Here is a 63,883-nt window from a genome sequence, read left to right on the forward strand (position 1 = left end):
GAGCAACTCAGTATCTCCTTCTATTCTCCAGAATTGATAAAGTTTTTGTTCTAAATACAAAGAACACTTTAGATGCTTAACAATCTAGACTTTTACACAAGATATGAATAAGTGTAAGATTTCTCTTTGTTTTGCTTTTGAGACAGAAACTTCAAGTAGCTCAGCGTTTCGACTTGGTTGAAGATCTGCATCGAATGAAGTATTTGAGAGGCCTATTTATAGTGACATCTGAGGCTCCAGGTATTTCGAATTTCGAAATAACCGTTGGAGGGAAACGGCTCTCTGTCGCTTTCATTTGGTCAGTGCTCAGTGTCTTCGACCAATAAAAATATTGCATCTTCTGTCTGATTCAGTTGCCAGGTACTTCTGGTCGGTAGGCGTCAGATTGTCCCTCTACTTATGGCAAATTCTTCCAGACAGTTTCCTGTGTCTTCTGAAACTTTTCCAAAGTGGAGCTGACCTGTCTTCTATCCGTTCGACTCAGCAGCTTCCGCATGAAGCAATTGAGAATGCCTTCTCGATTCTTCTTGTTGATGGGCCACGTTTCTTCCTGTTGGGCCGCATGGCTTGAATCTGTTGACTTGGGCTTTGACCTTCTCTTGTGGGCTTTTGAACCTTGATCTTTTAATTTCTTTAAGCTCTTATAGATTTTAATTACTCAACATTGAACAAACAAATTAGTATTAAATAAATCAAAACATTTAAATTTAATGTGTTGGAATATTTTATCATGAGAATTTAGATCTAATTTAAATAATTTTGTCAAATCAAAATTATTGTTGCCAAAATTTTGAATGGGGAAAAGAGGTGCCAGAATTTTGTCACCCTCTTAATTACTGTTTATGTCCTTCTTTGCCATCTTGCCATGTAACCCTATTTCTTAAATGCCACTTAGCCGCTTGTCCCCTCCTTACCCTTATCCTTTATTTGTGTTTGTTAAACCTCGTTATTTGTAAAGATGAACAACTTTTTATGAAATCAAAATATTTAATCCTCCAATGGAGCAAGATTTTACCTTTCTTCGGATTAACTCCTTGAAATATAGCTTGAGAAGAAATTCTTTCGTTGATTTACGATTAAAATCAACAAGTTCATGATTAGTTTGTATCAATCATAGCATTATAATCTTAAGTAAAATATATTAAAAGATACAAGTTGGTGAAACACCAATGTACAGGGCGGATCATGTGCCTAGGCCTGGAGTTCCCTGGCCTACGGTCCAAAGTTGGAGGGAGTCCCAAATTTTTTAATATGTGTGTATTTATATATGAGTAAAAAATAATTAAAGTTATAACTTGCTCAACTACAAACCTTGTATTATCTCATATTACAATCGCATACCTCTGATTGACATGTGGAATATATTTTATGTATTTAAGTTATTTTTTTGCAATCGAGTGATCAATTGATTACCTTTTACACAAGTTCAAGAGACTAACAGAATATTTTATGCAAGTTCAGTGGGATATCGAGACACTTTGAAAATTGAGGGAACCAATCAAACTTTTTGTACTAGTTCAAGGGACAAATGATGTATTAAGCCTAGATTTAATAACATATCGTATTTTCTGTTGCCATTCTTTTTCTTCCAGCATTGCAAATATTTTGCTCAGTATGTTTTTCTATTACTCCTTTTTATGTGTTGGTTTTCAAGATAAATTTTATATTCAATTAATTCAGATGGTATTATTAAAAGTTACAAACCGAAAGTCATTTTTAAGAATCTTTTATTTTTCATCTCAATTTTTCAATCTCTAGACATATATATAATCTAATCTACTTTGAGCTCATATTTGCTTTCCTTTCTGTATACTCAACTTCAAATCTACTTTCTTTTAGACTCATAGATGAAATTGCAATGACATACTCAAAACAACCCCTCACAGTTAGTGGAGAACTAGAGCCAGATATTTGAGTGTCAACGAGCAAAAATTTAGTAAGAAGCCCAAATGGTATTTGGGATAAAAAATCAGGAATAACGACATTAGCGACGGAATTTTATTTGTTTTTATTTGTAGCAGCAAATCCATATATAGTAATGGGAACAGAACAACAGAAAGTAGCATTTTACATTGAAAAATATAATAACAGATATTTTACCTACTATAAACAGACTGATATACAAGGATTTCTTAAGAGTTTAATATTTTTAAAATAATATTTAAAGTTTATTTGATTTAACCATTCAGTACCAAAATTAAAAATGAAAATGTTCACCTACAAAGCATTTAAACATTCTACCTAAGCAGCATAAAGTACTAATTCAAAAAATGACATGAATAAAAAGTATAATATTAATAACTCAATTCAAATAAAGCCCAAGAGTTTAACAATGCTAATTAAAATGATTAAACCATAAAACATAATCATCATCCAAATAGTCATTAAAACATTAACATCATTACCAAATGTCAACAAAATCAACTTCAATTTAGTTTATAAAAGCAAGTAACTAATGAACCACAAATCCTCTAAGATCTTCAATATCTACTTAGGGGGTAGCAACTCAATAATCACATTTTTAGAACATCTTGGCAACCTCATGAATCCTCATTCAAATGTTGCCATCTTAGAAGTTGTTACATGATCTTTGAATTCCACCACCATCTTTTCCAACACTCTTGCATTCTTGAGGAGAAATTTTACAAAGGTTAAAACAACCTCCTCCGGACAGTCAATGATCATAATAGTCTTCAGATGCAATGATAAACAATCAAAGTCCATCTCATTGGAATTCCAATAGTTTTTTCCAAAATCAGTCTGCTTGAGGAAATTATAATATTTCTAGAGATAAAACAAAAAAAAATATTGTTAGGATAAGGTACTTATTTTATGGAAAACTAGTGAAATTAAAATGTTAAAACATTTTCTATTGTGTTCCTTTTGCTTTATAAACATAAAACTGAGAAAACTCATGAAATATCAACCATTTAATTCACAATAATTCTTGAATTAAATTTGACAACTAGAATTAAAAGGTTTAAAAAATTACCTGATCATAGTGCGGCACATTAATAACTAATTTCTCAAGCACATGTGAATTACGAAGTACACATGCAATTCCAAATTTAGGGTTGGTGGTATTAGAATAATACAAAATCAAGCATTTGATGTCTAACACCGGTAAAAACAGATCTCCCATGGAAACAAATTTTGAGAGAACCTGCAAACATAACATAGAAAAGAAAATTCACTAAAAAATATTAGACATATTTCTATTAAAGTCAGGATGAAATGTTTTTTTATTCTTTATAAGTTACCTTGATAAAGCATCTCCCAAGTGTTAGCTCTTTGATATGTTGAAGCTGTTGAAGAATGTCTTGAATCCAACTTTTTTGACTTTCTTGATCTGAAATATCATCCTCCTCCCACTCCCCCAGACCATAAAACTCGGGACCGTAAAAATCAATAGTAGCACAAAGTAAAGATGACAGATTCAGTAATTTAACAGTTCCATCTCGTCCCAAATCATTAAGAATAATCAGTTTTTCAAGATTTGGACATGAAATTTCCACATCAGTTAAGTGTCCTAAAGCCAATCTTTTCAAAGATTCCGAAGCAATAACCAGCCCTGGAATCCCATCACAGTTAAGATCAAATGATTCGAGTAACAAACTACAAGATACAACATTTTTAATCGCTTGAGTAACCAGCTTTGAATAACATATCGGCACAACATTAAGATTCAAAGATAATTCCTCGAGGTTTGGACATGAAATTTCAAAAGCTGAAATAAAACGGTCACTATAAACAAATCCCATAGCAGCATTATGATGGCAGGGAAATCTTTTCAAAGATTTCGAAACAATAATCAGCTTATCAAATTGAGAAAGACTGGCAATCAATTCTAACGATTGTCAGCGAATGTGAAGAAAGCCAAATGGTATACGCGGTAATGGTTAAGGCGAATCACGAATCCGCCCAAAGGGACGAAAGGGAAATGCCGAGTGAAGTGACCCGCCTACTTGGCGAGTATCAAGATCTGTTCCCGGAAGAGCTACCCAGTGGGTTACCACATTTGAGGGACATCCAACATCATATCGATCTTGTGCCTGGGGCTAGCTTACCAAGCCTCCCACACTATCGAATGAGTCCGAAGGAGAACGACATCATGAGACAGAAAGTGGAGGAACTCATCGAGATATGATACGTTAGGGAGAGTATGAGTCCTTGCGCCGTTCCAGCTTTACTTACGCCGAAGAAGGATGGGTCTTGGCGGATGTGTGTTGATAGTAGGGCCATCAACAAGATCACCATCAAGTACAAGTTTCCCATTCCAAGGTTGGATGATATGCTGGACCAGCTTGGCGGATCTAAAGTCTTCTCCAAGATTGATCTCAGGAGCGGTTATCACCAGATACGTATTCGAGCTAGGGATGAATGGAAGACTGCTTTAAGACTAGGGATGGATTGTATGAGTGGTTAGTGATGCCATTTGGGATGACCAATGCCCCTAGTACTTTTATGAGGCTAATGAATCAGGTGCTTCGCCCGGTGATTGGGAAGTTCGTAGTTGTGTATTTTGATGATATTTTGATTCATAGCCAGACCTTGGCGGATCATGAGAAGCACTTGCAGACAGTATTTGATCTGTTAAGGAAACACTAGCTATTCGCCAACACCAAGAAGTGTGACTTTGTCATGGAAAGTTTGGTTTTCCTTTGATTCGTGGTTAGTGGCGACGGTGTCCAAGTGGATGGAGAGAAGGTGAGAGCCATCCGAGAATGGCCGACTCCGAGGAATGTGGGGGACATCAGGAGTTTTCATGGGCTAGCAACATTTTATCGAAGATTCATTAAGAACTTCAGTTCCATAGTGGCCCCATTGACAGAATGTTTGAAGAAAGGAAAGGGGTTCGAGTGGGCGGACGCCCAAGAAGAGAGCTTCGCCTTGATCAAGGAAAAACTGAGTACAGCGCCAGTGCTGGCGTATCTTGATTTTGATAAACTGTTTGAAGTTGAGTGTGATGCCAGTGGAATTGGGATTGGTGGTGTTTTGATGCAAGAGAAAAGGCCCATTGCGTACTTCAGTGAGAAGCTATGTGACGCACGGCAAAAGTGGGCAACGTATGATCAAGAATTTTATGCCATAGTGAGGGCATTGAAAGTATGGGAGCATTACTTAGTGGGGAAAGAATTCATTCTCTACACTGACCATCAGGCCCTCAAGTATCGAGGAAGTCAGAAGCAACTTCGAAGCTCCATGCATGCCCGATGGTCCGCCTTCATAGATAAGTTCCCCTATAAGCTTATCCATAAGGCGGGAAAACAAAACATAGTGGCGGACGCCTTGAGTCGGAGGGTTGCACTAATAAAAACCGTCAATCTGAAAGACCGACTGCTTCGAACATATCAGAGGAGAGTACCTGGCGGATCCCGACTTCGGTAGCATTTGGGAGAAATGTAAAACCCAGCATGGAGATGGAGCGTATCACATCACGGATGAGTATCTAATGAGGGGTAACCAACTTTGTTTACCTTGCACTTCCATCCGCAAAAAAGTTATCCGCGATCTGCATGGCGGATCCCTGGGGGGACATTTTGGGCGAAACAAGACCTATGAAGCAGTAAGTTCCCGTTATTTCTGGCCCAAGATGAGGAGAGATGTGGCGTACCTAGTAGAACGATGCTATATCTGCCAGACCGCCAAGGGACACCCCACTAATGCTGGTTTGCAACTACCACTACCTGTACCAGAAACTATATGGGAGGATCTGTCCATGGATTTTGTCCTAGGGTTACCCAGAACTCAGAGGGGCATGGATTCCATCTTTGTGGTTGTTGACCGATTCTCAAAAATGGCACACTTCATACCATGCCGAAAAACCAATGATGCATCGACAACTGCTAAACTATTCTTCAAGGAGGTCGTCAAACTACATGGCGTACCAAAGAGTATTGTCTCAGATCGTGACACGAAGTTTCTGAGTCACTTCTGGCGGACCTTGTGGGCTCTTTTTGATACTTCTCTGAAGTTTAGTACCACTGCCCACCCTCAGACAGACGGACAGACAGAAGCGGTCAATAGAACTCTGGGAAACTTACTGCGTAGCAAGTGCAAGGATAAGCCCCGGATGTGGGATGTGGTTCTAGTCCAAGCTGAGTTCGCCTACAACGGCTCTGTACATTCGGGAACCGGGAGATCACCATTTGAGGTAGTATACACAAAGACCCCAAACCATGCCCTTGATATAGCATACCTTCCAAAGGGAAATGTGGCTGCCAACTAGCTGGCCCAGGACTATATGCAGATGCACCAAGAGGTAAGGGAGACTCTTGAGGATAGAAATCAGAAGTTAAAGGCTAAGGCGGATGAGCACCGCAGGGACCTACAATTTGAAGTTGGAGATGAGGTCATGGTATATTTGGGCAAGGAGAGGCTCGCCAACACCGCAAGCAGCAAACTTCGGCCTAGGAGGTATGGGCCGTATAAAATCACCAAAAAGATCAACGCCAATGCCTATCATATAGCATTGCCAAACTGGCTTGGCAAAGTCTCACCAGCGTTCAACATCCGTGACCTTAGCCCATGGAAATCGGATGGTCCTTTAGAGCTCAACAAAAATGAATCAGTGCCGGACTCTTTTAAAGAAGGAGAGAATGATGCGGACATCCGAACTGGTCACACTGATCGCGCGGACTCTAGCGGGTCTTCAAGAATCAAGCTCACAAAGGATGCACCTGGAAGGGCGGATCCCCAAGACATGCGAGCAAGGCGGATCTAGGAGTACGCCAGAAGGCGTATCCACATATGAGCATGGGCGGATCGCCAAGATTACTTCCTCAGGAAGTCGACCAACAGACAGTCTGACATTCCGTACCTGCGCCATCGTACTCCTTGTCTGAGCAGACTATCCATTTTGCCCTTTGTCTTATGCCTTTTTGTAACCCTAATAAGGGTAGCGTCGGTCATTAGGGGATGTATTTATACCCTCATTTTGTAAGAATGGAACAACTTTTTAATCAATCAAATATCATTTCTCTTTGAGAATTAAGGTTATACCTTGTTATCGGGATTCACTCCTTCAAGTTAAGCTTGAGAAGAACATCTTTGTTGGTTTACGACTAAAACCTCCATTTATCGCTTTCAATCCGTATCAAAAACTCTCTATAGATAAACGTTAGCTATCATTAATTCGACACACGAATGTCGCTAGCTAACCTTCAAGGGTCGTTGATTCAAAAGAATGGTGACAATTGGAAAAGAAAAGAGAAAACTCTCTCAAATTGTATTCATCCAAAGTCTCCTCAAAAAACAGAAAAACATGCCTTTATATAGGCTTACGGGAAAGAAAGCAAAATAGGAAAAAAGATAATTATTCTCAATGTAAAAAGGAATGAAAGCAAAAAGGAAAAAAAAAGATAATTAATCCTAAATGTAAAAAGGAAAGAAAGCAAAATAGGAAAAAATAAATAGTTTATCAAGTCATTAGTTGAATTCCTCACTTCCTACATTTAAGTTTACCAATTCACAGTGTAAATTCTCCATGCAAAAGACATGAGTTGGGGCTTTAGATAAAATACATGGTGTATATGGTCAAAGAAGTTCAGATATTCTTCATGTTACAAATAAGAAAATGAAAATAAGACATTAAAAAAGTTTATTTTCCTTAAACATCCGACAAAGGTCCAGCAATCTGTCACAATGGTGTTGGAAGTCCTATTGTATGAAGTAGAAATAATATGTCAAGGTGACTGTCATTGAAGGATGATTGGAAGCAAATTATATTATATCAAGTCAATTTCTGCTTTTGAACTTTTATTTTAAGCCATATGGAGGACTTCTCTAACAATGATAAAGGCTTATACAACAAAACAATAATGTGAGAGTCTAATAAAGTGAAATCAAAAAGTTCAAGAACCAAATGCCTTTCCAAGAGTATAAGCTAATAAAACAGTAATGAGTAGTATACCACAATTCACTAGCACAACGGAAAGAGAAGAACAATTGAACACAGCAACCCGAATTATGTTCCAACAATTCATTTTATAATAGGAAGTAAACAAATGATAATTAATTCATCTATCTACTGCATATAATTTAGAATGTAAAATTATAGACATAGATAATATAAATACAATCTAACTTGCAAGTGGCATTTTCAAAGTTTTTGCACATTACAAGTGTTCAGTAAAACTGTGAAGACTCCAAACATTATTATATAAATGCAAAATAACAGAGCAATAGTTGTTTTTTTATACTGCTTATATTAATTCTAACCTGTTAGTAACAACCTTGTTTTCAGGTTTCTTCACAAAATCAGTCTCCTTCCTTCACGGTATTGTTGTAAGCTTTGGTAGTACTCCTGTTGACTTTCTTTGTTTCTGTCTCCTCTCCTTCCAATACTACCTCATTTACTGAAACAGGGAAAATAAATGTATCATGCAAAATTGATGTTTTAAGAATGATCACATCTGATCAACAACAGTAACAAAAACAAAACCTTTATCACTCTCTAAAACATTATCTTCCATATTTATAAGAGCACCCAAAAGGAAATTGGTTTAGGCTGTATTGACTAGACTTACCGAATTGATCAGTTAGTAACGAATAGGTACTTTCTAGTTCAGTAGATTGAGTTCATGTTCAGTAAGCGACTGAACTAAGTGTGAAGTAAGTCCTCATATATCTCTTACACTATACCATAAAACCCCTAATGCAACCAAATTTGAATTTGTTGCTTGAAAATTGATGCATTAAATTAGTTTATTTTGTTGTATTTCAATAATGTTGCATTTTTGTTGCAATAATCTTCAAATTAGCAAAATGATAAAAAAATATGCAACAAAAATATTAATTGTTGCTTGACATGTTGCTTTTAAGCAAGTTAATCCAACAATTTATTTAAATTGTTACAAAAAATAATGTAAAACCGAGAAAGCAACAAAATTGTAATTGTTGCATTTACATTTAAGTGATCTAATGCAGCAAAAATAAAGAAAAACTAACAAATATATAATGTTGCAATTAAAATAATTTATTATTTTATTAATATATATATAAAAATATTAATTTTTGAGAACAATTATATAATATTAAATTTTTGGAACAGTTATACAATATTAAATATTAATTTTTTTTATTAATATATAAACTTGTAAAAGAAATTTTCAAATTTTTATATGAAATGTTTCTTCTTACCTTTTTATGGTGCTTTGCACAAATTAATTTGAATTTATTTATCAAAATTAATAAAAAAAAGACTCCATTTCACAAAGCATAGATAATAAAAAAATGTTTTGAAGGTTAAATTGAAGTTTCAATGATCTAAAGTAGGTAATTGTAATGCATAGGGGTTTAATCGAATCATATTTAAACAATTGGGTCTAAATTGATATATGGAAGAACATGATTGAAGAGATTAAAAGAAAGTTGGGGTCAAATTTAAGGATTGATAAAACATGAGGGGGTAATCTGTAATTTGTAGGGGTAAGTTGGGAATAATAAACAAGGGTTACTCTTTACCCATTTCCCAGCGGTTCAACTCCTCCTCCATTCTTCCTTTCGTTCAGAAAACACGACACCTTCCATGGCTTCCTCCCTCTTCTCTACATCTCTCTTGTTCTTTCCCTAAGCACGACAGCTCTCCTTAAGAAAGGGGATAGATATTAGATCCCACGGATTAAAGAAGGCGATTTGATGTTAGCAGTTGCTGCTTCTCACTTTCTCCGTCCGTTTGGTTCTTTTTCGGTAAATTTCTCTTCTTCCTTTGATTTATTTCTGAGTTTTTTGGGTATGAATCTGAACCTTCTCCCTTCTTTGGTGGCTGCAGATCTGCTCCGATCTATCAATCTGCTGTGGTGCTTCTTTTCGTGTTGGTGTCGGCTTCTCGGTAAGGACTTGTTATCTTGAAGATTAATGTCTTTGTTTTTCCAGGATTTATATTGGGTCAGTGAGGTATAAAAAGTGCATGATGTTTCAGTTCATGTGTACCTTTTTGTTTTTAAATGCCATCAAAATGTCAAGCTTTTAATTTTGAGTATTGAATTGACCCATCAGTTTATATCCAAATAAAATTGCAAACGAGAATGTCAGTAGTAATCTTAGGATAATAGTTTCAAGAGGAGGGTTACTTTGTTTTTAGATGGAATGATCATAGCAGTGCTTTCCATTTAACGCAGCAAGTATAATGTTAGTTGTGCTAAGTTTAGGAGCCATAGATGTATTCTATTACCCGATTTTTACTAAAAAGGTTAATCATGTTATACTGAAGGCATATCTTACCTGCCTGACTGATAATGGAATTTTATTGTGGCGACTTGGTCTGGGTACTGGTCTGGGATAACTTTGAAACACTTGTTTAAACCAACTACAAGTAACAAATTAAAGGGATAAGGTACCAAAATAGGTCTAAGGTTTTTGGGAAAGTACTAATTTAGGCCCAACGTTCAAAATAGCTCCAATATAGGCTTAACGTTTACAACATAATATCAATTTAGGCTTAACGTTTACAATATAGCATCAATTTAGGCCTCACGTACAAAGTAGCACCAATATAGGCTTAACGTTTATAAAATAATACGAATTTAAGCTTAACGTTTTACAAAATATATACAATTTAAACTAAACTTCACAATTTTAAATTACTTTTAGTTTGCATATATTACATATTGTTTAGTTTAAAATTGTGAAGTTTAGTTTAAATTGTATATATTTTGTAAAACGTTAAACTTAAATTCGTATTATTTTATAAACGTTAAGCCTATATTGGTGCTACTTTGTACGTGAGGCCTAAATTGATGCTATATTGTAAACGTTAAGCCTAAATTAATATTATGTTGTAAACCTTAAGCTTATATTGGTGCTATTTTGAACGTTGGGCGTAAATTGATACTTCCCCAAAAACCTTAGACCTATTTTGGTACCTTATCCCTAAATTAAACCATACCTTCACTTGTGAGGATTCCACATATGTTGGAGGAATTCTCTTCAATGCCAGATTTCTCCGAAACTAGTAATCTAGGCTGCCACCTGCTAAATTTGAAATTCCATGGAGGAAACTTTTTCCACTGTACATTCTTCTGGCAATAGTGGCTTGCCTGCTTCAATTTTGATACCCACTTGACCAAGACGTAGAAACAGAAGCTTTTTGAAGATTGTTGTAAATTTAAAGGAGCTTCTTGAAGCAATTTCACCAAGTTTTTGTATGATATCTTTAGGGCGTCTATCACCATTACTGCCTTTGTTCCAGGGATAGTCAAATGTGTCAAGCAGCTGAGCTTCTGTTTTCTCAGCCCTCCTCTTATCTCTCATCTGTTTATATTCATTCAAGAATGAGGAAGACTAGAATTAATCACTAATTAGTTGATTATGCACTGCTCGCCAGCAGCGAGTTTTCATTTCCGTGCATTTTTTGGTATACTTTGTTAATGTTTTCATTTCTTTATCTTTGTTCTATTGCTTTCTGGTTGTTTTTAAATACTGTTGACAATATTTTTGTTTGAAATGGAACTTAATACATAAAATAAATATAGAGAGAAGTGAATAATTGGTTGAATAAATCTCTAAATCTTTTAATGAGAATTCTCCAAGTTCATCCCTGCAAGTATTGAGACGGAATGGGAAATACATCTCCGCCACTCCTTCTGTATCTTTAAATGTAAAACATCTGCATGCAGTATAATAGTGTGATGAGATGCTGCTTATTTAAAGTTTTATTATTGTCAAATTCTCCATAAACATTTATGAGTGGTAAAGTGTACGATAGAGTAGCCATTGGGTGCATGGAAATATATAATTGATAAAATCAGAGCATAAAGGAGGGTCCCTTAATTTATATGAGTTGTAAATGTAGCCAATATTAAGACTGACTAATGATATTATGGCATAATTGGCATATATATGTCCACCACCACCACCGCCACTTATGGCAGATGTGCCATAACTTTTTGTTTGGTAAATAGTACAAGAATCATCAAATCAAAAGAGAGTTAGTTGATTTATTTTGTTGATTCCATAACTTTTATAACGTCTACAGGTTTTCTATTTTTATTGTCTGAATAGATCACGATAGCTTGCTTGCCCTCGATACGTTCACGTGACTATATTATTAGGCGAATAAAGGGTCAAATTGGCTCCTTAAGTTGGCAGGGGGAGTCAATTTGGTCCAATTCAATCTTTGGGTATCCATTCAGCCCAAATTTTAGAGAGAGGGGACAAGAGGGAAAGTGACGTCGAGGATAAAATTAAAAATATAAAAGTGCATTGTAATATTTAAAGTAATAGTAGTTTTTAAGTGTAAAAATAAATTTCCGGTATCAAAGTATAAGCATGATAAATTTCAGGTACCAAAAATAAATTGTACTTTCTAGGCTAATTTGATCTCGGTCTAATCTACAAAAAAAAATGAGTAAAATTTGGAGTGATTAATTCAGGTGCCAGTAACAAGTGGGTTAGCTATATATGAAACATTTAGAATTTATAAGGGAAAAAGAAAGATATCATCAAAAGGAGAGGCATGAAGTAATTTGAGTGTGCCTAAATTGATAGTTTACTGTTTATGTGGTTTAATTGCTGGTATTGTTGGAGGTTTGCTTGGTCTTGGTGGTGGTTTCATCTTAGATCCTCTTTTCCTTGAGACGGGAATCCCTCCTCACGTATCTTATTTTTCTTAATTATTAATTTTAGATTAATTAAGTTTATGTAATTTACTATATATAGGTGTCAAGTGCGATCGCTACATTTGCAATGACATTTTCTGCTTCCATGTCTGTAGTAGAATACTACCTCCTCAAACGTATCCCAATTCCATATGGTAATGAATTTGGGCCAAATTGATTATCCATGCCAATTTAAGGGGCCTATTTGACCCTTTATTCATTATTAGGCTAACAAATTTGATGAATATAATTGCATTTTGTATCAAGCAATTGAGAAATTTATTTTCATTTTTTTAGTCAGGTAGGATGTAATTATTTATAGGATTCCTTCTTTCTTCCTAGGGGATTTATAACGACATTGACCTTCAGCCCATTATAATATCAGCATTTGAAGACTGCAGAACGAGTGACACAATGGGTTGATGCTACCGGTTTAACTGCCACCGTTACAGGTTTGTTATCCGTGTAATTAATCTCAAATTTTTTTACTAACTCTGTGTTTGTAGAATTTGGATTTAAAATATCAAAATAAAAAAGTTGGGTAATAATTGCATTTCCGCTTGCATTTTCGCTTCTTGCATTATCTATATCACCATAAAAAATGAAAGAAAATATTGTTTTCTTTTATTTGATTGGATTGACGAGCTTGCCTATTAAAGTTTGATAGCAAAAAAGGGAGTTAAGACTCGAGGAATTCAATTAACTTACTACAGATGTCAAGTAAGAATTGAACCCTATCCAGTCCTTTTTGGTTCAGCTGTCCAGAACATTTTTCTCTAACTTTCTTAAATCAGTTTTAATTGCATCTTCTAATTCTAGTTATTTTTTTGCATGTTAAAGGGTAAAATGGGGTAATGTTAGTTTTTTAGCTGATTCTGTCTCTCCTTCAAATAACGTATCGAATGAGCCAAGTATTGAGGTAAATATATAATATCACTTGTACATTATTGTAATATAATTTCATAATGAGAATTTGCAATTGATATGAGTTAAACGTCAATTCTTGTACAGGATGATGATGGAGAAGATAACGAGTGATATCAATGAAAGATTGTCGTTTCTTAGACTTTGAAAACTATGTATTGTACATATATTATGATACTCTATCTTATTTTGTAAAAGATTGTGTATGTATATTTTGGATCATTGTTTAGAAGTATATTTATTATATTTCAGATTATACTTTTCGAAATTAGTCAAAATTTGCATTTATTACAGGTTTAAATTATTCAAAAGAAATGCAACAAAAAAGCTGCCGATTACAATTGTTGCATTATTAAATTATAAATGTTGCAAAAAGGTACCAAATATGTTGCAGATTCCAGTTAAAATTGTTGCAAAAGCTAATAAATATGTTGCAGTAGTCAATTAAAATTGTTGCAATTTCAATCAATTATGTTGCAACTTCGAACTAAAATTGTTGCAAATTCATAACATTTGTTGCATTAGAAGCAATATTCGTGTTGCAAAAACTATTAAAATTGTTGCAAAAATTAAATAAATTAGTTGCATTTGATTTAATGCAACAATAATAACATGTTGCATTATTTTGTAAATTTGTTGCTTTAATCAAAAATTTGTTGCAAATAATTAAAAAATATCCAAGAATTGTTAATTGTTGCTATTCTTTGCAAATTGTTGCATTAGCAAATAATGCTACAGGAGCATCCGCAACAATTGGAATTTTGTTGCGTTAGGCCAATTTTTGACCTACTGCAACTCAAAAAGGGGTCTAAGCCAACAATTTCACTTGGTTGCATTAGGGGTTTTATGGTGTAGTGTTATTACTCTACGCAATACCCTATGATTTAATAGGCTATAGGGCTGGTGGAAGAGATATGGGGTCAGTAGCGTTACCAATAGGTTCATACGCTATGGGTTCCGGTTTCCAGTAAAAACTACATTTCTTCCTTTCCATTACCTTTCTTTCCGAGAAGTAATTAGGTAACGAATAGGGGACTTCTCTTGCTGTCTGTTGTGAGATTAACTTACTTCAGTAAGCTCAAGAAAAGCAAGATTAACTCATATCTTATTACTCTACGTAATTAATTACTCTATTTCTTCTACGCTGCGAGTTACGAACGATTCCATTTTTTTTATCAAAAACCTTGAAACCCACCCCCCCAACCTAATAACAACACTGAAACACAAACCCAAAAACAAAATGAAAGATTAAAACAAAAGGAGCAGCCTTTTAGGAGTGAACCATGAGGGCTGAGCAACCTTTTATGTGAATCTATAAACCCTAAATCTCAGATTAAGGGGAAAATCTTTAAACCCATTCAAAATCAAAGCAAATCAAAGAAAAATCAGTCAAGATTAAGAAGTTCACTCACCTAAATCAAAGAAGAATCCAAAGCTTGATGGTAGAGAAATCTAGGCCGCAGCTGCTGTGTCCAAAAAACAATGGGTCAATATAAACGGGTGAGGGATTAGCCGTTGAATGAAAAATGGAGAAACAAATAGAAAGGGTTTGCTAGTTCTTAAGTGAGAAAAAGTCTGGCACCTTGTGTGTTCTCCATGAAAGAGGAGAGGCTTGAGAGAGAGAGAGGTGAGAAAGAGGAAAGGACTCAACTAGTTGAAAACGTACAGTCGTTTGGGAGGGAAATGAAAAGGGAAATAAAAAGCACGTGAAAAAAAAGGGGGGAGAATGATTTTCTATTCCCGCTAATCCAAAAAGGAATAGATTATTCTAAAATAATAATAATAATAAATAATAAATAATTATTTTTTTATTTTTTATTTTTTATTCATACTGACGGAATTCCGCCGTTATGTAAAATTATTGGCCGGTAATTTTATCGGCGGATATCCTTACCAACGAATCCGCTGCTGAGCTTAATATTCACCAACCATTTTTCAATATCGTCCCTGATCCGCCGGTAATCTGCAGCGTAATCAATTCCGCTGCTATTCCACCGGTAATCAGCAACGCGATTGAATCCACCGGTAATGTCCGCCGGTAATCCACGTTTTTTTTTTGTAGTGAAAGAATCTATTTAGGATTTTTAAACCAAATATTCTTTTTTTTTTCTTTTATATTTTTTCCTTTTTTTACTGATTATGGAGAGTTCAGAGCATTTTGCGAAAGTCAAGGCATTCAGAACAGGTTCGCCTCTGTTTACTACCCCCAATCCAACGGAATGACTGAAGTTACAAATCGAACGATCATTAAAGGTATTAAAAAGAGACTGGGGGAGCATAACAAAAAGTGGGCGGATCAGCTAATGAATGTCCTGTCCTATGGGCATACAGAACCACTCCTCGAATGGCAACAGGTGAATCTCCATCCGCCCAGCAGGGGCTATTCTCCTCTTCTTAACGGGGGGATCCGCAGCTCCCACTAAAGGGTGTTTCTCAGAGCTCTTACTGGGATCCGCCACCTGCGCATCTTTCTGGGCCTCTAACGCCTTCTATTTTTTACGCTTCTCTATAAGAGCGCGACTGGCCTTAGACAAACCCCTGACAAGGGAACAACAAAATAATCAAGGTTCAAGGAAAGAATAAAAGTACCTTCATCAAATTGAGTAAACTTCGTGTAAGTAATCTCAGTCCCCACTCGACGGACTAAAGGAATGTCATTCATCATGAATTCCAGAGCATCGCCGTATGTCCAGAAGTCTGTTTTAATACTCTTCATAAGACCCACCACTTTCTCATCACGGTCAGTCAGTATGCGCAGATCTCCAGCCATGTGTTGGGGCTTATAGTTCCAGTTCAACGGGAATCCCAGAGATTCGCCCTCCGCCACTTTGACAAAGAAAAACTTTTCCTCCCAAAAATGGACGTTCGACATCTTATCGCTAAAGGGCGAATAACCCTGGAATTTGACGAAAGTATTGAAAGATTCTGTTTGGCGCTTTGAGGGCTTGTGAAGAGATTGAAAGACCCGAGGAGTGCAGGTTACCCCCAAATTTGAAGCTAAAAAGCAATCTAAAGCTATGTCCAACTAGCCGTTTGGATGCAGCTGGCAAACGGTGATCCCAAAGTAGTCCAAAATTTCTCTCATCATCCGGGGAAGAGGAAGGCGGAATCCTCTCTCCACATGACTCATGTACACAGAAAGGAATCCCCTAGGGGGACAGGCGGGTCGCTGATGAGCAGCCGCCAACTCAGTCTCATAATTCTTAATCCATGGATATCGATCTGCCAAATCAGCAAGATCCGCGGCGTTCATGCGAGACGAAGTGGTCTCTGCGCGAGGCTTGTTCTTTCTAATCGGAGTCGAAGGGGAAGCCTACATACTGGAAAAGGTCCTGGGGTCTATCGCCGGAGCAATTCGAGCTGCAGCGGTGGAAGAGTTCTGAATTTTAACTAAACGGGGACGACGGTTCCTACACTCCCTCACCGTATTCCTTAACTCAGATAGATCGCAACTAGGGGTACTCTCAGAGGAATCAGAACTCTCAGAAGAAGTCCAGCTAAATCAAGGGTCAGAGGAAGGGGTCACACCGAAGAGTTTAGTGGTAGAACCAGAAGAGGTACTCATAAAAATCTAGATGAAAACGAAAACAAGACGAAAGAATAAACTTACATGAAATGTCGAAAGCTTCAAATACTCAAAGTTCTTGACACGAAGAAAGCTCTAGAAAAACGCAGGGAAAAAATGAAGCAAATGACAAAGTGAAGGGGAAGAGAGAGAAAAAAGAATTTAAAAGGAAACCGCCACTTACCTCGAACGGTGCGTCCCTGACACCTGCCACTCGATGGATGGCCTGGAACAGAGCACCCATCAATTAGACAACTATTGACGGCACGACAGGAAGATCAAAAGCCCTAAAGGACTTCAACGCAACTTTAGGGGGGGCTTCTGATAACATCGAGATATTATTTACGGGACCAAAATGGATATTAGCCAAAACGACCGCGTATCCAAGTAGTCGAGAAAGCTATGGCGTATCGCATAAGCTACTACAGAGGCGAATCGCAGGGATTCCTCCACACGCTATCCATAGTCAACCCTATGGGAGACCCGCCATTATGCCACGATCCGCCCAGAGGGTAAATACGCAGATCCCCGTAAAGACAATTAATAACCCATTAATTAGCTAACGGTCGTACATGAATAAGACCAGTAACCGCCATTAATGAGGCATTAATGGAGACTTTCTAGTTACTGAGGGTTACGACTACATGACTATAAATAGCTTGCATCCCAAGCTATCAACGTACACTTTCATTCTAAATTAAACTAAATAAACTTTAAAATATTGTACTAAATTATTGTGTACTATATGTTTTAATAATAACATTTAATTTTCCAATTTTAACGTATTTTTTTCTATATAATCATAATCTCTTCAATATTAACTAATTTATTTATTAAGTTTTATATTATTTATTAAAACGTGAATGAAAAATATTTTAATAATTAAAAAATAGGAGTACAATTATATAAAATTACAAAAGTATTTATTTTATCCAATAAATTTTATGGATGAAATGAAAAAAATACATTTTCTGAAAAATAAAAAATTCATAATGTAGTAATCTATAATTTAAAGACATTACATTAGAGATTAATAAAAATGATAATAAAAATTTAATAGAAAATAATAGTAGAATTTTTTTTAATTAATATAGACAAATATATGAATATCAAGAATATACAATGCATATTTGAGGTCTGTTTGGTTTATGTGTTGTGTTATTATTTGAATATGAGGTGAAAATTGTGTAAACAAACATTTATTTATTTATATAATTAAAGGTAATTTATTACTTTCATATTAAAAAATAAATAAAAGGGTAATTTTGTTTCCCTAATATATGTTGAAATGGTAAGGATTCTTTATACTTTGATAAATGTAGAATTGACTATTAAGAATAGATTTAGTTGATTTGATTATTCCAATTTAATCAATTGAAAATTTAGCTATTTTATTAAAATTTGAAAATATTTCTAAATTAAAAAGAAGAAACATTCTTTAAAAAAAAAAAAAACTTGATGATAACATAAAAAATAATAATACAATTAATTTTTTTTTTGGTTACATTTAATGCCTAATGAGTAATTATGAACTACACGGAGCTCGAAGTGGCACAATAATTTTCAAATTTCAGGGGACTCAAAGAGACACACACATTGTATTATATATATATATATGGCCTGGTTCCATCTTCTTCCAAAGCAACATAGGTTTAGTTAAGTACATCTTCTGAGTCGAAATGGGAAGCAAAAGGTTGAAGGTGGAGCCGGAGAATCTAGACCGAATCAGTGATTTGCCAGATTGTCTCGTTCACCATATCCTCTCTTTTTTGCCGTCAACAAAAGAAGTTATTCGAACTGGAATTCTATCAAAATGCTGGCAGAATCAATGGACTAGTGTTCCAGTTCTCATCTTCCATTACACTGGTATATCTACTGAAAACTCCCTTAGTATCATTGACAATACCTTAAATCTCCACAACTGCTCTAAGATCAAAAAATTCCACATTGATCATCCTTGTAGCGATGACAAGGATCCTCAGATTGATGCTATAATCCGTTTTGCAACAAGAAAGTATGTGGAGGACTTAGGCTTGACTTTATTGGGAGAATACACGTTGCCGGAATTCCTTTTCAACAGTGCTTCACTTGTTAAATTAACAACCCAAAATTGTACTTTTATGCCTAATGGAAAGGTAAATTGGGAATGCCTCACAGAATTGGCTATGGTTTCTTGTAAGTTGCCTGATCAAGCGATGGAACATATTCTCTCTGGCAGTCCGTTGCTCAAATCGTTAGAATTGATTGACAGTCTTTATGAGTTTGATAAGCTGATTATTGTTTCCAAATCTTTGAAAAGAATTCTCTGTCATCATAATGCGGGTGTGAGATTTTCTGATAATGACTGTTTTTATTTCAGCTTTCGAAATATCATGTTCAAAGCTTGAGGAATTATCTTTGAATCTTAATATTGTGACTTTTACATGTGATTCAAAGCTGGTTACTCAAGTGATTGAAAATGTTGTGGCTGGTTGTTTGTTACTGGAATCATTTGAATTAATAAACTGTGATGGGATTTCACGGCTGGTTATTGCTTCTGAATCTTTCCAAAGATTGGTTATAGGACCTGTTTCTGATGTTGTAATTTCATGTCCAAAGCTTGAAAAACTGATTATTCTTAATAGTTTGGGACCAGTTAGAACTGTTAAATTACTGAATCTGTCATCTTTATTTTGTGCTACTATTGATTTTTACGGTCCCCAGTTTTACGGTCAGGAGGAGTATAAAATTTCAGATCAAGAAATTCATAAAAGTTGGATTAAAGACATTCTTCAACAGCTTCGGCATATCAAACAGTTAACACTTGGGAGATCCTTTATGAAGGTAAGTTATAAAGAATAAAAAACATTTCATCCTTTTTTTTTGACAAAACATTTCATCCTTTTTTATTCCACATTATGTTTAAATTTAACAATGAAGTATATTCTTTAGTGAATTTTTTATTCCACATTATGGTTGCAGGTTCTCTCAAATTAGTTTCCATGGGATATCCGTCTTTACCTGTGTTAAACATCAAATGCTTGATTTTGGATTATCCTAGTACGATGAACCCGAGATTTGGAATTGCAAGTCTACTTCGTAGTTCACATGTGCTTGAGAAATTAGCTATTAGTGTTTGGCATTATGATCGGGTAATTTTTGCAACCTTTTAATTCTAGTTGTCAAATTTAATTCAAGTATTATTGTGGATTAAATGGTTGACATTTGGTGAGTTTTCTCTATTTTATGTTTATAAAGCAAAAGGAACAATAGAAAATGTTTTAATATGTTAATTTCATGAGTTTTCATAAAAGAAGTACATTGTCGTAACAATTTTTTTTGTTTCATCTTTAGATATATGATAATTTCCCCAATACGACTGATTTTGGAGAAAACTACTGGAATTCCAATAGGACTGTCTTTGATTGTTTATCATCGCATCTAAAGGCTATTATAATCATTGGCTGTCCAGATGAGGTTGTGTTATTGTTTGTTGAATTTCTACTCAAGAATGCAAGAGTGTTGGAAAAGATGGTAGTCAAATTGGAAGATGTGTAACAACTTTTGAACTCGAAGCTTTGGAACAAAGATTGATAAGGTTGCCAAGATGTTCCAAAAATGCCATTATTGAGTTGCTACACCCTAAGTAGACATGCAAGGGTTTTTTGATCTTTTTGTGGTTCATTAGTTATATTGATTACTTCTATAAACTAAAATGAAGTTGATTTAAGGACTATATGGATGATGATTATGGTTTAGTGATTTTAATTAGCAGTGTTAAGCTATTTAGGCTCTAATGTTTCTTCATGTCATTTTTTGAATTAGTACTGTATGTTGAGGTTGAATGTTTAAATGCTTTGTAGATTAATATTCATTTTTAATTTGGTATTAAATATCTGTTATGTTTTTTACTTCAATGCAAAATGCCGCTCTCTATTGTTCTATTTCGGTTGCTATATATGGATATGTCGTTATTTCTAGAAGTTATGACAAATCTGATGTTTGGTGACAGATTATTTGTTGGAAAATTTTGAATAAAATTATATATTAATTTTAATACCAACAAACACCTCCTTTCATGAACTGTCGTGTCCTTCGTGAACAGTCGTATTCGTACGTAAACAGTCGTGTCAGTCCGTGTACAGTCGTGTTTGTTCGTGAAATGACATATCCTTTCAAGTTCTATTTATATAGAATGGATTGTCAAAATTCACAAGTGGCTGAAGCTGTTGTTGAAGTTATAAGGTTGCCAAGATGTTCCAAAAATGCCATTATTGAGTTGCTACACTCTAAGTAGATATGGAAGGGTTTTTTTGATCTTTTTGTGGTTCATTAGTTATATTGATTACTTCTATAAACTAAATTGAAGTTGATTGTGGCATTTTGTTGACATTTGGTAATGATGATAATGTTTTAATTAAGGACTATTTGGATGATGATTATGGTTTAGTGATTTTAATTAGCAGCGTTAAGCTATTTAGGCTCTAACGTTTCTTCATGTCATTTTGTATGCTGAGGTTAAATGTTTAAATGTTTTTTAGATGAACATTTGTTTTTTTTTAAATGTAAAATGCTACTCTCTATTGTTCTGTTTCCATTGCAATAAATGGATATGTCGTTATTATTAGAAGTTGTGACAAATCTGATTTTTGGTGACAGATTATTACAAGTTTGGGATCTGGGACACCGATTCCTACATCGCCAATGCACTCAGGTGAGTTATGTTGGCAAAGTCACCACTATTCCCATCGTCCTCATTGATAAATTCATAAAAAAACTCCTTTGCTTCGTTGCTGCACTGAACTTTTTTCTGATTATCTATTGTTGAGTCAAGAGCAAAATATTTGCAATGTTGAGAAATATGATCTATAATATATTCACTTATGCCTTAAAAGCAAATAACAACAGCTTATATATAAGCTACAAGATGAGTAAAAGGACAAACCAAAAATTTGAGGTGTATAGGCGCATGATGTTTGATGTAAAATACTCTATCCATTCTCAAATAAGTGTCATTTTAGAAATTTCACACAAATTAACAAACACAATTAATATATACTTAAATTAATAAATTTAGGTGGATTAACTAAATAAAAATTCTCTCTCCTAAAATGATTGGAGAAGAAACTTTGAAAGTTTAAAAAACCACATAAATCAAGGCAAAATTTAAATGCTTAGAAAAAATATTATACTAAATTTTATTGAAAAACAAAAACGACACTTAAATAAAAACAAAAATAATTATCTAAAATTACACTTATTTGAGAATGGAGGGAGTACCATTTTAGGATTAAAAACATTTCAAATGAGTTCACCATCATTATAAATAGGCTAAATAATTTATTAGTCCCTACTTTTTACCTAACACATTGTTTAGTCCCTTTATTTTCAAAAAAACACTGTTAACCCTTTGGTCCTTCTATCTAATTATTATTTTTACTTTTAACCATTATTTTTGACATAAATAGATAGACGGAAAATAACAGAGTAACATGGTCATTTTGCAATATTATAGTTTGGTCAAAAATCTAAAAAAAATAGACAAAATGACCAAATGGTGAATATTGATAAAAATTAGGGACCTTATAATATGTTTTTCAAAATAAAGAGACTAAATAGTATGTTACATAAAAAGGTGGAGACTAATAAATTATTTACCTTTAAAAATAATATGGTGTTGGGGTCACCATGTGATGAAACTTAATGACTTCCAAAAATACGATGGATGTTGGACCTAATGTAGATAAATTATTGTTGAAATTTTTTGAATAAATTATATATCAGTCTGTTCATAATGTCTTGTTTTCTTACTCCTCCGGTGATAACTAGACTACACACGGTTGAGTTCGCTCGCGTAATCTGTTGTATCCTGGGAGACGATCGTCAATAGCGACATCTGTCTCAGATTTGTCTAACTCTTTTCTTTTAATTCTAGTTTTAGTGTTTGTATGTTTTTTCTGTATTTGATTTGCTCTTTGGTTAATCACATCTAACATTTTTAAGAAAGTTTTATTTTTTATGTGATTTTCAAAAACACACATAAGTATTATTTGGAATGAATTTGACAGAAACAGATAATTGTTTTCTTAAGTGTCTAACATTCTTTAAGACTGAAAGAAGTGTTCTTCTTTTGAAAATACAGTATATGTTATACATTTGTTATTCAAACCGACTGCATATTTGTTAGTATATATTTCATAGAATCTCAGGCATTAGTCAAAATAGAGAGGTTTGATGTTTGAGAAATGGGTGAATGACAAAAACGAACCAGGAAATGGTTCTTTTGTGAGCAAGCTTGATTGATTTATGCCCTTGGTTTATCAGAAATTTGATTACTTACAAGGAATTATTATAAATGCTTTTTTTGCTGGTGCATGCATTCAAATTATAATTGCTATTCCTAATAATATTTTTTTCATTTGTCTTTATGGTGCCCGCTATGGTTATTTTGTTTTTTTACAAAACTTGGCCTACTTTCTAGTTTCATGGTAAATTAGGAGAACATCAAAAAGAGAAGAAGAAATTATGATCACGAAATGTCCTTCTAATCAAATCCATTGAAGTTGATATTATTGTTTTCAATTTTTCCAAAGAGACGTACAGGAAAATTTTGATAGACTGTATTGACAAACAAAGTATAATTGAAATATTATACTGGGACAGATTGGAGGACAACTTTACATTAATAGTTTGTATTTTTGTTCATTATCAGTTATGTATCTGTTTGTTTAAACAAATTATAAGTTTCCGATTCTAACTTCGTTTGTTTGGAATTCCAGGAAGGAAAAGTTGTCAATTACTGTCTTGTTCTGTTTGTTTAAACAGATTAATTGCCTTTTGGCATGTGTTGGTACGGTTATAAGAACACGGTCACTTCAGAGGCAATAGACCTACTTGTACCAGTGGCAACGTGTAAGCCACAACGAAAGTCTAAAAAAAAAAAATTGGTTTGAATTTTAAAGACTTGGCCATAAAAGAAATATGTTTTCTTTAGAGATGATGATGATATGCGAAAATTACACATTTGATATTCTCGCGCGTAAGGGTTGATTTATATTAGAAATGTGAAATGTCATAAATTGAAAAATCCGAGTTAGACGCTGGTAGATGAACATTAATTGGCTAGATTTAATTTATGAAAGTGACTAAAAATGTAGAAATCAAATAGCTTCTCCTCTAACCAAGTTAACCCAGAAGAATGTGAAGTTTCAGTGGTCAGAAGCGTGTGAGAAGAGTTTTGAAGAATTGAAAGTTCATTTGACTTCAGCACCTGTGTTAGCCCTTCCATGTGGAACGGGGGGCTACACCGTATTTTGTGATGCTTCAAGGGTTGGTCTGGGTTGTGTATTGATGCAACATGGTCATGTGATTGCGTATGCTTCTCGCCAATTAAAGCAGCACGAAAAGAATTATCCAACTCATGATTTGGAAATGGCAGCAGTGATCTTTGCCCTGAAGATATGGAGACATTACTTGTATGGGGAGACATGTGAGATTTTCACTGACCATAAAAGTCTCAAGTACATCTTTGATCAGCGTGATTTGAATCTGAGGCAGAGAAGATGGGTGGAGTTTCTCAAGGATTATGATTGCACAATTCAGTACCATCCAGGGAAAGCAAACGTTGTAGCAGATGCGTTATGTAGGAAATCTCTAGGTAGCTTAGCTCATCTTTCCGTAGTGAGGAGACCTTTGATTAGTGACATTCATGAATTGTTTGATCAAGGAGTAAAATTTGAGGCAACATCTGAAGTGTTAGTAGCTCATTTTCGTGTTAAACCTATTCTATTAGATAGAATCAAGGCAGCCCAATAAGAAGATCCTCAATTGTGTAAAGTTAGGGATGGTGTTTGTCAGGGTAAGGTTCAGGACTTCGTGATTGGTGATGATGAAGTTCTTCGTTATGGGACTAGACTGTGTGTTCCTGATATTGATGATTTAAAAAGGGAAATTTTGGAGGAAGCACATTGTTCAGCTTATACAGTTCATCCTGGTTCCACTAAGATGTATAGAGATTTAAAGGAGTTATACTGGTGGAGTGGAATAAAGAGAGATGTTGCAGACTTTGTTGCTAAATGCCTTACTTGCCAACAAGTAAAGGCAGAACATCAGAGACCGTCTGGGTTGCTTCAACCACTACCCATTCCTGAGTGGAAGTGGGAGAATATTGCTATGGACTTCGTGGTAGGATTGCCTCGCACTAGGGGAGGGTACGATTCCATTTGGGTGATAGTCGACCGTTTAACTAAGTCTGCTTATTTTCTTCATGTGAAGACAACTTATGATTTCTCTAAGCTTGCTCAGTTATACATTGATGAGATTGTCAGACTTCATGGAGTTCCAGTCTATTGTGTCAGATCGTGGTACTCAATTCACTTCTCGGTTCTGGAAGAAATTTCAAGAAGCACTTGGTACAAAACTTCAGTTTAACACCGCTTTTCATCCTCAGACGGACGGACAGTCCGAAAGGACTATTTAGACTTTAGAGGATATGCTTCGAGCTTGTATTTTTGATTTTGACCAAAATTGGGATCATCATTTGCCTTTGGTAGAGTTTGCTTATAACAATAGCTATCAGGCTAGCATTGAGATGGCACCTTATGAAGCTTTGTATGGTCGTAAGTGTCGGTCGCCGATTTGTTGGGATGAGGTTGGAGAAAGGAGACTCACTAGACCTGAGTTGATACAGTTGACTTCAGATAAAGTTCGTGTTATCCGTGATAGACTCTTAACAGCTCAGAGTAGGCAAAAGAGTTATGTTGATCCGAGACGCAAGAATGTAAAATTTCCGATCGATGATCATGTGTTTCTGAAGGTCTCTCCGATGAAAGGGATCATGCGGTTTGGCAAGAAAGGAAAATTGAGTCCGCGTTATGTAGGCCCGTTTGAGATTCTTGAAAGGATTGGTGCAGTTGCATAAACTATTCAAGTTAGAGATGACTTGTCATATGACGAGCAACCAATAAAGATCTTAGATAGCCAAGTCTGCAAGCTACGGTCCAAAGAAGTTCCTTTAGTTAAAGTTCTGTGGCAAAACCACTCTAATAGTGAAGCCACTTGGAAGACTGAATCTGAGATGCGAGTTATATATCCTCATTTATTTGACAGTTCAGGTTAGTGTCCTAGTAATTTAAATTCGGGGACCGAATTTTTCTTAGGGGGGAAGAATGTAATAACCCTGTCTTGAGCCAAACGTATTTTTTTAAAAATTTTGTTACATGAATTAAAAATACCAAATTATATATATTTTACAGTTTATAAAGTTTTTTTTTATAAATGATATATTTTATAACTTAGTGATTTATAAAAAAAAAAAAAAAAAAACCAAAGCCCTCGCAAAAAGAAAGTAAACCTACTTCTACACTAAAAAGAAAAGAAAAGAAAACTATCTTTTTCTTCTTTTGCCGCCATTGTCTTCCTTCGTAGACTGCATTGATAAAAAATCTTCTTCCCTGATTCAAGTTCGAAGAAAGATTTTCTTCTTCCCAAGGCCACTCCATCTTTGTAAGGTAAGTTCTATTGTTTTAAAAAAATAAAATAAAACCTATATAGGATCTAATGCTATGAATTGATTATTTTCAATTGTGAGTGGAGGTTTTTTTATCCATTTTCTTTGTGGGTCTTCAAAAAAATATATATAATACTATGAATATTTTATATCTTGGAAAATGGAAAATGAAGTGGAAGTTTCAAACCTTTGATTTAACATGTCTCTACATTGTCCAGGAAACATTTCATCATTCCTACCTAGCTATCATACCCATTTAGAATATATTATATATATATATAATACAACTCTTTCCAAACTCTTTCTACCTATTTAAACTATATTGAAACATATAAATTATAGTGATGGAGTTGGGTTTTCTCTTATTATTTATTGACTTATTTTTTTTTTACCAATAGTTATGTTATGGGTTTTAGCAGTAGTATCCGAATATGCTAAAGTGCAGAAGATTTACTACCTTCTTCCATGAATTTTAATTGCTTCCACTAGTGTTGATTTAATTAAGATTGGTTAATTTATTTTTCTCATTTCCATTGAACCAATAGGAAATTACGATAATCCGCAAGTTGATTAAATCGAACACTCATAGCCTCGTGTCTGCTCGAACTTTCAGGTGAGTGGTAATTATAGTACATGACACTGTTTGATTGAAATATTAGACTGAAAAACTGTTATCCAAAAATTAGCGTTTGACTGTATATTTTCGTTCCTAAAAACGTATAGCTTAAACCTCATGTTTACTAAATATCCTTAGTATTAGAGCGTATATTCCGGGAACAGACCTGATTTATATATGTATACTATATGTTTTCAAACTGGTACAAGTGCTCAGTATATATGTATCTGTTATCTGGCCCCTCACCGATCTTCATAACATTAGGTCCTTGCATTTGTCTTTGAGTCAGGTTGTCAGTTGTCAGTTTGTCGTCAGTTGTGTCAGCATTAGAATCATGCATAAGATCGGTGAAGGCGATTATCTGTTATTTGTATCTGTTATTGGTAGCGCTTACCATTTATCTGGCCCTAGTGGTGTGCAGTACCACCACTCTGTTACACTGTACCATGTGTTTTTAAAGGTTCTGTCTTATTTTTTGATTATTCTAATATTTGATATTTTGAAAGGCTTCAGTATTATCTTTGACAATTGATTACCAGTACTTTGATTTGATTATCTAATATTGACCGTTTTGTTTAACTGATTTTGAATACTATATTTGAAACTATATTTGTCATAATTTAAAAGTATCAGCCTGTCTGCATGTTCCTTTCTGCCGTGTGCTATAACTACTGCTCACTGAGGTTTTCACTCGTATAGACGAAAATCTAATACCACGTTGAATATTTCTTTTTCAGATTAAGGTCCCTGTTCGTGAGGTAACCCTTGGATTGATGTGAAAGAGACTACTTAATGATTTAGCTTTATCTTATTTTTGGAGACTTTTGATTATTAAGATTGGACTTGAATAGTTTGATTTTTTTAAGGTTTATTGATGTAATCGAGATGACTTTGATATCCGGTTAGTAAATTTTGGAATTTCTATTAGTTCAGAATTAAGGCTAGCATAGATTAAAGATTACTTAATTTATGCGCCGGTCATGGCCTAGTTTGGGTCGTGACAAAGGTGGTATCAGTCGGTGAATATGCGGTATAAAAAAGCTTTTGTATGATATATGCTTGGAAGCTTGGAATGTCTTACATATAGCTAAAGTTTTCTCAATCAGATATATGCCGCTCAAGTTTCCCTGTGCAGCTGTAATTAACAATAGTAAACTACTTTAATGACCGAGCGATATATACTCTTTCCAATTACTAACCTTTTGAATAATATAAATAAATAGCAGAATAGAAGCATTGAATATCCACTAACACAATGAGAAGAAAGAATAGACAAAAAAAAAAAATTAAGAGTCCAACTTACTAGGCCACAACCGAGGAGATGAATATCAGTATAATCACGAGTTCTTGTGTAATATTTGCAAATCAATTTGAAAGGAATTTGTCCACTGCAGAAATTAGAAAATGAGTGTATAGTTATACAGTAAAATTTGCCATCAATTAACTTTCTCTTCCCAATTCAACTTAATTGTATTTTTTTGCTCTTATTTAGATGGATTACACAAACAAAAATGCATGGAGACACAAACTTATCACCAACTTAGAAAAGGCTTTTAAAATATGATTTTTGAAGAGAAATTCACCACCTTAACAAGCAAAAAAGCATTTATTGAAAAAGCATTTTCGAATTTCAACATTAAATCTCAACTAGTGAACTCAACTTTAACTAGGAATTGAAATTGCCAAAAGCAGAATTGTAACATTAATCTCAACTAATAAACTATACTAGAACTAGGCTTAAAATAATAGTTCATCATATGCTCAACCTAATTGCATTAATCAACAAAATTTCTCAAATATTCCAATCAATCAATTCAATAACTCAAATTGCCAAATCAGAATTCTAACCTTAAATAACAATAATTCACACCAATCACTAAGTTCGAATATCCAATGGCAAACTAAATTAATTGAAGCGTAACGAATTGCAAAAAGATATTCACTGCTAGAATCTGCAGGACAGCCATTCTTACTGCTATTAACTTGTAAATCCTTCTTCAATTAAGTGGATACAGACACTGCACACTAGGCATTTAAGTATTAATTAGACACCTAATAATGATGATTGAATTTACAATAAAAACTTGGATTAAAGACTCAATTTCTCAGATGAAACTACCTTAGCTTGTGGAAATATTCCAAATGATGAAGAATGCCGTAGAAAGAAGAACATAACAAGTGATATACTAAAAAAATTTGTGCATCAAAAGTAAAACCTAAAATTTCAATAACACCAACTAACAGACTAAAAATAGAAAAACAAGTGTATCAAATATTTCTATTGGAAAAACAGAGAATCCAGTACTAAAAGAAGTTAAATTCAGCAGAAGATTATAATAATTTCATGTACATTATCTATATAATAATATTTGAAGCATTTAAGAGCTATAAAATGTAATCCAAGTACCTTAGCTTTAGACAACTTAGACCAAGAGAGAAAAAAGCGTGGACAACGGTGCAGCAATCAAAGTTAGAGCTAAGGATCCAATAAAGAGACCAGGTGGGTTCGATAATCCAAGTGAGATCGAGCCCTCGTCTCTCACGAAATACGCTCTCAAAATCTGCTAAAGAGAAATTTAGAAAATTATTCCCAACTCGAATTCAAATATCCAAAAAGAATTAGAGAAAGTCAAACATTAACAGCAATTACGAAGAATAAACGAGAGGAAGAGTGAAGCAGAGCCGGGACTGTGAACTATTCTTTAGGAGGAACCACTTGACAGCTACATCGAATCAATTGAGTTCTCTATTATTTAAATGACACGTATACACCAGTTTCATGGAGAAAAACAGAGGATCGTCTATCTAAGGACAAGACTTGCCAATTCAAAATCGTTAATATGCCTTACACTTCTTCAAACAAGAACTAAAGTTACACATGGACTATTGAGCATGGTGTGCCTTCTGCTACGTACTTCGTATGTGTCTATGCTTTCAACTTTGATAAACATGAGGTTGCTTATGGTCAGAATACATATACTCATGAAACAGAAAAACTCTTGGAGGTCAAGGCCATCATCGGCCGTCATGTCTCCGTTGATATTGCCTCTGTTTGCTTCAGTGCTTTCTCTGTCATACCCTTGTTTGTGTTTTTCTTTATTGAGAAAAGAAAGGCCAGGCTCAGTGAAAGCAAGTGAAATCAAGAGGAAAGGACTATGTGCACCCATTTGACACACTAGTATGGTTTGCTTCTCATTCATTTTACAGTGTCTGTATTAGGAATTTTCTATGCCAAACTTAGTATTCAAGTATGAAATGGTACTATACTCTTCCTAGTTTTATTCAAATAATAATTCTTCTAATTAGTGAAATAAAAGGCAAGTTATAAGAGTGAAGAATAAAAGTGTTTAAAATTACTGTCTTTCTCCTCATATACAAATTAAAATAAATTTCACTATATCAATAGAAGTATATCCAATCAGGACAAGGGAATTGATATTAATTTGCGGGGAAATTATTAATTCTTCTCAATTCTCATCATTGGAAAAGTTTAATTCATCATACAGAGTCATTCCAAGACACAGACAAGATTGAAATTCAGTCCTAATGCCTATCTGTGCAATTGAAATTCATGAAAACTTTTACAAAGTAAAACATATTTCAGAGAAACCCACCCATATAACGATGCTTCTCTTTGTACTGCACAAGAGGGTTCAAGTAATTAATTCAAAGCCCCAAAATTGAAAGATTGTATCTGTAAAATTGTTCAAACAAACATATTGTTAGCAAAAGTCTAACAAAGTCGAACAAAAAAAAAGGAAAGCAAGCATAGGAAACTTCTACTTAATTTGCAAACTAGAGAAACTCTGATTTTGAGGAAAAGAGTACCCAGGGCAACAATCTCAAACAAAATGGAGCTTACCGATTCTTGTTCCAGTCGATTGTGGGGTTTGTCAAATTGACCGAAATATGAAAATAGTGGTGGACGAGGATGGTTCCTAGAGCTAATCGGTATAAGAGAATGATTTCCAGAGCTAATGAAAGAGAGAGGCGAGAGAGAGGGAGAGAGCGGTAGTTTCGTGGAGCACAGAGGTGGACTGCAGTTAGGTTTTGTTTGGGTGGGAATGTATCCCGCTCAAAAAGTTAGCACCTATAATGAGCGTAACATTAGAAAATTGAGTAAAGTTAAGTTTTTTAAGACTAATAGTTAACAGTTTTTATTTCCACCCATTAAAAGTATAAAAAGTATGCTTTTAATGAGCGATTTTCTCCCCACTCATTATTTTTTCCTCACTATTGTTTGTTTTTCTTGTAGTGCAGAAATCAAACTGTCAATAATCATATATGCTTTCCTTTCTGTCTACTCAACTTCTAATCTACTTTCTTTCAGACTTCTAGTTGAAATTGCAATGACATACTAAATTGGAATAACAACATTAAAGACGGAATTTTACTTGTTGCTACATAGTAATGGGAACAGAACAAGAAATCAGACTTATATAGTTAGTTGTATACAAGGTTTTCTTAAGAGTGTAATATTTTTAAAATAATATCTAAAGTACATTTGATTTAACCATTCAGTACCAAATTAAAAATAATGCTCACCTACAAACCATTTAAACATTTTACATAGAGTACTAATTGAAAAAATGACATGAAGAAAAAGTTTAACAATCAACATCCAAACAATCATTAAAACATTAACATCATTACCAAATGTCAACAAAATCAAGTCCAATTTAGTTTATAAAAGCAAGTTACTAATGAACCACAAAAACCTCTAAAATCGTCAATATTTACTTTCTGAGTATAACCTCAATAATGGTATTTTTAGAACATCTTCGCAACCTCATCAATCGTTTTTCTAATGCTTTGAGCTCAAAAGTGGTTACATGATCTTCAAATTCTAACACCATCTTCTCTAACACTTTTGCATTCTTGAGTAGAAATTCAATAAAGATTAACAAATCCTTATCTGGACAACCAGTGATCTTTATAGTCTTTAGATGTGATGACAAACAATAAAAGACATTCCTATTGAAATTCCAGTAGTTGTCTCCAAAATTGGTCAGCTGAAGGAAATTACAATATTCCTAGAGATAAAAGAGAAGAAAAGGTTAGGACAAGGTACTTAATATATGGAAAACTAGTGACATTTTCTATCGTTACATTTTCTTTATAAACATAAAATTGAGGAAACTCATAGAATGGTTAAACCATTTATTCCACAATGATTATTGAATTAAATTTGACATTTAGAAGGTTCAAAAAATTACCCGATTATAGTGTGATACATTAATAACTAATTTCTCAAGCACATGTGAACTACTAAGTACACATGCAATTCCAAATTTGGCATTCATCATAGTAGGATAATTCAAAGTCAAGCTTTTGATGTTTAACACTGGTAAAAAGAGATCTCTCATGTAAGCTAAACTTGATAGAACCTGAAAGCATAATGTGGAAAAGAAAATTCAAAAAAAAATATATTGCAATAATTCATTTTAAAATTTAAAAATATTACACCTATTCATATAAAAAAAGGATGCAATGTTTTTTTATTCTTTATAAAAGTTAGCTTGATAAAGTATCTCCCAAGTTCTAACTCTTTGATATGTTGAAGCTGATGAAGAATGTCTTTAATCCAAGTTTTAAGCTCCAGATCGTGAAACCCCGGATCATAAAAATCAATAGTAGCATAAAGTGAAGATGACAAATTCAGTAATTTAGCATTTCTAACTCGTCCCAAACTACAAAGAATAATCAGTTTTTCAAGCTTTGGACATGAAATTACAACATCAGAAAAGTGTCCTCTAACCAATCTTTTCAAAGATTCAGAAGCAATAACCAGCCATGAAATCCCATCACAGTTGATTAAAGATTTGGAAACAATAATCAGCTTATCAGACTCAGAAAAACTTTCAATCAATTCTAAGGATTTGAGCAACGGACTACCAGAAAGAATATGTTCCATTGCTTGATCAGGCAACTTACAAGAAACCATAGCAAATTCTGTGAGGCATTCCCAATTTACCATTCCATTAGGCATAAAAGTACAATTTCGGGTTGTTAATTTAACAAGTGAAGCATTGTTGAAAAGGAATTCCCGCAATTCACTTAAAGTCGAGTGTATTTCTCTTCACCAGACTGAAAACCCAATTGGTACAATGGTCCCAGTCCACATGGAACACAAACCTCTAGCAGATTTAAAAAAAACATTAGCCAAGTTGGTGAGCATACATCGAAGTCTAAAGTAACTAGAACACAATGTCTCACGCATTGTCAATTTTTGATACACTCACCATAAACCGATCAAATTCTGTACTGCAGATAGCCATTACCTGATCTAATTCTAAAGGTTACTTGTTCCTGCCTCTAAATAAAAGAAATAGCAATGCTTTTAATCTAATGGAATTTAATATAGCAAGCAATAGAAAAAAAAATCAAGTGACTAATGAATGCAATGACCAGAAACATGCTTAAAACCAATGAACATATCCGATAAATTAATTCCTTCCCTTAAGGAAACCATATTTAAAACCCGGCAGCAAATGAATAGTTCAGAATTTCGAAGACAAAACTATTTACTGTAATGAAATTTCATAAATATAAGAAGAGTATTAACATTTTAGTCACATCTGTTTCCAAAAAGACTTATAAAAGGTCTCCCGATGATGGCATTGTAGGTAAGTGGGATGTCCACCACTACCCACTCGGCAATGCACTCCACCTCGTTGCCGTTGCGGGCCAAGATTGTTGGGAGGGAAATGATCCCTTTGACCGGGACCTCGATCTCGGACAGCTCCACCAAAGGAAAGGTTCCCGCTCGTAGGGCACTGCTGACGCCCTTCATTAGTGCTGTAGAGGTGATCAGATTTACCGAGCTTCGACTTCAGGTAACTCTCCATTCATAATTGATAGACATCATCCTTCTTCTACCCGGACTATTTACTTTCTTTACCCTGTATTTATGCGACGAAAAACACTTGCTCTTCTGTGTTGCACCTCAGTTTCGAACTTAAAGGACTTGCCGAACTTTGAAGTATACTTGCTTGGTTTTTGTCCAACAGTGCATGAAAAGATCTCAGGAGCTGAAGAACATGACAAACTTAAGCTGATTTCGATATGCTTTCAAACATGTCTTCATCGGATCTGCTACAAGCCTTTGCTGCATATTCATTGGTTAAGTTAGACCTATGGACTGATAGTGATAGCAAAAAGAAAAACCGTAGACAATACCAAATGTCAGGGAGCCTGATACGGATTGAAAGCGATAAATGGAGGTTTTAGTCGTAAACCAACAAAGATGTTCTTCTCAAGCTTAACTTGAAGGAGTGAATCCCGATAACAAGGTATAACCTTAATTCTCAAAGAGAAATGATATTTGATTGATTAAAAAGTTTCATATCCTTACAAAATGAGGGTTTAAATACAACCTCTAAAAGATAAGCAAAGGACAGGTACTACCCCTACTAGGGTTACAATATAGTTAATAATAAGAGAGTAAGATAGGTAATGCGCCCAGACAACAGGTACAGAGGTGCAGGTACGGAATGTCAGATTGTCTGTTGGTCGACTTCCTGAGGAAGTAATCTTGGCGATCCGCCCATGCTCATATGTGGATACGCCTTCTGGCGTACTCCTAGATCCGCCTTGCTCGCATGTCTTGGGGATCCGCCCTTCTAGGTGCATCATCTGTGAGCTTGATTCTTGAAGACCCGCTAGAGTCCGCGCGATCAGTGTGGCCAGTTCGGATGTCCGCATCATTCTCTCCTTCTTTAAAAGAGTCCGGCACTGATTCGTTTTTGTTGAGCTCTAAAGGACCATCCGATTTCCATGGGCTAAGGTCACGGATGTTGAACGCTGGTGAGACTTTGCCAAGCCAGTTTGGCAATGCTATATGATAGGCATTGGCGTTGACCTTTTTGGTGATTTTATATGGCCCATACCTCCTAGGCCGAAGTTTGCTGCTTGCGGTGTTGGCGAGCCTCTCCTTGCCCAAATATACCATGACCTCATCTCCAACTTCAAACTGTAGGTCCCTGCGGTGCTCATCCGCCTTAGCCTTTAACTTCTGATTTCTATCCTCAAGAGTCTCCCTTACCTCTTGGTGCATCTGCATATAGTCCTGGGCCAGCTGGTTGGCAGCCACATTTCCCTTTGGAAGGTATGCTATATCAAGGGCATGGTTTGGGGTCTTTGTGTATACTACCTCAAATGGTGATCTCCCGGTTCCCGAATGTACAGAGCCGTTGTAGGCGAACTCAGCTTGGGCTAGAACCACATCCCACATCCGGGGCTTATCCTTGCACTTGCTACGCAGTAAGTTTCCCAGAGTTCTATTGACCGCTTCTGTCTGTCCGTCTGTCTGAGGGTGGGCAGTGGTACTAAACTTCAGAGAAGTATCAAAAAGAGCCCACAAGGTCCGCCAGAAGTGACTCAGAAACTTCGTGTCACGATCTGAGACAATACTCTTTGGTACGCCATGTAGTCTGACGACCTCGTTGAAGAACAGTTTAGCAGTTGCCGATGCATCATTGGTTTTTCGGCATGGTATGAAGTGTGCCATTTTTGAGAATCGGTCAACAACCACAAAGATGGAATCCATGCCCCTCTGAGTTCTGGGTAACTCTAGGACAAAATCCATGGATAGATCCTCCCATATAGTTTCTGGTACAGGTAGTGGTAGTTGCAAACCAGCATTAGTGGGGTGTCCCTTGACGGTCTAGCAGATATAGCATCGTTCTACTAGGTACGCCACATCTCTCCTCATCTTGTGCCAGAAAAAACGGGAACTTACTGCTTCATAGGTCTTGTTTCGCCCAAAATGTCCCCCCAGGGATCCGCCATGCAGATCGCGGATAACTTTTTCGCGGATGGAAGTGCAAGGTAAACAAAGTTGGTTACCCCTCATTAGATACTCATCCGTGATGTGATACGCTCCATCTCCATGTTGGGTTTTACATTTCTCCCAAATGCTACCGAAGTCGGGATCCGCCAGGTACTCTCCTCTGATATGTTCGAAGCAGTCGGTCTCCAGATTGACGGTTTTTATTAGTGCAACCCTCCGACTCAAGGCGTCCGCCACTACGTTTTGTTTTCCCGCCTTATGGATAAGCTTATAGGGGAACTTATCTATGAAGGCGGACCATCGGGCATGCATGGAGCTTCGAAGTTGCTTCTGACTTCCTAGATACTTGAGGGCCTGATGGTCAGTGTAGAGAATGAATTCTTTCCCCACTAAGTAATGCTCCTATACTTTCAATGCCCTCACTATGGCATAAAATTCTTGATCATACGTTGCCCACTTTTGCCGTGCGTCACATAGCTTCTCACTGAAGTACGCAATGGGCCTTTTCTCTTGAATCAAAACACCACCAATCCCAATTCCACTGGCATCACACTCAACTTCAAACAGTTTATCAAAATCAGGATACGCCAGCACTGGCGCTGTACTCAGTTTTTCCTTGATCAAGGCGAAGCTCTCTTCTTGGGCGTCCGCCCACTCGAACCCCTTTCCTTTCTTCAAACATTCTGTCAATGGGGCCACTATGGAACTGAAGTTCTTAATGAATCTTCGATAAAATGTTGCTAGCCCATGAAAACTCCTGATGTCCCCCACATTCCTCGGAGTCGGCCATTCTCGGATGGCTCTCACCTTCTCTCCATCCACTTGGACACCGTCGCCACTAACCACGAATCCAAGGAAAACCAAACTTTCCATGACAAAGTCACACTTCTTGGTGTTGGCGAATAGCTGGAGTTTCCTTAACAGATCAAATACTGTCTGCAAGTGCTTCTCATGATCCGCCAAGGTCTGGCTATGAATCAAAATATCATCAAAATACACAACTACGAACTTCCCAATCACCGGGCGAAGCACCTGATTCATTAGCCTCATAAAAGTACTAGGGGCATTGGTCATCCCAAATGGCATCACTAACCACTCATACAATCCATCCCTAGTCTTGAAAGCAGTCTTCCATTCATCCCCAACTCGAATACGTATCTGGTGATAACCGCTCCTGAGATCAATCTTGGAGAAGACTTTAGATCCGCCAAGCTGGTCCAGCATATCATCCAACCTTGGAATGGGAAACTTGTACTTGATGGTGATCTTGTTGATGGCCCTACTATCAACACACATCCGCCAAGACCCATCCTTCTTCGGCGTAAGTAAAGCTGGAATGGCGCAAGGACTCATACTCTCCCTAACGTATCCCATCTCGATGAGTTCCTCCACTTTCTGTCTCATGATGTCGTTCTCCTTCGGACTCATTCGATAGTGTGGGAGGCTTGGTAAGCTAGCCCCAGGCACAAGATCGATATGATGTTGGGTGTCCCTCAAAGGTGGTAACCCACTGGGTAGCTCTTCCGGGAACAGATCTTGATACTGGCCAAGTAGGCGGGTCACTTCACTCGGCATTTCCCTTTCGTCCCTTTGGGCGGATTCGTGATTCGCCTTAACCATTACCTCGTATACCATTTGGCTTTCTTCACATTCGCTGACAAACGATTTGTGTGTAGGACAGACTACCAAGGTAGACTTCTCGTCGGCCTTTGGCTCTCTCACCATTGGTGTAAGGACAAACTTCACCCCATTCTTCACAAATCTGTAAGTGTTCTCTCTTCCGGCGTGGATGGCGTTGTTATCAAACTGCCAGGGTCGGCCCAACAATAGGTGGCATGCGTCCATATCGACCACATCACAATAGACTTCATCATGATAGTTACCAATCTCAGTCGGTACCTTGCATCTCTGGGTCACCCTCAACTCGCCAACGTTCTTGATCCATCCCACCCTGTAGGGATCAGGGTGCGCCTCTACCAACAACCCGAACTTCTGAACGGCGCTGCTACTCACAATGTTCTCCTGACTACCACTATCAATGATTACGTTGCATCGCCCTTTGTTCACAAGGCAACGAGTCCGGAATAGTTGATGCCTCTGATCGCCCTCTAGTCGGCTGGAGACTAATAAGCGTCTAACCACATGAATGGCGTATCTCCCTTCATCCGCCTCATCATCATCCTCTCCCAAGGGTTCACAATATACTTCATCCCCTTCTTCATAGTCTTCTTCACATCTTTCCACCATGTTAGCACTCTTCCTCCTAGGACACTCGTTGGATCTATGGCCTGGTTCATTGCACCTGAAACATTTAAAAGGCGCGGGCCTCGCATATGGATTGTTGCTCTTAGGTGGTGTAGGTACCTCCTTGTATGGCCTAGTATCTCCAACAGATCCTCTTCCCACACTATTAACCCTGACTCCACTGGCACTCGCCACTTGCTTGCCTTTGTCATAAGACTTCACGTTATCTCTTCCTCCAGGCGTATACTCAGTAGCGGCGGATCTCCGGGTTCGCCCGTTTAGTTGAGATTCAGCCTTCAGGGCCAAATTCCTGGCATCTTGCACTCGAACCACCATCTGTGTGCCAATACGATCCTGGATGTTGTATCTCAACCCTTCTAGGTACCTAGAGGTCTTTTGGCTTTCAGTTTCAGAATTCTGAGGTATACTCATGGACACTTCGGGCACCTTGAGAGCATCCTCTGTAGGAGCTGTAGATATACTGCTCATAGTCCGGCGGTAAGAACCGCTCCCTCAACATCGCCTTCATTCGTAGCCAAGATCTAATCGGATCTCTGCCCCCTCTTCTTCTTTCTTCCCTCATCTGATCCCACCAAACTGATGCGCCACCCTTCAGGCGATACGCCACCAGCCTTACTTTCCTCTCATCAGGAATCCCAGCATATTCAAAGAAGCGCGCAACTTCCGATAACCAATCTAAGAACCCCTCTATATCCAGTTCACCACCAAAAGACGGTAAGTCTATTTTTAACTTAAAGGCATCATCCCTGTCAAAGTTTCCTAGATCTGGTTCTGCCCTAACCATACCCACACGTCTGTTATCATTCGGGCCAACACCCCTCATATTTCTAAAGGCACCATTATCCCCAATATCCTCAAAATCATCACTATCGCTATCAGCGTTATGCACAAGGAAAAAGTCAGGCCTTCTTACCTCAGGATCCCTAGGACCCATTTGTGGACGTGGTTGTTCAAGGGCTCCTTCCTTTCTCTGAGTTGATCCTCCTGCTGCGGATTGGATTAAGGACCGAACCTCCAGTTTGAAGTTTTCCAGGGAGGTGGTTAACTCCAGCAACTTTTGATCGGTCTGTCTCTGCCGCTCATGGCTGGCCTGAATCTGTTCCGTGAGGTGCTCCCTTAGCTCCTCATACCTCCGGTCACTGGTTTCCACGGAATCTTGCGGTTGTCGGGGTTGAACCATTGCCAAAAGAAGTTTCGGGTCAGGAAACGATTGGCTCTGATACCAACTGATACGGATTGAAAGCGATAAATGGAGGTTTTAGTCGTAAACCAACAAAGATGTTCTTCTCAAGCTTAACTTGAAGGAGTGAATCCCAATAACAAGGTATAACCTTAATTCTCAAAGAGAAATGATATTTGATTGATTAAAAAGCTTCATATCCTTACAAAATGAGGGTTTAAATACAACCTCTAAAAGATAAGCAAAGGACAGGGACTACCCCTACTAGGGTTACAATACAGTTAATAATAAGAGGGTAAGATAGGTAATGAGCCCAGACAACAGGTACAGAGGTGCAGGTACGGAATGTCAGATTGTCTGTTGGTCGACTTTCTGAGGAAGTAATCTTGGCGATCCGTCCATGCTCATATGTGGATACGCCTTCTGGCGTACTCCTAGATCCGCCTTGCTCGCATGTCTTGGGGATCCGCCCTTCTAGGTGCATCCTCTGTGAGCTTGATTCTTGAAGACCCGCTAGAGTCCGCGCGATCAGTGTGGCCAGTTCGGATGTCCGCATCAGAGCCACGGTGTGGTGCTTACTTGTCTTCCCCGAAGTAAGACAGGCAGGAGGATTAGATCACTCTATTTGGATATGCTGCCGAACTCATAGAGCTTGCCACAGTTAGAGAAGATAATAAGAGCAACTTCAGAATCACAAAGCACAGAAAGCTCATAAGCTTCTCCTGTCGTCTTGTTCACCAGGAGCACTGAATTAGGAGACACATGAAAAAAGGCAAAACTTAAGCGAATCTGTGAAAGATACTGAGTGAGTGAGCTTGGGTATGAAAGTCCAAGTTCATCTCACTAGGATTATAAATTGGAGCTTTCTCTTGATTCTTTCAAGCACAAATCTGTTTATTTAGAAACAGAATATCATGTTTTAATCTTCCCCATACTGTTGAAGAAGAAAGATGATTTTTTATAGGTTCATGACTATCAGATGGTCCTTCATAGACGAGATCGGATGCTGGTCGAATCTTGTTCCGAACAACGCCCTCAAAGCACCACAAACCACTGGTCGAGTATGTAACCCTAATCGGAATCAACAGCAGCGATGACATTTCCACCGATGCACGGTTGAGTATGTAACCCCAATCGCAATCGCATCCCATCTTGAGATATCAATGCCTTCACGACCTAACGGCGGAGAAGAGCCGCCCCTCAAAACCCCAAATTCATCTTATGCTTATGTAGTAGGTGTATCAGATCTTGAATTGGTAATTTGGTAAGAGTATTATCAGATAAGAACAGTCACACGTCAGCTTAGTCTGTCAATTTTATAAATTTTTGGGTAATTTGGGGCAGAATCAATCTAATCTAAAACTCCACGTACAAAATAACACTAATATAGGGATAACGGAACTAAAATACGTCATTGATATTACTTATCGTGTCAATTATAAGTAGATGAAGAAATTATAACTTAACGGAGTAATAGAAATAACGTGTCTAATCCGTTATTGAGGTCTAAATTTATACCAGTTTTTAAACGTTAAAACTATATTGATGTTACCTAAAGTCTAAATTAATACTTCTCTAAAAACAATATATACCTATTTTGTTACCTTATATCTAAATTTTTGTTTTTTTTTAATTTTTCAAATTTTTAATTATATTCACGCATGAACGGATTTCACCTAAGAGGTTACTCATGCTTTTTATTAAGACAATAGAACCGATTTCACCTAAGAGGTTACTCATGCTTTTTATTAAGACAATAGTTTAAGATTTTTTTTTTTTAATAATTTGAATACTTTATATTATTGCAAAAATTTATTAATTGGAATGTTAAAAGATTCATAAATTACTAGAAAATCCACGTATTAAGTGGGCTATATAATACCGTCTATTATTGTTATAAGTAAATAATTAATTATTATAAACAAGAAAAGCAGAATGGACACTTTTTTGTCTCGTATGTATTCCGCATGTCTATATCTCTCAGAATATCAGACACGTACATCAACTTCTAAACTCGTATATTAACCTCTTAAAAGTGTCAGTACATTATAGAAATATACATATATATAGTTATAGCAAATGACAAGTAATTAAAAGGCACTCATAAATTCAACATTATTACAATACAATAAGACATAGGAAGTAAATGTTATCAATAATCACTAATATATATAAGCATGGAAATAAGAGTACGATATTATTATTCGTATGAGATGCTACTAAAATAATTTGCTGAAATGATCTCTTTGCTATGTCGTGTCATTTATCATTACAATAAAATTATAGGTCCGTCGCTGAATCTGCATAGGAGGGACGTCTTTATATTGGTATTAATTGATCTAGGATTTTAAATTAGTTTTTATTTAAAACTAAAAAAATTAATGCAGTTATAAACTTGTATTTTAAAAAAAAAATCAGATTATGATCTCTCCATATTAATAAAAACTGGACATCAATTAGTAAATCCAAATTCCGTAATTTATTTTAGATTCTTTCCAAGTTCACCTAGCCATGAAGCTTCCAATTGTCTATACTTTTTTTTAAGAAACTCTATCAGATTTGTTTTTTTTTTTTTTAAAAACTATTAGATTCTGATTTACAAAGACGATTTAGGAGAGACGCATCAAAATCTTCCATTTTCAAGCACTTAATCGCTAAAACCTGTTAAGGGATGTGATTTTCAAATTTAGTTTTTCATTTTTCAGTTATCATGCTTTATATCGTAAAGAGCATAAAATCTATTAAAACTATTTCATGATTATTAAATTCAAGAAAACTTTTTCTTAGATACACTTCTACTTTCTGTTGTTGCTTGTCACATTCAATAAAAAAAACTTAAGCAAGTTGATCTCATATGCAAAACTCTACTTAATCATAAATCTGTAAAATTGAAAATTAATTATATTTCTTTTATTAATTTTCTATATCAAAATATTGCAAAACTGAATTTCAGACCATTATAATGTTTAACTTTTGATGTCACTAGTTGAACGTGATTAATATTTATTAGGACCCTCATTAAATACTTCGCTCTTAAAATTTGATTTCACTAAACCCTTTAACTTTGGAGGTGATTAATATTTCATTTAATACTTCGCCCTTAAAATCCAAAATCTCTGGAAGTTATTATTACTCCAACAAACAGAATTGATATGCTAACCAAAGGTAAAAATGTTGCGCATTCTGCGTGAGGTATGCTAATTGATCTCGAGAGATGCAACTGCATGAGGTATGCTAATTGATCTCGAGAGGTAGCGATTGCAATGGTATTAGCTAATTTCCGAAATATATCACAGCAGGTCTTTTGGCCTTCTGCTGCTAAGGATGATCCCTCTAACCCATCATCAAAAAACACAATAAATAATTAAATAATCACCTAACAAGATTCGATGAAATCATATTTCAATTTTTCTTTCCAGATATGCTCTAATTTGGAAAGGTAAAAATAAAAATAGGTCATAGATTTCAATTTTTCTTTCCAGATATGCTCTAATTTGGAAAGGTAAGAATAAAAATAGATCATAATAACTAAAACATCGCAATTTCATAACAAACTGCGATTTGGCAATCGAACAAGGGGGGGCCTAGCCGGAACAAAACATGTTCTTCTTCTTGATTACAGATAGGGAAAATAACCTCAACAGGGACCATGTCAAATTCTCAAAGCTGTTAAAGTGGGTTACTGCCAGAAAAATTCAAATTATCCCTACATCTCATGTAACCATAAATGTCCAATTCTTCTACAATGATTCCCTTTCATTTAAACTGTGTTTGTATGATAATTTGAAGGACTTAATTGTTTAATATGAAAGATTTCAGGACAATATTGTTACTTAATGCATGATTTAGGGACAACAAGTGAAAATTACCCCTGCAGTGGCTTGTGACAACAAGCAGCAGAAACACCTGAAACTACTTGGATATCACAACTAACACCACCAGAATAGATAGCATCACTGCAATGCAAGCTTACAGAGTTCATTACTGATTATTCTAAATTCAGAATGGAAACGAAAACTGGACAGGCATGGTATAATATTACGATGGACGGACGGTTGAAAGTAACTGATGAACCTAAATTACTGAAAAAAAAACAGCAGTCTATTTTCATGACCGAGGCTCACTGAATGGTACTGAACTAAAATAATATAATAATATAATCCTTTAAACATAGAATTAATTAAAATAAAAAGTTTATAAAAATAATAACGGTTCTAATAATAATAATAATAATAAATAATTATAATAAGTAATGATAAATTACTGAACTGAACTAATTACAGAACTGAATGCGGCTACTGAACTGAAATTAAGTGACAAAGAACAGAACCTCCATTGCTACAGAACTATCTATTCAGCTTGCAGAATGTCAATCTGCCCACTAAGAAGGTGTTTGGATTGCTGGCTGCTGATCCTGAGAAGAAGGCATAGAGTTTAACCTCAGTTCAGTAGAAACAAAGTTATCTGATGTTGCTGCAGAGTTGACGATTTTGAGTCTCTCTGTCTTCCACTTTTGTGCCAAAAAGTGCCAAAAGATTTGCAGTTTTAAGCTCTGAGAAATGTAAAGACGAGTCTTTCAGACTTTCTTCCCAATTATCCTGCCCGAACTAAAGAACACCAACCCAGAGAGAATCAAGCTCTTACTCTAACCAGAAGCTTATCAAATGAGTTGAAAATCAGCAACTTGAGAACATGAAAATATTTGCGAATTCAAACATCATTTAGTTATATCAGTCCAAGAGCAATAAGAAAGAAAGAGCACAAGCATTTGAAAGTGCTAACAATGAGCACCTGTAAATATACAGAACAATCATACTTCATGCTTCTACCGAGAAAAACAAATGCAATATTTTGCATTTTTAACTGCTGTCAGTTTATTCAGTAAGATCTAATGCATGCCAAATGATGATGCATAGCATATGCTATAACGAAACAAGTTGACCATATAAAGCTTAAACCAAATCATTTCTGATCCAGAAATGCATCCATCAATCAACAACACTTATTCAACATAAAAGAAAAAAAGAAGCAGTTCATAGTTGTCTTATTTGAGGCATGGAGATAATAAGCTCAAAGTCGAAAATCGAGATCAGGCATACTATTATCATTCATGGATGATTGTTGACGGTTCCACAGAAGTGTGTTGAGCATTTGTTTCTGCTTCATAGTCTTCGGAAAAGGCTCCTCCATGGAAGTTCACTAATGATGCAAGTTGTGATTGCTGTTGCATTGGTGTAATCAGCCTGTCTACTGATGGGTTCAAGGCTGGAAGGTAAGCTTCGATTTGGTAGTTTCCATCCCATTGGCTGCATAGAAATTAAAAAATTATACGTTTTATTAAAATTTGGCTGTTTAAAATTGGAACTCGGTGGTTAAGATGTTCAAAATCATACAAACTGTTGAAGCCCTATAGTTTAGTGCTCAAGAAGCTAAAATGTCCTATAAATTGCAGGGCAAACTTGAAATTTTGTCATTCACAATGGAAGGAAAACAGGTAGGAAAATAAGAAGTAAAAGAGCAAGTATAATAGTTATCTTTTTGGTTCTTAATTGTTTCTTGTAGACTTCAACTACCAATGTTGGGGATCTCATTCAAAGAACTTCAACTACTCATGCTTCCTCTATTTCGTAGAACAAATTGAATTTCTACTATACTGACAATTCAAAATACTATGATTTTTCACAATAAAAAAATGCTAATCATAAATAGAATCCTTAGTCCCCTTACCTCTTTAATATCAGAGCTTTGTTCAGCCAGTAAAAGACCCCACGAATAAAAGGGCGGTGCACCGGACCCGTCGGGGGAGGGGTGTGTGGTGGGTGTATTGGAGACAAACCTTCCCTCCTAAGACTCAGACTAGAACCCGTGACACAACAACAACAACAACGTTTATTGTGCCAAGGCTCGAAAAGACCCCACGAATACCTGAAGTAAATCCCATTAATTAAGAACTTCAAAATTCTTACAATTGACAATAATTACTATAAACCTTCAGCTCAATCAGAATCAAAACACAAAGTGCCAAAGAAAAACTTAGAGGGATTCCTTCAACCTTTCTAATACACGCCTCCTCCTTAAGAAGGAAAAGGATTGCTTCAAAATCTTTCTGATACACGCCTCCTCATTAAGAAGGAAAATAAGGGTCAAACAGCCAAACTTCATCGCCGGGGTCTATCACTGTGGGAAAGCGAAGAAGTAAAATAAAGTCACAAGTGGAAGCAAACAACAGCGGCAAACTTAATTACGAAATGAAAATTACCGGCAAATACGGGGGCTGCAAATCGATCAGTGTGAGGTTAATTTTGTATGAGTTCATGACTATCACGGTTTAAGGTTGTAGACGAATCAAAACGTGGTCGAGTTGCAGTATGTTTTAGCAAAGGGAAGGCCGATGCCATTTTCACCGATGCACGGCGGCGGAGAAGAAGGCAAACTGCGCTTTCTTTCGATATAAACTTCAATTTATAGGCGTAACAAGGAGATAGTGACACATACCTTCTATGTGTCGAACTTATAAAATTTTGTTCTTTTTTAATTCAAACCAGATTTTGATTGTCGGTGTAAGTTAGGGCTTTAAATGAGTGGGTCACGGTAAACGGTTCGGTGTTGGGTTCGATAAAATCTCGATTATATTTAGTTCAATTATAAACGAGTCAAGTTTAAACACGATGAATCTCAGTTTGAAAGCTTTGTGTCTCTATTATAGACCATATAAACAAACCTAACAAGTGTGATTATAATATTGATGAAATGCTTTTAACTAGGATGGGTTCGATTTTTTTTTTTTTTAGGTTTAATACATCATTTGTCTTCTGAATTTGTCCAAAAAACTTGATTGGCCTCATGTATCCTGATAGCCATCTGAACTTGCATTAAATGTTCAGTTAGCCCCCTAAACTTACGTAAAATGTAATTAATTGTTCATTTGCTCGCAAAACAAATAAGTTAAATGCAGAAGATGTATTATATACAATTTGTATTCTCTAATCTAACAACCGTATACTCCGACTTCGATCGTTTTACTTTTTTTTTAAAACTTGTGCAATATGTTTTTCGCATTTAACTTACTTTTTTTTTGCAACCGAGTGATCTATTGATTATATTTTGCGCAAGTTCAGGGGCTACTCAACATTTAATGCAAGTTTAGAGGGGCTTTCAGGATACTTTGAAAGTTCAGGAGGGCAATCAAACCTTTTAGACAAGTTCAGAGGACAAATAATGTATTAAGCCTTTTTTTAATAATAACATTTCTGTAAATAGAAAAATGTAAACTGCGTAATTTTATGTAAAATTTAGTTTTATAAATTTAAAAACTATGTAGTTATGTGTTAAAGAAATTCCAAATCACTATAGTTCATGAACATAATTAATGAATTGTTAGCGTGCGAAGTTTATAAACTAAATTAATGAACTGCTCGCGAGCAAAACTCGTTAACAAATTCGTGAATAATTCCCGAACATAATATTGAATTCGAGCTTGTTAATTTTCTGACGAGTTGTTTTGTGTTTTTTTATACATTTATGACCTTTTTTACTCTCTGTACCCATTTCAGTGTCTTTGTAGATCTTGTAATAATTGATTTCTTACTGTTGTTTTTTTATTGTACTTGCTATGTTTTAATATAATGAAGTTACAAGTATTTTCATAAAAAAAAAATAAAAATAAAAAAACATTTATTTAAAAAACTCACAATGTCAATACACACGTCTTTGTCTTTTTTCTTTTATATACCATACTTTTGTAACTTGTTACAACTGCTGAAGCTGATCCAGAGTTGCTATTGAAGCCCCTGGGATTGACGCGGCAGCTATTCCTGAAGTCGAGGGTCGGTCTCGTCGGGTGCAACAGGTTCCGGCCTGGCACAAGGATTATCTGTTTAATTAATTAGTTATTATATTAAGATTTCTAGTTCTTGTCTAATTAGGATTCATTACTCAGTTCTTGTCTAATTAGGATTTATTATTTAGTCCTTTTCCAATTAGGATTCCGTCATTGGTTTATTTGTAAAGACTAGCAGTATAAATAGCCTGCTGTTGTTTATTGAAGGTTAAGCAATAATAATATTCTCTATTCTTCTCTAAATTGTCTGGAGCAAGCACTCGCTCGAAGAGTGCGGGTTAGATCACCCGTCTTGATCGTATCATAACTCTTAGAGATCATGCTACAAGTTAGATCGAATTGCCAAATCTATTACAACTTCAAATGAAATATTACATGAAACTTAAAGCTAAAACCAAATTAGAGAAGTTAGCTTATTCATGTTTAAGGAAATTAAAATTCATCAAGCTCAAATTTCACTTGTTCACAAGATAAGCTTTAAACATGTTCAAATTTGGATCTTTAATCTTAATAACAAGCCAGCATCAGTCGTTTATAATCCTACCAATATTCCAAACACCCCGAACAAACAATCTAAAGCCCGATCATGAATATGAGCAACACAATTCGTTGTTTTACAAACACAAGAAAGAGAATAACTATGCCGTTTTACGAAACAGCTAGAAATCCATGTTAAGAGCACAAGATTCATAGTCTGCTATTAAATTCCTTGACTGTTTAGTTTAAATGAGATGGCTGGCTGTTCATAAAATTCAGGAAATGCCATCTAAATGTCTAAGAAGCTTGAATTTGGACTTGTATTCATTCATATTTCTGTAGTTTCGGCCATTGGCCGCAGGTACTCTATCAGCTCAAGAGCAACATGAAATTTGGAGCACGAGAGTAAACAAACAAACAAAAATGATAGACATAACAAAAATGATCCTGACACAACTTCGAGTGTATTTCTCTTCGCCAGACTGAAAACTCAATTCTCATGGTACAATGGTTATAGTCCACATGGAACACAAACCTCTAGCAGATTAATAAAACATTAGCCAAGTTGGTGAGCATATATCAAAGTCTAAAGTAACTAGAACACTTTTTAATGTCTCACAAGAATCCCAACTGGCATTTTCATTTTTTTATACACTAACCATAAAAAGGGTGGCCCGGTGCATTACGCGTTCCTACTAAGCGAGGGTCCGGGAAAAGTCCCACCACAAGGGTGTATTGGGAGCAAGTCTTCCCTTGCCAATTTTTTGGCAAGAGGCCGCTCCTAAAACTCGAACCATAAACCACATACTGATCAAATTCTATACTGCACCCATTGCCATTACCTGATCTAATTCTAACGGTTACTTGTTCCTGCCTCTAAATAAAAGAATTAGCAATGGTTTTAATCTAATGGAATTTAATATAGCAAGCAATAGAAAAAAAAAATCGAGTGACTAATGAATCCAATGGCCAGAAACATGCTTAAAACCAATGAACATATCCCATAAATCAATTCCTTCCCTTAAGGAAACCATATTTAAAACCAGGTAGCAAATGAATAGTTCAAAAAAAAAGTTGGAATTTCCAAGACAGAACTATTTACTATAACAAAATTTCGAGAGCATGCAATTTCACTCGTGATAAATTCCATAAATGTAAGAAGAGTATTCACATTTTAGTCTCATCTCTCTAAAAAGACTTATAAAATACAAAAAAATATCCTACCCCATCAACCTCTCTTACAATATCTCAACTCTGGCTCTCCAATCATAATTAATAAACATCATCCTTCTTCTACCCGGACTATTTACTTTCTTTACCCTGTATTTTATGCAACGAAAAACACTTGCTCGAAAGAGACTTGCTCTTCTGTGTTGCACCTCAGTTTCGAACTTGAAGGACTTGCCCAACTTTGAAGCAATGGCAGTACATCAGCAGTATCATGTAGACAGTACCTAGACTTGCTTGGCTTTTGTCCAACTGTGCACGAAAAGATCTCAGGAGCTGAAGAACATGACAAACTTTAAGCTGATTTCCATATGCTTTCAAACATGTCTTCGTCGGATCCGCTACAAGCCTTTGCTGCATATTCATTGGTTAAGTTAGACCTAAGGACTGATAGTGATAGCAAAAACAAAAACCGTAGACAATACCAAATGTCACGGGGCCAGGAGGATTCGATCACTCTAGGGACCCGTGTGTGGCGCTTACTTGTCTTTCCCAAAGTAAGCCAGCCAGGTTAGATCACTCAATTCGGATATGCTGCTGAACTCATAGAGCTTGCCACGGTTAGAGAAGATAATAAGAGCAACTTCAGGATCACAAAGCACATAAAGCTCATAAGCTTCTCCTGCCGTCTTGTTCACCTGGAGCACTGAATTAGGAGACATATCGAAAGAGGAAAAACTTAAGCGAATCTGTCGAAGATACTGAGTGAGTGAGCTTGAGTATGAAAGTTCAACTTCATCTTACTAGGATGATAAATTGGAGCTTTCTCTTGATTCTTTCAAGCACAAATCTGTTTGTTTAGAAACAGAATTGTTAATTGGAATCCCTTGCCTTGTATTGATTTGGAATGAGATATTTATACATGAGATTACAATGTGAATGCTGTAAAATCTAGCTAATTTACAGCTAATATAATTCCTTAATTTGTGGCTGATTTACATTACTAATATTACCATAATTGTCTAACACACCCCCGTAGTCAAAACGGGAGGAGGATGAACGTTGAGACTAGACCGAAAGTCTTCAAAAAGAATCTGAGGAAGACCTTTGGTGAAGATGTCAGCGATTTGGTGCCGAGAAGGTACGTGAAGAACTCTGACCTCCCCTCTTGAAACCTTTTCACGGACGAAGTGTATGTCCATCTCAATGTGTTTTGTCCTCTGATGTTGGACCGGGTTACCGGACAAATAAACAACACTGACATTGTCACAATAAACAAAGGTGGATTTCCGAATCGGTAGATGGAGCTCTAGAAGGAGATTCCGAATCCAACAGGTTTCTGAGACAACATTAGCGACCCCGCGGTATTCCGTTTCAGCACTCGAGTGAGAAAGAGTTGGCTGACGCTTGGCAGACCAGGATATGAGGTTGTCCCCAAGGAATACACAGTACCCAGAAGTAGATCGACGAGTGTCAGGACATCCGCCCCAATCAGCATCAGTATAAGAGACTAATGAATCAAGGGAAGAAGCTGTGAGATGAAGCCCATAATCAAGAGTTCCTTTAACATAGCGGAGAATACGTTTGATGGCGGCCATGTGCTGAGTCCGAGGAGCATGCATGAACAAACAAACCTGATGTACTGCGTATGAAATATCTGGCCGAGTCAGAGTTAAATACTGTAATGCACCGGCGAGACTACGATACTCGGATGGATCATGATAAGGTGAACCAGAGGAGAGACTGAGTTTCTGCTTGGTGTCAACAGGTGTAGTGCAAGAGTTAGAGGAAGAGAGCCCGGCTTTTGTAAGAATCTCATTTGCATACTTCTTCTGAGATAAGAAAAGTGATCCCGGGGTGCGAGTGATGGAGATACCCAAAAAATAATTTAATGGACCTAAATCCTTCATAGCAAACTCAGAGCTCAAGTGTCTGATGATAGTCTCTCGTAAAGCAGGAGAAGAAGCTGTAAGGACTATGTCGTCAACATATAGGAGCAAATAGGCGGTCTCGGTCCCACGATGAAAGACAAAGAGCGAGTGATCAGACTTGCTATGTGAGAAACCCAAAGTTGCAAGAAAAGAGGCAAACCGTTGGTACCACGCCCGAAGAGCTTATTTTAAACCATACAGTGACTTTTGGAGGAGACAAACATGTTCCGCATAGTTGGGATCTCTGAACCCCATTGGCTGATGCATATAAACTGTCTCAGAGAGATTGCCGTGAAGGAAAGCATTCTTAACATCGATTTGGTGGAGACCCCAATTTTTGGATAGAGCAATGCTGAGAACGGCACGGATCGTTGCAGGTTTAACAACTGGACTGAAAGTCTCGCCACAATCTACACCAACTAGTTGATTAGCACCATTGCCAACAAGGCGAGCCTTATAGCGCGCAAAGGAACCATCTGCATTAAATTTGTGCCTGAAAATCCACCAACTACGCAAAATGTTAGCATTAGGAGGACGGGGTATAAGGACCCACGTCTTATTTTCAATAAGAGCTCTATATTCATCGGCCATGGCACTTTTCCAATTTGGGTCTCGTAATGCGAGGGAAGGGTTCAAGGGTAATGGAGAAAGAGTGGAAGCGTTGAGGTTTAATTTATGGATGGGCTTAAAAATTCCTGTTTGGCTTCGGGTGACCATGGGATGGGTGGATATTATTGGGGGGGAAGTAGGCTCGGGGGAGAGGGTGTCATTAGTGGAAGGAGAATGATAGGGGCTAGGCTGTTGGTCCTGTTGTGGAGGCCCAGGCGGACTGAGTGAGTGGGCGGGGCTGGGCTGGTCAATTGGTCCGGGTGGGCTGGGAGGTGGACTGGCGGGCGTGATAGGATGGTGGCATTGGAGAGATGGCGGGTTGGGCTGTGGAGACGCTGATTGGTGTTGGGCCGGATCTGTAGTAGGCTGAGGTGGGATTATATATGGGCCAGCTTGGGTAGAAGATAACGGGCCTGGATTAGGGATAGGGAGAGTGGACGAAATGGCAGTTGGGAAAGGTGAGGATTTAGCAAATGGGAAATGGCTTTCGTCGAATACAACGTGTCGGGAAATAACAATTTTGCGTGTAGAGACGTCATAGCACTTGTAACCGCGGTGGTTGGGTGGAAATCCTAAGAAGACACAAGGAAAAGAACGTGCTTGGAGTTTATTACGAGAAGTGGAAGGAATAAGGGGAAAACATAAACAACCGAAGGTGCGGATATGAGTATAACTAGGATCACGATGATAAAGAATTTTGGTGGGAGAAAGGTTGCCGAGGTTGCGATGAGGTAAGACATTGAGAAGATAGGTAGCATGACCAAGAGCATGTGGCCAAAAATTAGAAGGGACGGAGGCGTGGTGAAGTAAAGTCCGAACAATATCGTTAATGGTTCGAATGGTTCGTTCGGATTTTCCATTTTGAGGAGATGTGTGAGGACAAGAAAAACGAAATTGCATACCATTTAATTTGCAAAAATCATGAAATTGAACATTATTATATTCACCACCATTATCACATTGAAAAGCTTTTATATCGCGTTCAAATTGTGTACGAATGAGAGATCGAAAAGTAAGAAAAGTGGAGAAAACTTGAGATTTTGTAGTAAGTGGAAAAGTCCAAAGGAAATTTGTAAAGTCATCAAGAAATAAAACATAATAACGATAACCGCCGGAACTCACTATAGGAGACGTCCAAACATCACTATGAACAATATCAAAAGGCATGGTTGAAAAATTAGAGGAATCATAGAAAGGCAATTTAATTTGCTTTCCAAACACACATGAAGAACAAACTGAATTATCCAAAGATTTATTGCAAGAAATTAAATTGTTTGTTCTAAGATTATTCAAAATATGAGATCCAGGGTGTCCCAAACGATTGTGCCAAATAGTAGGAGTCAAAGTAGTAAAAGAAAAAGATAAACCAGATGAAGAATCGGCGGTAACTGGGTAAAGATCACCGGTGCTATTACATCTCATAATAAGCATCCCCGTACGCAAATCCTTCACAGAGAAACCAAAAGGATCAAATTCCACAGACACGTTATTATCGACAGTAAATTTTCTAACGGATATAAGGTTTTTAACTAGTTTGGGGGCGTGCAAAATATTGTTCAAGTGCAGGGATTTATTGTTGCTGGCTAAGGACGCATTACCAAGACCGACCATAGGAATACAATTGCCATTTCCAACTACAATATTATGATTTGAGCTCTTATTTAAATAAGAAGTGAGCATACCTCCATCCGCCGTCATATGAGCGGTGGCGCCGGTGTCCATGTGCCACGGGTCCGGTGGCGGAGTGATCGCCAGCGTGTGCATCGCTGCAGCAATGTTGGTGGGAGAGCAGTCCTGGGCCAGATGGGCCTGCTGAGTGGGCCGTGCTCCAAGAATACCCTGCTGAGTTGGGTGGGCTGGTGGAGTCATGAATGGATGGGTCTGTCCATATGAGGGTAAAGTGGGATATGGGCATGGGGCTGAAGCACATGGAAATGGAGAAGCCCATGGTGCTCCAAATCCCCACGACCCATATTGTTGCTGGTATGGTCGAGGAAACCAGCGACCTCCACCACCACGTCCATGCCTTCCACGTCGGCCTCCAGTTCTGCCGCCATGATGAAAGCCGCCGCCGCTGCTCCGATTGAAAGAACCGCCGCCGCCACGAGACTGTTGGGGCCGGAAATTTGCTGCCGGTGGGGGAAAGAGAGGATGGGAGGTGTCGGAGTTCGCGGTGGCCAAGGAAACAGCCGCTGAATTGACGGTGGTCTCTATTTTCTTAGCACGAGCTGATTCCTCAAGTATAATCATTGATCTCGCCTTGTAGAATTGAGGAAGAGTTTCTCCGTGCCGGATTTGGCTTCCAACAGATTCAAAAGCCTCAGTAAGACCGGAAATCAGTTGTAGAACAAGTCTGTCGTTATCAACCGGAGCGCCAACATTATCCAATTGATCCGATAAATTTTTCAGATGTTGACAATAGGATGATGCATCGGGAAAGTTTTCCATGCGAACATTCGAAAATTCCTGCTGCAAATACAGTGCGCGGGAATGCTTGTTATCAACGAACAATTCTTCCAAGCGTTCCCAAGCCTTGGCCGCCGTCAATTCTTTCCCAATAATGGTATTAACTAAGTCCAGTGTTATAGTTTCATATAGCCATTGTAAAACAATTGCATCTATCCGTTTCCAGAGACTAGGATTCTTAGTTTTCGTAACGGAGGAGGAAAATTCCGAGCCGTCATCGGTGGACGGGATGATATAATCAAGAACGAGGTAGGCCTTGGCATGATTTTTAAATAGCTCTGCCCAGGTGTTATATTGGCCTGTTTTCTGATCTAATGGTTCTTTAATGATTGAAGAAATATTTGTGAGAGTTAGAGCAGGATGCGTAGGAATTTGGGCAGCCATGATGATTGGCAACTGAAAAACTAGAGGTAGAGAAGAAAGAATATGAAGAAGGTGGCAGGGAAAAGAGAAATCGGCTGGGGTTGAAGAGGAAAAGACCTAAGCTGCTGATACCATGTTAATTGGAATCCCTTGCCTTGTATTGATTTGGAATGAGATATTTATACATGAGATTACAATGTGAATGCTGTAAAATCTAGCTAATTTACAGCTAATATAATTCCTTAATTTGTGGCTGATTTACATTACTAATATTACCATAATTGTCTAACAAGAATATCATGTTTTAATCTTCCCCATACTGTTGAAGAAGAAAGATAATTTTGTATAGGTTCATGACTATCAGATGATCCTTCACAGACGAGATCCGACGATGTTGGTCGAGTTTTGTAGCGAATAACGCCCTCGAAGCACCACAAACCACTGGTCGAGTATGTAACCCTAATCGGAATCAACAGCAGTGATGACATTTCCACCGATGCACGGTTGGGTATGTGACCCCAATCGCAATCGCAATAGCAATCCGTATTGAGATAACAATGCCTTTACGACCTAACGGCGGAGAAGAGCCGCCCCTCAAAACCCCAAATTCATCTTATGCTTATGGGATTATCAAGTCTTGAATTGGCAAGTTGGTAGGAGTATTATCAGATAAGAACAGTCACACGTCAGCTTCATCTGTCAATTTTATAAATTTTTTGTTTTCTTTTTAATTTCTTTTATTTATGGGATAAACTACTAAAACAGACTTAAGTTTTTTTTTTTTTTTTTTTTTGACAATTATCAATTTAAACTCCATATACAAAATAAAACCAATATTTGTTTAACGGACACATCATTCGTACTACTCTATTAATTTCTTTCAATCATACGTAGATAGAGAAATTAGAACTTAACATAAAAATATGAACTATGTGTCACATTTTGTTATCGAGATCTGAATTAATACTTTTTTTCACTGTTCGAAACGAAGTCCACCTAGACCGCGCTCGAAATCGAGAATCCGCCACGATTTTTTGTAATTAGTCCCTTTAAGCGTTTTATTGATTCTTAGGCGATTTTCAATCGCTTGGGCTCCGCCTAGGCCGCCTCAGAACCGTCAAGACCGCCTAGGTACTGCCTAAATGACAATGAACAAAAACATTTTTAATTGTGAATTTCTTTTTTCTTTATTATAATTCACATTTAAGTTGTTTTAGGGATATTGTTGTTGAAATGTTGACGTTTGCATAATTTTAAAGATATATGTTACAAATATAATGTTTTTTATATTATTATTTTTAGATAGAATAATACATATTTTAATTGTATTTATATAATAATTTATTGATTAATAAATAAAAAATATAAAAATACAAATCCAATTAATCCCCGATTAATCTTCAAGGCCCCTGTCTATCCGACTAACGACTAGCGTTTTTTACGACTTTGCCTTTTTTAAACGTTAAGTCTATATTAGTGCTATTTTATACGTAGAACCTAAATTGATACCTCAAAACCTTACGTCAAAATGCATTTAAAACTCTTCCTGTAAATTTTCTTTCACTATTATATATATAATAATATAGACTGTTAGTAGTTTAAAACATGGATAAAGACTAAATTTAACACTATGTTTTAAGAGATGTGCAGATTTAGCCTTATGTATGAAGTTGTACAAATTTAACCATAATATTTCCAACTAAGATTAATTTTAGCATTGTGATATCAAAGATTTCAAAAAGACTGATTTGACTATTGTTTAACTATCACATTGGATCTTCCAAACATATTTATTGATAAATTGAAGCAATTTCTTAATTTTTTGTTTGTTTTGTTTGTAATTTTGTTAGTAAAACACTAAATATCTTAGACGATATTTGGAATGTCTAAAGTGACAGTTAACACTAGTCAAACCAGTTTTTTCTAGAGCTAATTACAAATCTAACCCAACTAAATGGGTCCATTTATATATATAATTCACTTTGCTTCTATCTCACCAAATTATACACTTTCATCCACTTTGGACAAGAATACCCTTATTTCAATTCACCTTCTTCCACAGACTCTCAACGTCTTCTTCGACATCCCAAACTGACGAAAAGATGGTAGTTTATAAAGAGAATAGATTATATTTGTTCAATCTTTGAAGAATTAGTGTCTGCGGAAGAGGATGAGGATGGAAATCTCAAAAAATGAGAAAGAAAAAAGAAATCTAACAATTGAACTGCTGCGATATCGCAATTGTGACCAATTCGTCACAAATGCAACAAGAGTTGTCGCATTTGTGATGAAAAACGACAAATTTCGTCACAAATGCGATAAGAGTTGTCGCATTTGTGACGAAATGCGACAAATTTAATCACAAATACGACAACAATGGAGGAAAATGGTGGAAAATAGAGGAAATTGAAACGATACCATACATATGAAGAAAAGGGCAAGACCAACGATAAAAACATACATATGGGAGCAGTTTTTTATTTTTTCACTTTTAATGGTTTAATCTTTCAATCAAATATTAACACTAAATGAGATGAAAATATGTAAATAACTCTCAGTTTATTTGCTACTTTCTCTCTAATTTCAGTTTATGCAACTTTCTTTTTCTTTTTTGTTTTTTGATATAGAAACAAATACAAGATTTTTTTACTTGTTTTCCACAACTTTGTAGCCATAAGTTTTATTAGGAGCAGTTTTTCCTTTTAGAAATCTATTTTTATCCATTTAATTGCTCTTTAACATATTTGTAGACGGAGATTTTATATAGAGACTAAACAATTTAATGGAATCAAAATTAAGGGATCATATAACTATTTTAAAAAAGTTTGGGGCTAATTAGTATATTATATAAAACCATAAGGATTAAATAATTAGTGTATTGTGTAAAATGACACGGACATAATACATGCACATCTCTCTCTCCGCAGTTAAATCAACCCGTCATTGATCCGCCGTCTCACTCACAATAAAAATTAGATTTTTTTATCATTTTTATTTTTATTTACTAATTGTTAGGAACCGAAATAAAACGTTAACCGACCGAAATAATTGGTTAACCGATTAGTGGTTAACCCAATTTAGTGGACTAGTGTATGATTAATGTTTTTAAAAAACCGATTAAATGATTAACCGATCGAATTAACCTTAATGGACTGGTTAACCGACCACGTGCACCCATATCTCAAACCTCTAATTTTACCAAAAACAAAAAAGTACCAAAATAAGCCTATTGTTTTTGGGAAATATCAATTTAGGCTGTACATACAAAATAGCATAATATAAGCTTAACATTTAAAAAATATACCAATTTAGGTATCGGTAGCGGAATCAAAACTTAACGGAGTAATAGAAATTACGTGTCCAATCGGTTACCGAAGCCTAAATTGATACTCTTTTCTAAACGTTAAACCTATATTGATGCTATTTTGTACCTAAATCTAAATTTATACTTCCCAAAAACTATAGAACGCCTTATTTAAAAAAAAAAAAACTTCGAGTTAATGGTTCCAATTCAATTGATTGAAAATTTATCTATTTGATCAAAATTTAAAGATATCTCGAAATTAAAAGAAGAAACAACATTCTTCCAAAAAAAACAAACAACATAGAAATAACAATACAATTAAGGCCTAATGGGTAATTATTAGGAATTACCCAAAGCTCCAAGAGACAGAATTAATTTCAAATTTGAGGGGGATTCAAAGAGACAGATACATTATATTATGTTATATATATTCCATCTTCTTCCACAGCATATTAGGTTTAGTTATACCTTTCGAGTCAGAAAATGGGAAGTAGAACTGTGAAGGTGGAGGACGAGAATCAAGACAGAATCAGAGATTTGCCAGATTGTCTCATTCACCACATCCTCTCCTTTTTGCCGTCAACAAAACAAGCTATTCAAACTGGAATTCTATCAAAACGTTGGCAGAATCAATGGACTAAAATTCCACCTCTATCATCCTTGTAGCTATGACAAAGATCCTAGGATTACTGCTAAAATCAGTTTTGCAACAAGAAAATATGTGGAGGATTTATGCTTGATTTTATTATTCTGAGTATACAAGTTGCCGGAATTCCTTTTCAACAATGCTTCACTTGTTAAATTAACAACCGGAAATTGTACTTTTATGCCTAATGGAATGGTAAATTGGGAAGCCTCACAGAATTGGCTATGGTTTCTTGTAAGTTGCCTGATCAAGCGATGGAACATATTCTTTTTGGCAGTCCGTTGCTCAAATCGTTACAATTGATTGACAGTCTTTCTGAGTTTGATAAGCTGATTATTGTTTCTAAATCTTTGAAAAGATTTTGCTGCCGTCGTTGTTGTTTTGTTTCTGATTTTGAAATTTCATGTCCAAACTTTAAGGAATTATCTTTGAATCTTAATATTGTGACTACATGTGATTCAAAGCTGGTTACTCAAGTTATTGAAAATGTTCTATCTGGCAGTTTGTTACTCTAATCATTTGAATTAATTAACAGTGTTGGGATTTCACGGATGGTTATTGCTTCTGAATCTTTGAAAAGATTGGCTATAGGACACTTTTCTGATGTTGTAATTTCATGTCCAAAGCTTGAAAACCTGAGTATTCTTACTAGTTTCGGACGAGTTAGAGCTACTAAATTAATGAATCTGCCATCTTTACTTTGTGTTACTCTTGATTTTTAAAATAAATCAAAGTTCACATATGCTTGAGAAATTAGTAATTAATGTGCCACACTATAATGTCAAATTTAATTCAATAATTATTTTAAATTTTTCTCATGATTGAATTATTTCATGATTTTTCTCAATTTTATGTTTATGAATAAAATTTTCCATATATTAAGTACCCGATCCTAACAATTTTTTTCTAATCTCTAGGAATATTATAAATATTACCTCAAGCTGAATGATTATGGTGAAGATTACTGGAATTTAAATGATACTGTCTTTGATGGTTTGTTATTGCATCTAAAAATCATTAAGATCATTGGCCGTCCGGATAAGGTTGTATTATGCTTTGTTAAATTTCTACTTAAGAATGCAAGGATGCTGGAAAAGATGTTGGTCAAATTGGAATATAGCCGTTCATCTCCAAGTATTCGAACAAAGATTGATGAGCTTGCCAAGATGTTCTAAAAATGTAGTTATTGAGCTGTTGCTCCCCAACCAAATAAGGAAGATTTTGTAGTTTTTTTTTTTGTGTTTCATTACTTGCTTTTATAAACTAAATTGAAGCTGATTGTGACATTTTGTTAACATTTTGTAGTTTTAATGACCATTTAGATGATGATTATGGTTTACTTTGAGTTATTATAATTTTTCTTACGGTCATTTTTTGATTCAGTACTTTGCTCATGTAGAATGTTTTAATGCTTTGTAGGTGAACATTCATTTTTAATCCTAAAAACTATTTGCGTTTCTTCTAAAGTTCTTGGTCGTTTGCACTCAAATATTTGGCTCTTGTTCTCAACGGATTGTGAGGGGATGTTTTGAGTGTGTCACTGCAATTTCAACTGGGAGTCCGAAATAAAGTAAGGCATATATGAGCTCAAAGATGATAATTGCAAGTTTGAGTTCCGGGAACCCAATTCCTCCATCGCCAATGCACTCCGGCGAGATATGTTCTGCGAAATCCCACTACAACAAAATCCGTCTACAGAGGCAGTTTTTTTCGCGGGTAAGGTATAGGGTGGCTCTGCCAACCACCATAAATCTGTCGCAAAAAAAGACCGGAGCAACAAATTAGCGACTAAAATTGTTGTTGAAGAACTAACACGTCAGCATAAGTAAATTTAGATCTTTGACTGAAACGACATATGGCATCCACGAATCAGTTATTTTTATGAAAAAAATTAAATTTGTGTTTTTTTTCATAAAAATAACTCATAGTTGGCGCATACATGGATGTCACGTGTTGTTATAGTCATAGATTTAAGTTGACCTATGCTAATTTGTCACTAATGCTATCATTCTGATGTCTTTTAACCATTTAAACTGTGGGAGTAACCTATTTGAGACAAACTCAAAAGTTAGCTGATTTTACTGAGACAAATTGAAGGTGAGTGAACATTTTTTTTATAGAAGGTGAGTGAACATTTTGAGACAATCATAAGTTCAGTGTCCAATGATGCATTTAACCTATGTAACCACCCTTAAACTTTATTCTGTAATATCTTAAATTGATTCTATAGGGACGGTTAAAATTGCCCCTTGTTTTTTTATTTATATAAAATTCTCTATATTACAATTAGATACCTAGTAACAATTTGATTGTTATACCACAAATCTAAATGCAAAAATCATTTCAAAAAGGGAATACTGTTGAACTACGCTTCGAACGATCAATCAACCACACAGAGAAACAAAGTACACAAAGATCACAGATTGGATCTTGAAACAACAATCAAAAGAATACACACAGAATTTACCCTGGTTCGGCTTAACTGCCTACATCCAGCAACTTCACTAATCAATGGAGATTACAACAAGATTGAAACAGTTTCTCCTTCTCCAGAAACTCTTGTGTTTTCCCAATCCCCAATTCGGATTATCACAGTGTACACTTATGACTTAGTCTAAGAATCTCTCGTATGAAACTACTTCCCAACCCAGACCTTTTATAGCCTTTACAAGGTTGTGAAAATACCCAAAATATCCTTACTCAAAAATGTACAAACTCAGCAAGACCTACTGACCAGTGGTAACACAGCAAGACCATGTTGACCTGTATTATCACCTCAGTACCATGCTGACCACAGCCATGCTGACTTGATAACTCAGCATTTCGACTTCTTGATTTTACTCTTGCTGACGGGTTGACTTACAATTACGCTGACTTGTTGACTCGGCATCATCATCAGCAAGTGATAGAAAACAACGACTTAGAACAGTATTAAAATATTCAAAGTTTCTAAAATTCATAAAAAGAACAAATGTGTAGCTTGTAAAATTAAAAAACAAACTAAATTCAATGAAACATATCCTTCTCAACATCATTCTACTGCCAAACTGATCATTTGATTCTAGACTTCCAGTCACAATAAAAGAAACAACTTTAATGTCTAATGTATCATTTCGAATAAAAGAAACCACTTTGCAAATAGTGTAATATTTCCTCATTATTCTCTATTGCAAGTACTAAGTTCCTACTTCCTCTATTTTCAGGGTTTTCTCCTTTGACCGAAGTGACATGTGGCAGCCACTAGTCAGTTATTTTTATGAAAAAAAAATTAAATTTTGTGTTTTTTTCATAAAAATAACCGATATGTGGTGCATACATGGATGCCATGTGTCGTTACAATCATAGATTTGAGTTGACTTATGCTTATTTGTCACCAATGCCATCATTCTGATGTCTTTTAACCATTGAAACCATGAGAGTGACCTATTTGAGACAAACTCAAAAGTTAGACAATCAGATAAGTTCAGTGACCAATAGTGCATTTAAACCCTGCAACCACCCTTAAACTTTATTCTCTAATACCTTAAATTGATTCTATAGGGACGGTTAAAACCACCCCTTTCTTGTTTTTTTATTTATATTATATTCTCTATATTACAATTAGATACCTAGTAACAATTTGATTGTTATACCGCAAATCTAAATTGAAAAATCATTTCAAAAAGGGAATATAGTATCAAAATATTCAAAGTTTCTAAAATTCATAAAAAGAACAAATGTGTAGCTTGTAAAATTAAAGAACAAACTAAATTCAATGAAACATATCCTTTTCAACATCATTCTAGTGCCAAACTGATCATTTGATTCCAGACTTCCAGACACAATAAAAGAAACAATTTTAATGTCTAATTTATCATTCCGAATAAAAGAAACCACTTTGCAAATAGTGTAACATTTCCTCATCATTCTCTATTGCAAATACTAAGTTCCTACTTCCTCTATTTTCACTGTTTTCTCCTTTTTGGCATTCAGTTCATGAACAGCATAATTTTCATCTTAAGTCAGAATATCAAGCACCATGTTCAAATATCCATAAGAAAAAGTTTATTTAATCATATGAGTCATTGTGCTATGTATGATATCCATCAAACCCAGTAGCATGTAATAGAGCTGATTAAGTATTGACAAGCTTAATTGATGTAAGAGAAAAAAATTGTGAGATTCCGGATTATGAGAATAGGAGGTTATTACTATGGTCAAGTTTACCAACTAATGCCTTTACATGCAGGTTAGAAGACTCAAATGACCACAACATGCAAGACTTGTAAAAGTTACCGATGTCAACATCACAACAAGTTATATAAATGTAAAAAGAACATTACAAATTCCACATTAAAAGCCAACAAATTAGTATTAAAGTAATTATGGACATACCTATTTCAACTAAAATAGGGATCATGGTTTGAATTTGATGATTTATGTACTGACACTTGATAAAATGAAGTCATATTATCTCTAATGCTAGCATCACAAACCTATGAAAAGAAAGATAAAATAAATAATAATAATAATAATAATAATAATAATAGAACACATATCATTATCATATGGGATACACATATCACTACCTAATAATCAGTTTCTTGAATATTAGGCATCCCTTGTCTAGGAAATTTTTGAGATAGAAAAGCATCCACGTCAGTCAATTTGTGGGAGACTATCTCATATCTAGCAACCAAATCTTCATATTTTTCACATACTACAATATGTCTATCAGCCAAATCGTCATATTTATTACATACTTCCTCATGCCTAGTGGATAAATCACTAAGCTTAGACGTGATGTCATTTGACTTCACTTTAAGTGATTCGACATTATGTAATTGACTTGATGAATTCCATCTTGATCTGACATCATAAGACGTAGATCCAAAATAACTTTTTGGAGTTGGCCTCAATCCTAAACCCCTAAATAGCAATTATGTTCCTTGCTAAAAACATATTCAGATACCTGCTCATTTATTTCACTTATAGATGCACTCAGATACCTCTTACAATAGTTACTGAGTATACAGAGTACCTTCCTCTATTCTTCTACTCAACACTATTTCTACCACTGAGTGATATAACCGAGCAACTCAGTATCTCCTTCTATTCTCCAGAATTGATAAAGTTTTTGTTCTAAATACAAAGAACACTTTAGATGCTTAACAATCTAGACTTTTACACAAGATATGAATAAGTGTAAGATTTCTCTTTGTTTTGCTTTTGAGACAGAAACTTCAAGTAGCTCAGCGTTTCGACTTGGTTGAAGATCTGCATCGAATGAAGTATTTGAGAGGCCTATTTATAGTGACATCTGAGGCTCCAGGTATTTCGAATTTCAAAATAACCGTTGGAGGGAAACGGCTCTCTGTCGCTTTCATTTGGTCAGTGCTCAGTGTCTTCGACCAATAAAAATATTGCATCTTCTGTCTGATTCAGTTGCCAGGTACTTCTGGTCGGTAGGCGTCAGATTGTCCCTCTACTTATGGCAAATTCTTCCAGACAGCTTCCTGTGTCTTCTGAAACTTTTCCAAAGTGGAACAACTTTGTCTCGAAGTTACTCAGGTCAACTGCTGACCTGTCTTCTATCCGTTCGACTCAGCAGCTTCCGCATGAAGCAATTGAGAATGCCTTCTCGATTCTTCTTGTTGATGGGCCACGTTTCTTC

At 36.0% G+C, this 63,883-nt stretch overlaps 1 protein-coding gene and 3 long non-coding RNA genes across 5 annotated transcripts; all 4 read right to left on the reverse strand.

The window, feature by feature from the left end:
* Nucleotides 1–2,550: 2,550 nt before the first annotated feature.
* Nucleotides 2,551–3,897, reverse strand: LOC136227041 (uncharacterized). Its single transcript, XM_066015770.1, has 3 exons — nt 3,261–3,897; nt 2,993–3,163; nt 2,551–2,784 (listed from the first exon to the last, which is right to left on the reverse strand). The coding sequence occupies exons 1-3, from the start codon at nt 3,759–3,761 to the stop codon at nt 2,551–2,553; spliced, it is 906 nt and encodes a 301-aa protein (XP_065871842.1). The 5' UTR covers nt 3,762–3,897.
* Nucleotides 3,898–20,493: 16,596 nt separating this feature from the next.
* On the reverse strand, nt 20,494–28,541 carry LOC136227856 (uncharacterized). Its single transcript, XR_010688298.1, has 3 exons — nt 28,495–28,541; nt 28,273–28,326; nt 20,494–21,860 (listed from the first exon to the last, which is right to left on the reverse strand). It is a non-coding gene; the product is annotated as an uncharacterized lncRNA (long non-coding RNA).
* A 300-nt stretch (nt 28,542–28,841) lies between these two features.
* On the reverse strand, nt 28,842–31,286 carry LOC136227953 (uncharacterized). Its single transcript, XR_010688336.1, has 3 exons — nt 31,054–31,286; nt 30,806–30,885; nt 28,842–29,752 (listed from the first exon to the last, which is right to left on the reverse strand). It is a non-coding gene; the product is annotated as an uncharacterized lncRNA (long non-coding RNA).
* Nucleotides 31,287–43,603: 12,317 nt separating this feature from the next.
* On the reverse strand, nt 43,604–45,835 carry LOC136227306 (uncharacterized). 2 transcript variants are annotated; one of them, XR_010687994.1, is made up of 4 exons: nt 45,687–45,835; nt 45,480–45,604; nt 45,155–45,352; nt 43,604–44,733 (listed from the first exon to the last, which is right to left on the reverse strand). It is a non-coding gene; the product is annotated as an uncharacterized lncRNA (long non-coding RNA). The 2 variants fall into 2 exon arrangements; XR_010687993.1 differs by having other exon boundaries at nt 45,155–45,604.
* Between the last annotated feature and the right edge of the window lie 18,048 nt (nt 45,836–63,883).

This window comes from Euphorbia lathyris, chromosome 4 (assembly GCF_963576675.1).
Source record: "Euphorbia lathyris chromosome 4, ddEupLath1.1, whole genome shotgun sequence".
NCBI classification, from domain to species: domain Eukaryota; kingdom Viridiplantae; phylum Streptophyta; class Magnoliopsida; order Malpighiales; family Euphorbiaceae; genus Euphorbia; species Euphorbia lathyris.

Bases quoted from the DNA above. Each gene is read 5' to 3' on its own strand.
- LOC136227041 (XM_066015770.1), bottom strand. From the start codon at position 3,761: ATGGGATTTGTTTATAGTGACCGTTTTATTTCAGCTTTTGAAATTTCA. The intron at 3,164-3,260 runs GTAACTTATAAA...TTATGTTTGCAG, and splicing joins TTGGGAGATGCTTTATCAAG to GTTCTCTCAAAATTTGTTTC. The intron at 2,785-2,992 runs GTAATTTTTTAA...TTTTATCTCTAG, and splicing joins ATGTGCCGCACTATGATCAG to AAATATTATAATTTCCTCAA.